Here is a 72,089-nt window from a genome sequence, read left to right on the forward strand (position 1 = left end):
AATGGGGTACAAATGTACCCCTACCATTTCACAAAAAAAAGTGACAAAAAGGTTAAAAAAGACAAAAGACAGTTTTTGACAATTCCTTTAATAAATTCTTCTTCTTTTGCACGTCTTCTTTCATATTCTTTCTTCTGGTCTTCCTTCAGTGTTGTTCTTCTTCTCATCTCCATCTTCTTCTTCATCTTCTTCTTCCTCCGCTCTTCTCATCCCGCATCTTGCTCCGGCTTCTTCTCCGAGCCGTCCGCACGATCCGCCTCTGTGGGAGTCTTCAGCAGTGTAAGGCCGCGTACACACGGGCGGACTGTTCGCCCAACTTAGTCCGCTGAACAGTGTTTCAGCGGACAATCCGCTCGTGTGTGGGCTTCAGCGGACTGTTTCAGCGGACAGTCTGACGAACAAAGTCTTACGGAATTTCCGTAAGACAGTCCGTCCAAACTTGGTTTCAGCGGACAGTCCGCTCGTGTGTAGGCTAGTTCGACAGACTAAGTTTGGCGCATGCTCAGAAAGGATTTACACGGCAAAGGTTGCATTGCAGTGTATTGGACGTCGAATTTCTCGTCCCATCGTACGTGCCGTTCACGTCATCGCGCACGCTTTCAGCGGACTGTCTGCTCATCGTGTGTGGTCAAGTCCGTTCATGCAAATTTTGAACGGACTGTTTGTCGGATTGTCTGACGAACTTAGTTGGGCGAACAGTCCGCCCGTGTGTACGCGGCCTTACGCTCCGTTTCTTCTGAGACTTCTTAAATAATGGAGGGCGGGGCCACGGGATGACGTGCAGGGACTTCCCTATGGCTTTTCCCGTGTTGTCAGAGGGGGTGGGGTCACCCGTTTACATAAACGGGTGACCCCCGTTTACCCCATTTCACCTTCTGCTTCCTGATCCACAGCAGACCTCCCATCAGGGCTCCTACAGGTATTTTTATTATCTGGAACACACTCATTTTTGGACTAACCGCCCTTGCAGTCTCAGCACTTGCTAAGGGCTTTCTCCAAATTAATCCCCTTACATGATTTTTCATACCTCTCCCACATTTCAGGTTGTGTGCCCCAGCTCATAGCAAATGCTCCATCATCGCGGTACTTATAACACCAGGCACTTATACCTTTATGGTACAAAATCATCCAGTACACCCCCTCCATTTAACCTGAGGCCACAGCAGGTACTACACCAGATTTTCACGATTTTCACTCCCCCTCCCCCCTTCAACCTTCAACCTTTCTTCCATGGGCCCCATCATCACTCACCACTCTTTCCAGATTCTCATCCCTTTTCCACCCTTCCCCCTTTTTTTCTACCCTCCCCTTCCTCCTTCCCCTCCTTCCTTCCCTTGGCACTTCCTTCTGTTGTTTCCCTCCCTCCCCTTACTTTCCCCCTTTTTCCTTCCCCTACCACTTTTTCACTTTCCCCCTCCCCCCTCTTTCTTCTTGTCGCTCCCCTCCTGGGTTCTTACTTTAACCTCTTTTGGCAATGAATCTTCTCTCTGAGCTTTCTGAGATGCTGGACAGTGCCAGATCTTTTAGACAACCCTGCCTTGTACCTTGATTTCAGCTGAACCTTGAACTCTTTGCTCCTCCCATGAACTTCCTGATATAAGCCATGTCTCTGCACTTCCTCCTTGCCAGAACATTGTGCTATCTCCAGCCTGTATCTCGCTCCTGTGTTCCCTGCTGCCGTTTATATTTGCTACTGTTCGTTATTAACCCTTGGCTTGTTCCACGACTATGCTTCTTCCTGATCCCAACCTGCAACAACTCATTACCGACCTTTTGGCTTGCTTACTGACCATGCTTCTGTTTGATCCTTACCTGCTCATCTGCTACTGAACCCCGGCTTGCTCACCTCCTGGTGGGGCGATCCTGAGGACCGCGACCTGGTACTAACATGCAGCTAAATCCATCTCCACCATCTGGAGCTCTGGTGAAAACCGGTTAGTACTTAGACTCCGCACCTCGGGTGAGCCTGTGTCATCTGCCAGGGTGACTGCCTGTGTTCCTATCCTGATGGTTAGTGGTAGTCCTGCAACTGCTATAGCAATTGGTCTTCGAGTCTGACCCCTGATCGTGACACTGGGATTGCAGCACCTACAGTGCCTCTTCGGTGACATCCTCACTTTTTGAGGCAGGATCTTATACTCCCCCATATCAGGACACCTCAGCAGGTACCACTCTCCTCCCTGTCTCTTACCCTTGACCCATGGGTATATTTGCACGTGTGTATGGGGCCCTTGGTGCCCTGTGGTTACATGTACCCCTGGTCTCTTTATAGCCCAAGTACAATTTTGTGTATCTTAATGTCCCCCACAGGGACAGGCGCCCCACCCTCCTTGGATCTTACTACACTGTAGGGGTCCTTACACCCTCTGCTGGGGAGTTCTCCTGTGCGTTCATGTGCTTGGCGCACTCTGGATCGGGCGTGAACACGGAACAGTGGCAATATACTCCCTATAGGTATTTTAACAAGCATTTTAAAGAAGATGCAGTGACATAGGATGTTTCTAAGCAATACTATATGGTCAGTACTTCATATAAACATGTTTTCATAACTTTGAATGCTATCAGATATATACTTTTGTTAATTATGTTATTTTTTGCTTTTGCCGTCATACATCTTGTTCATGACTGTTTTTTAAATTTTAGACACGTTGTTGTCATGCTGGTCTCAATCATACACCCCTGAAGAAGAGTAACACTCGAAACATGTTGGGTTTTCCCCGTATATGTGTTCCACATGTAACGGAGTCAATGATTGTAACCCTCTGTACTGTATTGCATATTCACTGTTTCACGCATCCTGTATTTTTTCTATGTACTTTCTATTTTGTACTGTAGATATGTATACATCTACACCCCTTGTGTAATAAAATTTCACATATCATCATTACAGAGTAGCTTTTTCATTTTAAAGCCCCACAAGACGAAACAATTTCCCTATGTATAGACTATTAGGGATTGGGTCAATCCTACTCGTTAGACCAACATAGCACCACTCTCCCATCATACTAGATATGAGAAGGGCAACACAAGGTCAGATTATGGATATATGGGCTATCTCAGCCAATGGGCAGGGGGTTTCTTGGATCCCTTGGAATGCTGGGAGAGCCTATATATTCGGGTGATCTATGTTCTGTGCCACCTGGACGGCTGTCTGGGTGGACGTGTGTTGTACTACCCAGGCTGCTAGGTTGGAGATGGGGCCTATCCCGGGCACATCGGTCTGCTAGGCTGTCTGATGGCCTATCCAGAAGCAAGAGAGCAGAGCAAGGTTGGGGCTGCGGCTTGCAATCCAACCAAAAGTGACGGTTCTGCCGGCTGCAGAACCTGTCGTAGTCAGAGGTAGAGGGTAGGCTGTCGCAAGTAAAGGACTATCTGCCTAATTACCAGGGATCACCGTGAGTAACTGAAGCAAGTACCGAAACAGGATTTTCACCAACCGGGGACGGTGAACACTTGCAAAGCAGACTTGTCTGTCAAACCAGGGACCGAGCAGGCCAGTGGGGTGAAGCTTGAGAGCCTGGCCCGGACTGGCCATAGGGCAGACCGGGCATTTGCTTCATAGCATGTTGCTGTTCAGACAGCGGTAGGTAAGCGATGACTGCGGCCTGAACATGGTTAACACAGGCCATGGCCGCCACTCGCCGCTATGTGGCCGTTCCTGTGTCTTCTCCGGCTGAGCTGTGTGTCTCTCTCACACACAGCTCAGCCTCAGTGCCCCACTGACAGTTCCACTCTTTACTCCCAGGGGCTGCTCCTCCTCCTCCAGCCAAGGTGTCTGCATGGTGGGGCAAGGGCTGCTGTCAAGACGTTTCCCCCGCTCGCGCCCCCCCTTCTCTTGTCGGCAGCACATGTGAGGAGAAAGCTTCCCTCACCTTTGGCCACAACAGAGGACCAATAGGAGAACTAGAGAGGCATCATGGGAAATGTAGTCCCAAAGATAGGTGGCCCAAATGTTTTTAGCAGGGAGCTGACTACACTCCCCAGCATGCACACTGCTGGGGGGGAGAAAACCTGGAAACAAGCTGAAAAGTGCCTGTAGCAGCTATTACAGGAAGCTCTGTACCACCAGAGAGAGAGCCATGCTGCACCGCACCACCAGAGAGAGAGCCACACTGCACCGCACTACCAGAGAGAGAGCCACACTGTACCGCACCACCAGAGAGAGAGCCACGCTGCACCGCACCACTAGAGAGAGAGCCACGCTGCACTGTACCACCAGAGAGAGAGCCACGCTGTACCGCACCACCAGAGAGAGAGCCATGCTGTACCACACCACCAGAGAGAGAGGCATGCTGCACCGCACCACCAGAGAGAGAGCCATGCTGTACTGCATCACCAGAGAGAGCCACGCTGTACCGCACCACCAAAGAGAGAGCCCCACTGTTCCTGCACCACCAGAGAGAGAGAGCCCCGCTGCACCGCACCACCAAAGAGAGAGCCATGCTGTTCCCACACCACCAGAGAGAGAGAGAGAGCCACGCTGTACCGCACCACCAAAAAGAGAGCAGGTCAGTGTCACTGGGCAGTGTGGGCACAATAGGAGACAGACAGTACTAGCGTTGTATGGCCACAATAGGACTGGGACACTGTAATATAAAGGGAACTGCACTGTAAAGGGGCACTGCAATGATTACAGTGTCCCTTTACAGTGCAGTTTCCTTTTATATCACCGTGTCCCTGCACATTATAGTGTGGATGACCGACACCAGCCCCCCCCCCCGAATGTCTACCAAACGCCCCCCCCCCCCACTCCCTGGAAAGGTTGGCTGCTCAGTCTAAAATGCCCAGGCCTATTTTTTGTCCCAGTCCAGGCCTGTTGAGAGGTATCTTGAGTACCAAGCTAGGGACCCAGCAGAGAGGGTCAAGGGATTTATTGGCAGTGAATTAGCTGGTCTAGTGAGAGACCAGGAGCTCAGTGGGCTGAAGAACTACAAGACGTGATTGTAGTGAAAGAGAACTGTTACGCTTTGTGTTAGGAACTGTTAAAGACTGTTGCCATAGGAGACAGCATTCCTGCACATGCAGATGTGGCATCTTGCTGGATGCCTTTCTCTGCATGGCTATCCTTTTATTGAGTCTGCCAATTAATCTTGCAACTACCTAAGGGTGTCCTGGCCCTAACCCTCTCTCCCCCAGAAAAGTTTAAGATAAATAAACTTTCTTTTGCATTCAAGAAGTATCTGGCGCCCAATAACTTTAACTACTCTGCACCCACCATGCCTCACAACCCACTACATACAGAAGGATGTCAGCTATCCCTGGCCCTGGCGGTTCTCATTAGATCAAAGGAGGCCTGGGACCTTGCTACATATATTTGTTAATTAGTACAGTGAGAAGACTATGAAATATATTTTTCAGATTGTAACTGAATAAAAGCAATTCTGATACATATACACTGACAGCAATAAGAGATCAACCATCCTTTGCAATGTTTTCTTCCAAATTCTTATCTTTTTTAATGTATATGAAGATATTTCTGGAATACTATAATGTATGGTTGTGATCATGTATCCTTCATGCTACAATTGCCCAGTATAAGGAAGCACAAGAGAAAGGATGTTGGATTCGGAAAGCACGAAATACTAGACTCACGGGAATGGCAAGGGAATAATGCAGCACTTGGGTGCTTGTTTAACAGGCAGAGAGGAGTACAGAGGTACCTTACAGTACTTGGATGCTGGATTTACAGGAAAACATGAGTAACAGTATAAATGAAGAACACAGAGGTTCACAGGGGTCCCAGAGACTGTAAGTACACAGGAAGATACAGCAAAGTTGAGGGCCCTTGGAAGGTCTGGCAAGTAGATTCTACCTACCACCTTCTTCAGAGCTACTCCTCCTTCTCCAGAGCTTGTAAAGGTGGAGATGAGTTGGGCTGAAGACGATTCCCAGGTTGCGGCCCTCTGATACATCCAAGCAGGCAGCTACTGGAACTAAGGGTTGGTAAGAAGGTAAAGGTTACTTGCAGTGCTGAGATTCTGGGACCACAGGTCAGTAGAAAATAAAGCCCAAGCTGCCAGGAGTGCACAGAGACACACAGGATCATTGAGAGAGAGTAGTAATGCAGACACACAGGAGCAGTAATAAGTGCATGGGGACACAGAGCAGGAAACAGACTAGTTATATATGTGGAGACATTGAAGCAGGCTTCAGACACAGGTGCTGATAACGAAAAGGTAGCCGGAAAGTCAATAGGGATCACAAAAGTGCAAATAGGCTGAAAGTTAGCAATGGTACTCAGAAGAAACAGATGCAGAAATACACTGGAATACCCAGAGGCTACATCATGGGCAAGGATACAGGATACAGACAGGAACACACAGAAAGTCAAAAATCTTTGAGGAAATCTTCCCATAAAGTCAAGGCCACTAGGAATCCTGGGGTCACTCTGAATCTTTTGGGAAGTCAGGGGCACTAGGTCTGTGGATATAAGCCCAGCTTAAACAGAAAGAAAGGTGGGTTGGGACTGGGCATGTAGATAACTGCATCAACAGTCAGCGAATAACCAGCCTTGAGTACAAGCCTTGTGGGACAGGTAACAGCAGAACCTTGCAAGTTAAAGATACTGAACTACATGTACCAGCATGCCTGCTGGTCTTTGGGAATACAGGTAACGGATCAGAAGCAAAGTTGCAAATCTGAGAAATGCAGAAAAAGGTCTTTAATCAGAGATCTGTCAGCATGCTAAAAGACATTTGCTACCAATACCAAGCACTTTTCTTGTTCAGTAATTCACCTTACCTTGTCTGATTATAGTAAGTGATGCTTGGATTAGTCACATTGGCTGAAAAAAAATGTGCAATTGAACGGCTGTTGTGTTTGCATGTATCAGGATTGGGAAAATCATGTAATAGTTGGATCTCTTCCTAACAAATCGATAATGGTGTTTATATATGAACAGAATTTAACATGTGATAGAATATCTTCTATCACATATAAGGACTTAGAAACATAGAAGGATAGCACTTCTCCAGAACCTCTCCCATCCTCTGGAACTCCCTGCCCCAGTCTGTCCGATCAGCCCCTACCCTGTCCACCTTTAGGAGATCCCTGAAAACTCATTTATTCAGGGAAGCCTATCCCACACCCACCTAACTGTCCCCGAGCCCCCCCTACATAAAATCATTCTCTGCGGCTATTACCATTTGTACCACCACCCCCTCCCTTTAGAATGTAAGCTCTACGAGTAGGGCCCTCCTGTACCTTTTGTATTGTACTGTAATTGTGTTGTCCCCCCCATACATTGTAAAGCGCTGCGTAAACTGTTGGCGCTATATACATTGTGTATAATAATAATAATAATATCTGTGTGTATTATAAAGGTACGGTAATCTCCAAAATGAGAAATAAATTGGCAACCTTGTAAGGAAAAATGAGCCTCAGATTTAATCATAATTCAATATGTTCAAATATTTTACTGAGCAATAAGTTACTGCTTCTTTTTCTCCTCAGAAAATGTAATAATTATCTCAGAACTTGCTTACCTAGTCGTATATTAAAGTTCAGTGATGGGGAAAGTTTTCACTAGCTGTTATCTTTGTGAGAGATCTGTTTTCTTGAAGATTATCTAAATATTTCTCCAGAAGCGTAGATATCCCATTGAAAATGACAGGTGGATAGAAGTGGAGAGAAACTGCCCTTTTCTTAAAAGGAAGTGTGAACGACTGGCATCCAGCGTACATTTACAATTACAAAACATCCTTAGCCCTTGTACACACGGTCGGACATTCTGACAACCAAATCCGTTGAATTTTTTCAGACGGATTTTGTCCGAAACTGTTGCATACACACGGTCAGACAAAGTTGTCAGAAAATCTGATCGTACTTAACGTGATGAAGTTAATTCGTTAGGACGGGACTACGTTCAGGCTAGTAGCCAATAGCTTTGGTCTAGGAATTTGATCTGAGCATGCATGGCACTTTGTCCGATCGTAATTCTCTACACATGATCGGACAAAGTCCGATCAGATCATGTTGTTGGAAAATTTTATAGCCCAGCTGGAAAACTTGGTCCGTCGGATACTCCAACGGAAACAGTCCGATGGAGCCCACACACTGTCGGATTATCCGACAACACGGTCCTATCGGACATTGTCCATCGGAATGTCCGACTGTGTGTACAAGGGCTTAGACTTTATGTACACTGGCCTACATTTTCTCACTGGTCAGTGCTCTCAGTCATTGGCTGCCGATGCTGATCCGATGATGATCAGCTGCTTTTTGTTCAGCATGTCTGTTAGACATAAGCCGGACGTTCAGCCGACTTCTGTCGGACAGGCTGCTGTTCACACGGACCGAACGTTGGCCAGTTTCTGTTGAACCTGCTGATACCGGCCAATATTCGGCTTGTGTGTACCAAGCTTAAAAGTTAATGCATTGGCTAATTAAAGAATGATAGGAAGTCTGAAAACAGAAGTAGCCAACAATAAGGGTCCTGGTCATCACTCTATGTGAATGTGTAATATATAAGGCTGCTTATGTGTAATCAATAAAATTCTGCCTTATTAGTTCTGAGACATTAAAACGTACAAACAGGGCTGTACATCAATGATAAGATTTAATTTGTATAGCTGGCTTAGGAAAGACTGGCAAATGATTTCAGCAATTATAATTTTTCTTGTAGTGCTATAAATAATATGTAAATAAACAAATGCATGAAATACTGTTTTAAGTTGTAAGTAAGATTATCTGGTATTAACAACAAAGTAACTATTCCTTTAAACGGTTTCTTCATTTTCAATCTATAGTTAAAACATCTAAAAAGATTTATTTGTGATTGATGGAAACTGATGTAAACATTTTTTATTGCTAGACTCAACATTTCTATGGAAAATGTTAATCATAATGCTTAGAAAAAAGGCCTGCAATACTAGCTTAACTTGTTTGCAAGTTTGTGTTGCTTTAGGAATTACATTTTCTTTTAACCGGCATGCAAATAACTTCCTTGGATGCCTGATTATGATTGGTTTGCTTTTCATGTACTGTGTTTGGTCAGAGCTCTCAGTTATAATTTCTCAGCAGTAGATATCTAAGAAACTGTATCATACGCTCCCTTATTGATGCCCTATTTTATATACTTATTCAGTCTAGATAAAATAATGCTTCAAAGTGAATAAAAATGTGTCAAACCAAATGACCTCGATCCAGCCTCTGAATATTCTGCCATACACTTTTGGACTGGGTGAAACCACATGTGAGAAGGGGAGTGAAAGGTCTGGAGACATTCCTGATTCCCTGGCATTGACCAATATCATGGATCATGATAGAAATTGGCCTAGAAATTCCAGCCTGAGCAATTGACTCAACCCTGAAAAGGCTAATGCTGAGTATACCTACTGGAGCCCAGACAGAGCTTACAGACATATGATTGTTTAGTAGGATCTGGCAAATGTTATCTTTATCCTTAGAAGCTTTATTTAAAAACCAATAACTATAAAGGTCATATAAGCTTTAAAACATTAAAGTGATTGTAAAATCTTGTTTTTTTTCTATTTAAATAATAAAAATGTCATACTTGCCTACAGCCTGGGTCCTCCTCTTCTCTGGGCCCTGGCTGGAACTCCTGACCCCTCCCTCCTGTTGAGTGCCCCCACAGTAAGAAGCTTGCTATGAGGGCACCGAGCCGAGCTGCAGCTCTGTGTATCCATTCAGACACGGAGTCAAAGTTGGGCCCCACCCCCTCTCTTTACTGATTGGCTAGCTGAGTTTGATTGAGAGCAGCAGGGGCAAATGGTGCCACTGCTGTGTCTCAAGCAATCAGGAAGGAGAGTCCTGGACGGCCGAGGCACTCATGAACATCGCTGTATAGAGATGGGGCTCAGTGAAGTGTTAGGGGGCTGCTGCACACAGAAGGCTTTTTATCTTACTGCATAAAATGCAGTAAGGTAAAAAAAACCTCCTGCCTTTACAACGACTTTAAAGTAAGTGTACACTACATTTTTTAAATTATAATCTGAAGCTTTTATTAAAGAGAAAGTCTCACTGTCACACTTCCTTTCACATCGATCCGGTGCAGGGTTTTGTCTCCTGTATGATTTGCTCAGATTCCTACCTATCTGTCTTGAAACTAGGCATTGTTTAGCCTTTGCACCTGTTTGTTAGTGTTTGAGCAACGTGTCTTCACGTGGAAGCTGGACCCTTCTGTTCCTGTGGTGCTCATCGCCATCTGATTATTCCCATATTCTGTGTGTTTTTGGATCCTATCTTTGTTCTCAGTGTTATAATCCCAGTTATATTCCCTTTGGTTTCTGTCTGCGGATACCTCCATTTCCTGTTGCTGTGTGTGTCTTTCTCAGCATTGTTCCTTGTTGTTGTTGCTAAGCATCCTCCTCTCTCCTGCGTTTTATACTTGCTCCCTGCATCCTCTCCCCCTTTCTAGCTAGCTGAAAAAGGTCTCCTTGGTTCCTTGTCTCCTGTGCATACCCCGTGTCCTTCCAGCGTGCTATTTGGTTGTAATGTGCCCGCACGGGTGTGCTAGAGAGCCGCAACCTGGGGGCTGCCTCACAGTGCAACATCCATGACTCTAGTAGCTCTGGTGAAGACCAGGTGGCTCCTTAGATCCTGTGACTTTGGCACACCTCTGTTTATGTGCGTTTTTTACTGCTCCCTCATCTATGAGGACTGGTACCTGGGTACACCTGTTTAGCTGTTCCATTGGCCCACTAGATGTTGAGTTTACAGTCTGAGGTGGTCTTACCCTATGATCGTAACACTCACCAGAAATATATTTTGTTCCTCCTGTCCCCAAGGTAACAAAACATTTTTTGCACTTTGTCCCGTTTAATAAGTGCAGTGGATGCTGAGGCTGAGCTAGCAGGGTTTAAAGCATATTCCCCCCCGCCCTACCGCTGTTCAACTGCGCCCCTCACAAATAGACAAACCTATAATGAGGTTTGAGTGACAGCAAACAGAGGTGAGTCATAATAGCTCTTGCCTCTGGTATCAAGAGATGTACCCTGTCATTCACAAAAACACAAGCCCCAGATTAGTAGGTGTTCAAGTCTGAGCTCAAATGAGATACCTGCCAGCAAATTGGTGATAGTCAATGCTGTATAATCAGGTGGCAGAAAATGATGTGTAATTGGTTTCAGAGGATGCAGTGTAAAAAGTGTCAGACTATACAGTGTAATGGATGTTAGAAGATGATACAGTATTTTAAGTCATTGGTACTCTATGAAGTAGAATAGGTGTAAAAAGATTGACTCATGTCTAGCTAATAGCTGGCAGGAGGCAAGGGGCACACCAGAAGAGGTATGGGTTGCTTCTCTGCAGGCTTAGGGATGAGAATGGATGAGAATAAAGAGGGAACATGAGTACAGTGCTGTGCTGTAGCTCCCTCAATAGAACACACATAAATAAGACCTCAGCTCTAGGTGGAGCTGGCAGCCAGAAGAAACAGAAATATAAATTAACTTTTATTTTCCAACCACAGCGGGGGATCTAAACGCTTATAATGTAATATATATCTACCCTTTGGCCAAAAAAGCATAGCATGACTCTATAACCAAAATGTGACCAATTCCTTGTTTTCAGAAAACCACATTACATACCTCACAACTTTCTGAAATGATAAAGCACAAAGTATTTAGGCAAAGGACATGTCCATGCCACGTCCCCCATTAAACAAATCACAAAAATATACTTGTAATATGCAGAAACGGATCGACTAAAGTGCTTTTTTTGCCCTCTATTTTTCCATTATATTGGCTTTTCAAAATGACAACAATAAAAAATAACAGTTATTGAGATTATATCTATAGAGTACATTTTAGACAGAGAAAAGAAAGCAGAAAGTAAAGTAGCTCAGCAATTATAAGAACAATACCCTTGTTCTATAGCTTTATTTCACTAGTATGTTTCCAAGTCTTCTGGGATTTAACCCACATCTTCCCAGAGCAAGTCAGTGAACAAGAGAACACAATGAAGGAGTTTTAGCTGCCCTAATGACCTGGGGCAATATGTGAAAGCTTATCAAACAACTTTAAGTTTCATGTAGGTCAACCGACCTTATCTGTTAATTGTTCAACTTGTATTGAGACAGCAAAACAACTCCTCCTGTGTCCGATAGGAATATATTTGAATTGAATGAAACTTAGTTGTATCTGCCATGACCCGGGTGGGACTTCCAGCTGTAGGCAATATGTGTAATTTCCCCCACTATACCTGGTTGTTAGTCATAGGTAAATATAAGTCATCTTGGTTGCATTTTATTCTGCAGAAACATGACTAATGTAGCCTATATAATGTAGACTATACTATATCTAAGGTAAACTATTGTTACTATTTCATGAATATAAGAAATGTGTGTGTGTCACTTATCCTTTGTCTTGGAATTTACTCCTGTTTGCTGGACCTGACTAATTCAACTTCCTAACAGGCATTCAGACATTTCCTAAGTACTAAAGAAAGCAAAGATATAGTGGATAGATGTTAAACAAATAACTTTTCTTTGCTATACTGTATATGCACAGATAATTGATGTAGCGAATTACACTTATTTTCATTGAATTCTCAGCTGAGAAAGAAAGAAAACTAACGGACAATAGCTGTGGGGGTGTATTTTAAGGGTTGTTGAACACCATGGATACTTCTCACTTTGTCATGATAGATGTTGACACCAGATCCTTTGGGCTGACATTTTATAAGTTCTATAAGCCCTTGTACACACGGTCGGACATTCCGACAACAAAATCCGTCAGATTTTTTCCGAGGGATTTTGTCCGAAACTGGTGTTGCATACACACGGTCGGACAAAGTTGTCAGGAAATCTGATCGCTCGGAAAGCGATGACGTTCGTTCGTTGCGACGGGACTACGTTGTGGCTAGTAGCCAATAGCTTTTGTCTCGTAATTTGATCTGAGCATGCATAGCACTTTGTCCGATCGGAATTCTCTACAAATGATCGGAAAAAGTCTGATCTGATCATGTTGTTGGAAAATTTTATATCCAGCTCTTAAAATTTGTTGGTCGGACATTCCGATGGAAAAAGTCCGATGTAGCCCACATTATCCAACGACATGGTCCGATCGGACCTTTTCCATCAGAATTTTCAACCGTGTGTACAGGGGCTTACACTTATATCAAAGCTTGTCTTTTCAGAATGAACCTTATAACAGATCTCCCTGTCATGAAGTCATACCAATTATCTATCTATCTATCTATCTATCTATCTATCTATCTATCTATCTATCTATCTATCTATCTATCTATCCTTATCTATATATCATTGCCCCTTGTGTGATATGCAAGAAATGTTCTACTTGCATGTCTAATGGAAAAATGACCCATACATACCTGTGACCACATTTTGAAAATACGTTTAAAGCGGAATTCCAAAAATAAATACTGCAGCTGCTGACTTTTAAAATATGGACACTTTCCTGTCCAGGGTGACCGCGATGTCGGCACCCGAAGCCAATCTGACCCTCGGGTGCTGCCATCTTTGGTAAGGGAATGAGGAAGTGAAGTCTTGCGGCTCTACTTCCTGGTTCCCTACTGCGCATGCGTGACTCGCGCTGCGCGTTCCCACTGGTCCCTGCTGTCCCCTGGGACCTGTAGGTCTCCAAGAAGACAGCTGGTGGTGACAGGAAGTGGCATAGATACCCATGGGTGGCGCAGGTATCTATGCCTGGAAGTGGGAGCAAAATACTTGTATTAGACAGGTATTTGCTCCCCCGTCCCCCCTGAGAGGTGGCAAATGTGACAACGGAGGGGGGGGGGAGCATTCACAAAAAAGCAGAAGTTCCATTTTTGTGTGGAACTCCGCTTTAAGCCAGATGACCTGCTTCTACGGACATCTATGTACTGAGATTAAAAGAAAATATTACATTTCTGTATATATTGTTTTTCTTTGTTTTTTAAGTTCAAGGCTAAAAAATAATATATTTCAAAAATATTTTTAGTCAAATAAATGTAAAATACTGTATATACCGGTATATATTTAATATTTAACTTTTACATGTGTACTTCTCTTTTTAAGTTGTTTATGGAGCTCAAACATTTCACATTTATACATAAAGGAAGAGAAAATGTTCACTTTGCAAAATAAATACTCACGTTGCTTGGCGAGTAAGGTAAAACTCTGTGCACATCAATGATTTAGATATGTGCAAGAAAAATCCTTTTTTCTAAATTAGAGGGAACATAGTTTGACCTTATTCACTAAGCTACGTGAATCATTGGTTTGCAAAGTAAGCACTGTCTACTTCAGGGGTAGGCAACCTTAAAGAGGTGGAGATCTACCTGAACAACATGGAATCAACGGGCACACCCTCCTCACACCTGATTTAAATCTCACATTTTTGTACTACGAGTTGCAATCGTGTGCATTGCACGGCAATCATGGGTTTAAATCAGGTGGTGAGGAGGCAACATATCGACTTCTCACCACCTGTCAAACACACTTGGATCACTTTTCAGAGGAACAGCAGTGCCTGCCACTTGAGAATGAGCCCTTAGTTGTATTTGGAAGTGACACCCTTAGGGCTCATTTACACGTACAGTTGGGGGGCTGGTGGTAAACCCATGTGGATGAGTCACGGTTTTACCATCCCCAATCCCTACCTCTTTTAACTACTGAGGCAGCAGCTAAAGGTGTACACATGCCGCAGCAGGATTTACAGTAAACTCCCTGTTGCTTTTGGGGGGTGCTTCTACCTGCCAATCGAGGCTCATTCAAATAAATTGGGCCACTCTGCAAGTGCCCCCCAATTGAATGCTTCTGCGGGCTCCAAGGGGTTAAAGCAGTGATATAAAAGCAACACAATGCTGCCTGCTTTAACCTCTTGTTTGTTGTAATGCACAAGGTTGCGTTGTTCACTTGAATGGGCCATGCTTGGCAGATGCTACACCCACCAACCATGACAGGGCATATAACTCTTGCTGCGGCTGCGACATGTGTACACCCCTGGCCACTAGAGCTAAAGGGGGTGCAGCTGGAGCAGGAGTGGTAAACACCTATTGTAACTATGGGGTTTTACCACCCCCAAAATTTTAATGTAAATGAATCTTTACTGTTCTGAGCCCCCTATAAGGCTGCTTTCACAGTGATGTGCTGTGGTTTACCTGCACCACAGGGTGCAGTGCATCTGGGTTAGCTGCACTTTATATACTGTATTATATACTGTAGGTATGATGCACTTCCTGAAAGCTCACCAAAACCCCTGTATTTAGAAAGTGCACCAAACCCACAGGATATATTAGAAATCTATGCTAAGCACAGCAAATTCACAGGAAAGCAGCAGGTACACTGCACTGCACCCATGGTGTGGGTAAGCCATAGCTCATTAGTATGAATGCAGCCCTATACTATTATGCACAGTGTATTGCTTCACACTGACTTGAAGATCTCTTCTTTCCTGCTGCTGGCACCATTCTGGAGGCCGCTAGCCGGGATAAGATGTGGAGTGCAGTTGGTATCACTTTACATGGGACAGGAACCAGCACTACAGATGAAGTATCAACTCATGTGGCTCCCTACTACAACTCCAACTTTACAAGTAGTCCCTCAGCATTGCACTCTGTTTAATGCTCTGGAATGGCGGGTTAGCTATCCCAGACAGTGACCTACCAGTCGCATGCCCGTGATCTACTGGTAGATCACGATTTATGGGTTGCTGACCCCTGGTCTACTTCTTTAGTAAATTAAAGTGTATCTATGGCTCACGCCCAAAAACTCAACGTTTTGGATAGTGTAGGGAAGGATTACAAATTCTGTCAGGTTTTATTGATGTCAGAGGCTTTCTTCACTTCCTGTCTGGTAAAAAGGTAGTCCTTAGGGCAACAAGTAAATCTTGTGTAGCAAGGTCCCAGGTTTCCTTCGGTCTAATGAGAACCCCCAGGGCCAGAAATAGCTGACATCCTTCTGTATGTAGTAGGTTGTGAGGCATAGTGGATGTAAAGATGGTGAAAGTCACTGAGCGCCAGACACTTCTTGGATGTAAAAGAGGTTTTAGTTTTCTTAACAGTCCTTTTTGTATTTTTGGGGGAAAAGAGGGTTAGGGCCAGAATTCCCTTAGATACAAACTCAATTAGCAGACTCCGAGACTTCAATAGGAGGACAGCCGTGCAGGGAAAGGCCTCCAGCAAGAAGCCACATCTGCACGTGCAGGAATTCTGTCTCCTATGGCAACAGTCTTTAACAGTTCCTTACACAAAGTGTAACAGTTCTTCCAACTTCGCTATAACTTTCTCCTTGTAGTTCTTCCATACACTGAGTGCCCAGTCTCTCACCAGACCCTCTGATTCACTGCCAATGAATCCCTTGAGCTCCTCCAATCTTCACGGTAGTTTCTTCCTCAAACGTCAGCCCGCTTCTCTGCTGGGTCCCTAGGTTGGCACTCTATATACCTCTCAAGCTTCACCCAGGCTGGCCCGCTTGATCTCTAGCTCGACACACAAGGCTACTCTGCAAGTGTCACCTCCACTGGCTGGGTCCCTGGCTTGATTCCCACTGAAGTTTCCAGATTCTTCACTGTCCCCGTCTGGTGAGAATGCTGCTCCGGTATTTGCTTCAGTTACTCACTGTGGTCCCTGGTAATGAGGCAGATAGTACTGGTGACAGCTTCCTCTTTACCTCCGACCACTGACAGGTTCTCCATCCAGCAGAACCACTACTTTTGGTTGGACTGTAAGCCACAATCCCAACCCTGCACTGCTTTCTTGCTTCTGGATAGGCCCTCAGACAGCCTAGCAGCCAGATGTGCCCAGGATAGGCCCAATCTTCTGGCCTAGCAGCCCGGGCAATACGACACACACCGACCCAGACACCTGTCTAGGTGGCACAGAACATAGATCACCTGACTCCACCCGAATATATAGGTTCTCCCAGCAGGCCAAGGGATTCAAAAAAACCTCTGCCCATTGGCTGAGATACCCCACATACCCATAACCTTATCTTGGGTTGCCCTTCTCATATCTAGAACCACCAAGTACCCGGGCACCTAGTGGTAGAAGAGAAAAGTGCAATAAGGCCAAACTTAGGGAAAAATCAATAAATCTCTATCAATCAACCAGGAAAACCACTCCTGGCAAGCAAATTTGTGAGGAGCTTCCTGCCTAAACTACAGGGTGCTACACTTGCTAACAGACAGAAGTAAAAGTGTGACAAGCAAACTTTTTACCTTTATTAGACTTAGCTTCTACCTGATTTTGTACAGTGACTGTTATGTGTACAGAATACAGTGCTGTGTTCCAGCAGTGGTATAGGGACTTCCCATTTGCTGCTGGACCGAGTTGAACTGAGTGCTGCAAGGAAGCCTTGTATTTTTTTGAATGAATATAAGGCTTCCTCTGATTGGCTGAGGTGGAGAGGCAGGCGGATGATGTCACAATAAACCTTAACCAATCAGGCAAAACCTTGTATTCATTCATAAAAATAAAAGTCTTCCTGTTAATGGCTGAGCAGCGCTCAGTCCGACTAGATTTAGTTAAAGGAGGGAAGGAGCAGTCCGCATATCACTGTCAGAATGTCAGAACACAGTACTTACAGTACTGTAAGTAGATGATGCTACAGTTTATACCATGGCTCAAAATTTGAGGTCCCAAACTACATGCCAGGCCTTAAGAGTTACTCGCCTCCAGATGCCCCATCCAACCCCATACCCTGCCCACTCCTAATCCCGCCCCTAAACATGCCCTCATAAACTATCTCATGAAATAACACTATTAAATGTTTTATGCAGAATTAAGTTACAAAAATAAATATTAACAACGACTTTAACAATATTAACATAAAGCATATTTTATTGATCTGACTGTGATAAATAAAATAAGGATAAAATATGATTGGCTACTATAGGCATTGTACACATCATTATTGTCTTGTTAAGTAAATATTTAAAAGTTATAGTAAATATAGTATAAAAAATATTAAAACCAATGAATGTAAATAAAGGGAGATCAATGCGCAAACCAATAGGAGAAAAAATCAACAGTCGGTTGCCAACATCAGGGTGTTCCCACACCAAAACAACAAGCTACTATTTATGGTATAAATGTGGTGCTTACCAATCACAATTGAAATTGCACGATTTGAATTGCACTGTGTATGGGACTTTTTTTGCACAAACTTTCATTTTAGCTGTTTGCACGATTTATATTAATATTTATCGTTTTTTTTGCATAGTTGTACTTTATGCATGTGCACATCTTTTTGCTGATTTGCTAATTTTTGCTGATCTGCACGTTATTTAATTGTCCTTTGCACTAATTCATATTTGTTTACATTATATCAATTATTAATCTAAGAATGTTATCATTGAGACAGCTATTTGCTGATTGTGCACTTTGTTTGTTTTTTGCACATGTGGGCTTTTTTTGCACATTTATATTGGATGATTATTGATTTTAGGTATATATATATATTTTAATGAATGATATTTTTTTCGCATTTATTTGTTATTTATCCTTTATGGTTTATTAATTTTTAGTTGCATGAATACTACTGAGGATTAATATATTTTTATGAGAACACTTTCTTTATTATGAGAGTCTATTTATACTGATCACTGAGGTTCTATTGATTATTGAGGTTTATTTTTTATTGAGCACTATTGAATCAATTTAGCTATTTAGAGAGTCTATTGACAGTGAGTTTGAGGTCTATAAGAGTGTGTATTGTCAGATTTTTTCCTTGCTTCCTCACAACTGTGTGATTGAAGGGGAAGAAGAGTATTGTTCATTGATTAGTGGAGGCTGTTACTATTTGATTGCTGTCTCTATTATCTATGAGATATCAAGCCCCAGATGCTTTTTTGTTCCTGTGGAGCTACTTTTCTCATAGTACCTTCAGAAAACCAACGAATGACACTTTCACTTATTTAGGATGCAGAGTGACTTACAGTGGAGCACAACCCTGGACATAGGAGCGTGGGGCTGTCAAACTGAACTTTTCCTATTAACAAGCTGGTGATTGGTTGATAGATGATTCGAGCAACCAATCACCAGCATGTTAATAGGAAAAGTAAACATTGTCAGCTCCTGCCCAATCCCCCGCCCTATCCCTGCCTCCACCTCATCTAGTTCTTTATGCCAAGCCCTGCTAAGAGAATGACAGGGGTCGGAGGCTGGGAGGAGAATTGGCTCCCATTCAACTCTGCTGCGGGTCCACACTCGCCTTCAGCATATTTACACTCACCTTATGGGAGCAGGTGATAGGAAATTTTGAGGGCTGTTTTATACACTTTCCAACTTGGCTGTCTAATCAGTAGTAATTCATTTGATAGATATGACAACTGGTGGCCACCTCTGCAGCTCCACATCTTGACTCTCAAAAGTTCAGTTGATTGCACCTTCACCACAGTGCCTCCCTGGTTATGTATCTATTCCCCTTGGGGCACGCATACCTCTGAACTTTATTTTGGCAATCTTTGGAGCTCAGATTACCTCATATTGTGCCTATGTGTTACTCTTGGTCTGTGTGTGCATTGACTTCAGGGGGCCCTGTTGTTACATAGTTACATAGTTAGGTTGAAAAAAGACATAGGTCCATCTAGTTCTGGCACCATTTGTGACAAGGTTGTCATCTGTTGGTCTGTGGGTGCTTGTGCATGGGGGGGCTATCCACTCTATGGATATCCATTTTTATATATTGTGAGTTAATGATTTTTCTAATAAAGTTTTTTTCAACTGTTGGCACATTGTAGTTGTCCTTATACAGCTTCTTTTTTTGAGCTACCATTTTGGTTCCTTGTTTGATTTGCTTTTAGCAGACTGCCTTAGTTGTTGAGCTACCCCGTCTTATTGATGAATCGATGGCCTAATTGCTAGTTGACACTCCCAGGTACTGGGTAGTAGGCACACTGTTTATACCTACGGTAATTTTTATTCCTTTCATACTGGTTTATACAGCGCTGATAGTAGCTGCATGAATGGAAATAGTTTGCTTGGGCCAGCAAGGTCCCAATTAACTATTTAAAGTAGCATAAAGCCTGGAGCTAGGCTTCACATTTTTATTTGTAAAATGTTTTAGAAACCTAGCAGAAAAGAGAAATAAACTGTCAGTTTAAAAGCTTTAAAGCTTAAAAATCATACAACAAATTCCAAACCATTATACCTTCCGTTTAAAGGCTGCCGTGTCTGCTCTGAATCTGACACATACTGACATATTTATAAGCTTCTAAATGCAGACATTTGTGCTGCTTTTAGCTATTCCTAATAATGGCATTACTGGATAAATTAAGGATCACAACCTTATCTAATATTTAAATTTCTTGTAGGATCACTAAAGTCCTTAAAATTACATTTCTGTTTTTGTGCAATATTAGAAATATAGTATAGTTGATTGATTGTTTAAAACATTCTGGTCTACTGGTCTATATATAGCAGCTGTTACATTCTCCAGTATACATAGTAGTATTTTCTCCCTTGAAAAAATATTTGTTGCAGCATTTAATTATAAATCTATCTGCATTTACAGTTTTATCTTAGACCCCCTGCAAAGTCCTACCAACACAGTAGTGGAGAAACCTGTTGGTGCCCTTTAATGAAAAAAACTAAGAACCCACATTTTTTGGGCAAAAGTCATTGGAATTCATCATTGTTTATTCCATCTCTAATGAAATCAGATTTTGCTTTTGATTTTTGATTCAAAAGAACAATATAACGCATGAAAAAGACATTGTCAAAAATGATGGGACACTTAAAGAGGGATTCCACCAAAAAAAAAAAATATTAAAAGCCAGCAGCTATAAATACTACAGCTGCTGACTTTTAATAAATGGACACTCACCTGTCCCGGGTTCCAGCGATGCCGGCAGCCGAGGCCGATCGATCGCTCGACTCTCGGCTGCTGTCACCACCATTCTAGGTGAGGGAATCAGGAAGTGAAGCGAATTGGCTTCACTTCCCGGTTCCCTACTGCGCATGCGCGAGCCGCGCCGCGCAATAGGAAATCTCTGCGCTGTCCCTGGGACCCGTGTGTGTCCCAGCAGACAGCGCGGCAGGGCAGGGAGTCTATGCCCGGAAGTGGGTGAAAATACCTGTCTTTGACAGGTATCTCCACCCCCCTCCCCCCTGAAAGGTGTCAATTGTGACACCGGAGGGGGGGAGGGATCCAATCAGCGGAGGTTCCACTTTAGGGTGGAATCCCGCTTTAACCCAATATTTTGCTGCACAAGCTTTGGAGGCAATCATTGCAAATAAATTAATTTCTGTAGTCCTCAATGATATTTTTGCAACTGCCAAATGGTAGTTTCGCTCCAGCTGTGTAAGGATTGAAGGATACCTTCTCCAGTCTGCATGTCTCAGCTCTTTCCATGGATGTTTGATAGGATTCAGATCAGGGCTCATAGAAGACCACTTCAGAATAGTCCCATTATTGTACTTAGCAATTTATGGATCCTTTTAGCTGCGTATTTTGGGACAATGTGCTGTTGGGGGACCAATGACCTGCAACTGAGACAGAGCTTTCTGACACTGGGTAGTACATTTTGTTCCAGAATTTCCTAATATACTGATATTTAGTTCTGCCTCTGAACATATTCAAGGCACACCATGCCAGATGCAACAATGTAGTCCCAAAACATAACTGATCTTTCTTCAAGTTTTACAGTAGCTACATATTATTCATATTTTTTTTTGTTGATGAACATAGAGCTGGTGGGACTTCCTAAAAGTACCAGTCTTGTTTCATCTGTCCAAAATACATTCTCCCAGAAGCACTGTGACTTGCCATTATGCATGCTTTCCTTGTTTTTCTTTTGGAATCCCCTTTGATCATCTTTGAATCCACTGCCACTCAAAAATTGCTGAATAGTGTGGTAAGACACTGATGCACCTTGACCTTGAGGTTCAGCTTGTATTTCTTTGTAAGTTTTCCTTGGTGCTTTGTCTACCATTGGTACTTTCCTTGTTCTATTAAGAGTCAATTCTCCACTTGTGGCCATGTTCAGGGAGGTTCGCTACACTTCAATGGACCTCAAACTTTTTAATGATATTTGCAACTGTAGTTACAGGAATGCCAAGCTGCTTGGAGATGGTCTTTTAGCCTTTACCTTTTGATATGCAGGTCTGTAATTTTCTGAACTCCACTTATATGTCTATTCTTTTCTTTTTCTGGTCCATGTTCACTGTGATGCACACAATGATGCCAAACGGTGACCAATTTTCTCCAATTAAACAATCTGACTAACCGATTGCAAAATTGGAGACATGTATGAAACTAATTACAGAAGATAGTTAGTTTGAAATGTCACTATCATCCAAATATGTATTTTCTTTTTAGATGTACAACTCTCTTAAAGCCATTTTAGAATATATTTGTAAAATAAGCAATCCCTTTTCACACTTTCGTTGCCTTACTTTTGACACGACACCAACATGCAGATTAAAATAAAACAGCATTTCATTTTATCACTTTTCAGAAGGAATGAAGCAATGTTTCAATAAATCAAAAGGGTACCAACAAATGTGTCCATGACTGTACCTGTTGATCCTGCCAGTGAAGTCCACCAAGTGCAGCTTTTTGTGATGGAGTGGCAATGATACGGCACTACTCCTGAATCCGGAGCAGAGTTGTCTCTATCTTGTAAATTGTGCCTGTTTGGGATACAGTAGGATACTAAAAATATCAAACAATAAAACAGTTTTAGGGGGCATTGCTATCAGCATTGTCACTGCTGATTCATAAGCTTGTAGTTTGTCAATTAGCATCTTGCCACACCTTGTCCTGCCTTCTCCTGGTTGGAAAGGCAGCTCTGTCTCTTTTACTGAAACCCTTGCACTGTGAGCTGCAGTGTCTGGTAGGGGGAGCATGTAAAACACAAATGACAGACTTTATAAGGCCTGTGGTTTACATAGAAAGTGGATTTGGTAGACTACCATACAGGAGCCTTCAGTTGTACTTTAGGATGTCATTACCTTCAACACTGATATTTGCCATGAACACGCACCCTTCAGCAGGGGCGGCCTGTCTATTAAGGGTTCATGGGTGATGCCTCCTCTATCCACACCACCCCCTATATGATTAATGGATAGATTCATGCATAGCATTAATCTATCCACGGCTGCCATGGCCACCCCCTATTCATGTACTTGGCCCCTTTCAGGATGCAGGGCGCATGAATTACAGCAGCTGGGGTGTATTTTTGAATTTTTACTTCCATTTATTGTGTGTGTATCCCACAGTTGAGCAGCAGCCTTGTGATTTTTAATATTCACTGTAACTTTTTATAGCAATATTTATTTTGTTCTTTGACTTTGTATTTTTATTTTTACTATTAGTATTATGTACCATTATTTTTAGGTCTCAGCGCGGTATTACCCCCATTGTTTTCTGTATTTTTGAAGTACCTCATTAGAGCAATAGGCTCCAATAGACTTCAAAATAGGGAGAACTCATGGTGTAGAGCATTGCACTCGGAGCCCACCCAGGTGTGTTAGAAAAGCAATTAATATTCACCTTTCTAACACCGAATCGCCTCTCTGCCAATCAGGAAGCGTGGGTCTGATACACATTTGCCGATTGGCTGAAAGGTCAGGCGATCCTATTGGATGCCTAGGAGGAGGGGATGCACGTGATCCTAACCACAGGAGGAGGAAGAAAGCTGCCGGACATGCTGCCCGCCAGCCTGCTTCCTAGATGGGGTAAGTGTGGGGCTTTAATGTCCCGACTGTCCTCCGAGGAGGGGGTCTGTTTGCTGCCCCCCCAAAAGAAAAAAACACCAGCCGCCACTGCCCTCCAGTATAGAAATGCTCTATCAGAAAGGCTAAGCTGATGCTTCTGTTATCTAAATCATTTATAAGCATTTAAAAGGTGGCAACAGTTGTAAACCCTGGCAGAATTGATGATTTCTTGGCCATTTTTTAGAGCATATGAATGATAACACAAAAACTTTTCTTTCACTCATGGTTAGTGTTTGGCTGAAGCCATTTATTATCAATCAACTGTGTTTACTCTTTTTAAATCATGTGGCAATGGAAACTACCCAAATTACCCTGATCAAAAGTTTACGTACCTCAGTTCTTAATACCATGCATTGCCACCTTTAATGTCAATGACAGCTTGAAGTCTTTTGTGGTATTTGTGGATGAGGCTCTTTATCTTCTCAGATGGTAAAGCTGCCCATTCCTGTAAATTCTTGGGCTGTCTTGCATGAACTGCACGTTTGAGATCTCCCCAGAGTGGCTCAATGATATTGAGGTCAGGAGACTGAGATAGCCACTCCAGAACCTTCACTTTATTCTGCTGTAGACAAGGACAGGTTGACTTGGCCTCGTGTTTTGGATCATTGTCATGTTGGAATATCCATGTATGTCCCATGCGCAGCTTCCTGGCTGATGAATGCAAATGTTACTCCGATATTTTTTGATAACATATTACATTCATCTTGCAAACAATTTTGACCAAATGTCTGGTGTATTTGTAGCTCACACATTCCCAAAACATCAGCGATCCACCTCTGTAACTTTCATCATAGGCTTTGTTGACTCCTCACCAAATGTAGCATTTATGGTTGTAGCCAAAAAGCTAAATTTTGGTTTCATCACTCCAAATGACTTTGTGGCAGAAGGTTTGAGGCTTGTCTCTGTGCTGTTTGGTGTATTGTCAGCATGATACTTTGTGGTATTTACGTAGTAATGGCTTTTTCTGGCAACTCGACCATCTTTCTTCAAGTGCCTCCTTATTGTGCATCTTGAAACAGTCACACCACATGTTTTCAGAGAGTACTGTATTTCACCTAAAGTTATTTGTGGGTTTTTCTTTGTATCCTGAACAATTTTCCTGGCAGTTGTGGCTGAAATTTTGCTTGGTCTACCTGACCGTGGTTTGGTTTCAACCGAACCCCTCACTTCTGATTTTCATTCTCTTGGCATCTTTTTATATCCCTTTCCTGTTTTATACAGTTCAACTACCTTTTCCCGCAGATACTTTGACAATTCTTAAATTTTCCCCATGACTCAGAATCCAGAAACGTCAGTGTAGCACTAGATGAAAAAAGCAAAGAGTCTGTTAGGAGTCCAGAAACACATTGGCCTTTTATACACACACACTAATTACAAGCAAACAGATCACAGGTGAGGATGGATACCTTTAATAACAATTCAAACACCTTTGTGTCAACTTGTGTGCATGTTATCAGGCCAAAATTACCAGGGTATGTAAACTTTTGATCAGGGTCATTTGAGTAGTTTCTGTTACCATTGTGATTTTAAAAGAGTAAACAAGGTTGATTGATAATAAATGACTTCAGTCGAACACTAACCATGAGTGAAAGAAATGTTTTTATGTTATTCATATTCTCTGAAAAATGGGCAAGAAATCATAAATTCTGCCATGGAAAGCATACAAGACTCTTTTTTAAATTCGCACTGCAAATGCACTGCATATATGTAAACAACTTAAAGGGATGTTCCAGCATAAATTTTTTTTTTTTTAAGTCAGCAGCTACAAACACTGTAACTGCTGACTTTTAATAAGGACACTTACCTGTCCAGGGCGCCCATGATGTTGGCCCCGCCGTGGCCGATACATCCCTCGTAACATATCCCGGCACCACCATCCTCACTAAGGGAGACAGGCAGTGGAGACTTGCAGCTTCAATGGCCGTTTCCTGCTGCGCATGCACGATTTGTGTGACGCTTTGTGAATGGGGTGCGCTGTGTTCTGGGACACACACATTTCCCAGAAGACGAGAAGATGAGGAGGAGAGAAGACTGAAAATCACCGTGGAGTAGGAAGAGGCAGTTTAGGAAGACTGCCTAGCAACAGGGGTTTCTGGTAAGTTAAAAATAATTTTTCACATTTTTTTTTCAATTTTTTAAAAGAATACTAAGGCAATTTTTAATTTTTTTTAGGGTGGCCCTCCACTTTAACCACTTAAGCCCCGGACCAATTTGCAGCCAAAGGACCAAGCGCCTTTTTGCGATTCGGCACTGCGTCGCTTTAACTGAAAATTGCGCGGTCGTGCGACGTGTCTCCCAAACAAAATTGGCGCCCTTTTTTCCCACAAATAGAGCTTTCTTTTGGTGGTATTTGTTCACCTCTGCGTTTTTTATTTTTTGCGCTATATAAAAAATAGAGCGACAATTTTGAAAAAATGCAAAGTTTTTCCTTTTTGCTGTAATAAATATCCCCAAACAATTTATAAAAAAACATTTTTTCCCTCAGTTTAGGCTGATACATATTCTTCTACATATTTTTGGTAAAAAAAAATTGCAATTATTGATTGGTTTGTGCAAAAGTTATAGCGTTTACAAAATAGGAGATAGTTTTATAGCATTTTTATTAATATTTTTTTTTTACTAGAAATGGAGGCAATCAGCGATTTTTATTGTGACTGCAACATTATGGCAGACACATCAGACATTTCTGACACATTTTTGGGACCATTGTCATTTATACTGCAATCAGTGCTATTTAAATGCACTGATCCCTGTATAAATGACACTGGCAGTGAAGGAGTTAACCACTAGGGGGCAGTGTAGGGGTTATGTGTGACATTATGTGTTTTTTTATTGTAGGGGGCGTGGCCTGGCATGTGACGTCACTGATCGTCTTTCCCTATAACAGGGAACAGACGATCATGACAGCCACACTAGGAAGCACGGGGAGAGGTTTGTTTACACAGACCTCTCCTCGTTCTTCAGCTCTGTGACCCGATCACGGGACACCAGCGGCGCTTGGGTCCGTTGGTCCTGCGGCCAAGGTCACGGAGCTCAGGACCGGGTCGGGAACCTCCCGACCCACGGCTGGGCACTTAAATAACCACGTACAGGTACGTGATTGTGCCCAGCCATGCCATTCTGCCGACGTATCGGCGTGAAGTGGTCCTTAAGCAGTTAAGGAACTTAATAGAAATCAATGTTATTTCACATGTCATAGATGCGGTTCAGAACACATCCAATTTGCATATATGAGAACCAAGCCTTGTTATGTGGTGAAAATTCTCTGTTACTGTCTTTCAATTGTTCTAAATCTATGTCCACCTGCCACATGGACTTTGGTGGAGAAAAAAGGTGGTACTGATGTTTAATATGCAGGTATGTCATTTTGCAACAAGAAGCGATTCCTGAAAAATGCCATGCAACTGACGCTGGGCCATGTGCACATAGACAGAAAGTGTCTGAAAAAGTTGACAGTAAAAGCTGTTTCATTCATTCTTCTTTTCTTGGCCAGGCCAGTCAAGCCAAAAGGGGTGTTTTAGCTGTAGGTTGATCTTAGCAGACTGAGTCACTCTGATATGTCTTGGATGCTCCAACAGTGAGAACTTAATCTCTGGTTCTGTCCTTATCCATCTGTGTGTTTTTTATGTTCCCATCTACCTTTGCATGTTCTATAAAATCTAGTTCTAAAAAATCAAAAAGAAAAATTCTGAACTCTCATAATGTCTACAGAAAGTAGTCCAGAAGCAAGGAGCTCTCACCAAGAGGGCAAACAAAATACGAATGAACCATTAGGTTAATTCTCTAGCGTCTGCCAAAAAAGTATTGTCAATTTAGGGTGGGCTAAATTTCTGCTTTTTGGGGGGGAAATTATAGAAAAACAAACCATATGGTATAATTTTAAAATGTCTTGTAACTTTTTGTTCAGTTTATTCATTTTTTTAGACACTTTTTCAAAGCCTACTCAAGGCTCTCTTTGTGTATGTTTACATCATTATTATAATATAACACAGATTAAACCACAGGTTTATGAATGTTTGTTTTAGATACATATTTTCACATTGGCATAAAGCTGACCACATGAGCAGTAATTCATCAAGCTATCATCAAGCTAACTTTTATGACTAAATTCTACATATACAGTATATGTACATACAGCATATAAGTTTACTACAGAACCATGTCCATGGCTGGGACTCAGTCAGACTCAGTTCTTTCCATTCACTCTCTATGTAAGGAAGGGTTGAAAACATTTACAGTATATCAGATAGAAATATAAATTCTTTCCAACTCTACTATTACTGATACTATAAAATAATATAATAATAATAATAATAATAGGATTGTGTTAAATGCTGCTGCCAGACTCATCCACCTTACCAATCGCTCTGTGTCTGCTACTCACCTCTGTCAATCCCTCCACTGGCTTCCGCTCAGCCAAAGAATTAAATTAAAAATATTAAGTGTCGGTTCAAACAGGGGCGACATGACTTGCAGCGCGACTCACAGACGCTACCTGCACACGACTTCAGCAGCGTCTTGCAAAATGAGTTCTGTATAGAAGTCAATGCAAGTTGCCTGAAGTCGCCCCAAAAATAGTACAGGAACCTTTTTCTAAGTCGGAACGACTTGAGTCGCTCCTATTAGAACGGTTCCATAGTACAGAACGGAGCGCGACTTGTCAGGCGGCTAAGTAGCCTGACAAGTCGCTCCTGTGTGAACCGGCACTAACAACTACATACAAAGCCATCCACAACTCTGCCCCCAGCTACATCACTAGCTAGTCTCTAAATACCAACCTACTCGTTCTCTTCGTTCCTCTGAAGACCTCCTGCTCTCTAGCTCCCTCATCACCTGTTACCGTACTCGCCTCCAGGACGTTTCCAAAGCCTCTCCAATCCTATGGAATGCCCTACCCCAATCTGTCCGCCTATCTCCTACTTTATTAGCTTTTAGACGATCCCTGAAAACCCTTCTCCTCAGAGAAGCCTACCCAACCCACACCTAACAACTGTATTTTCATTTTCTCCATCAGCTCATCCCCCATAGTTATTACCTTTTGTTTCAACTTGACCCTCCCTTCTAGATTGTAAGCTCTAACGAGCAGGGCCCTCTGATCCCTCCTGTATTGGTTTGTATTGTAAGTGTACTGTCTGCCCTCATATTGTAAAGCGCTGCGCAAACTGTTGGCGCTATATAAATCCTGAATAATAATAATAGGATTAATAATAATAATAATAATAATACATTTTGTAAGTATGTGTTAAACTTATGGAAAGGAGTATGTTATCAGATTGCTCACAAAACATATAAATGAATGCATATATCTTTACTCCCTTTTTAGTATGCTAACAAAAAAAAAAACGCATTAGCATTTTAAGTGTATTTCTAAACTATTACTAGCTTCCAAAGTTGGAAGAAAGAAATTCATCTTGACATTGCTCCTTTGTGTTTTCAATTTGGTATATTACAAGGATATGGTTTGTTTTGTTATTTATGGACACATTAAACCATGGCTTTGAAAAGTACAAATTCAGCAGATAAATGATACCATATTTCATTAAGAGTAAATAGTCATATCTTTTCTTGGCTATCTTCAAATGGTAGCATTTGAAAGCATGTGGTGTTGCCTTGGGCAGAAAAGTTAATCCAGGTTTTTAATAGCCTTGTGGTCATTTAGATCCTTATATGGGGTAGGCATCTCTACTGGAAAGGGAGGAGACAGTCAGTGTCACTTTGTAAATGCTAACATGGAATAAGTGCTGTTAATGGAAACAATGTGTTTTGATAGTATTGGAGTTGCACAGACTGATTGTTTGAGTTTGATTTGAGAGCCCTGCATTCCATTGTAAAGAAGTTGTTTCACAGTAATGTTATTCTGGGAAAAACTACTAAGAACATTTATTTCTGACATTTAGTTGACATACTTATAGTTCCATTTACCTTTGAATAAGGAAAACGTCAGTTAGTTCCAAGGAAGGCATTCTTTTGTTAATATGCAAAATAATAAGTACACAAGTTTCATTTCCTTCTGGCTACACTGAGGTGAGGTAAAGGGGCAAGAGATTCATTTACATACATATCACTTATCCAATTTTTTTGGTGAAATAAACTAAATATAGGCTATGCGTTAGGTGATATCATGGTAGCAGCATTTTCACTTTTATTTGTAGCTTTATATAAACATACAGAATGTTAAAGAACCAAAGGAAATAGCTAAAGGGGTTCCAATTAGAAGATACATTTTTTTTTCTATAATAAGTATTAATAACATTAAGGAGGGGGAGCTTCTAAGGAGTTAGCTTCTAACTTCCGCTTGTTCAGTCAAAATGGTATTAAACTTACATTTTTTTCCCCTTAAAATAACAAACATGTCATACTTACCTTCTCTGTGCAATGCTTCTGCACAGAGCAGCCCCGATCCTCTTCTTCTGGTGTCCCCCAACCAGTGCTCCAGGCCCCTCCTTTTTGCAGGTGCCCCCACGCAAAGCCACTTTCCATAGGGGCAACCATGCATGCTCACTCCCGAGCCCCGCAAACAGACAGTGAGACTCGGCCCGCCTCTTGCTTCCATGTCACAGCATTTGATTGACAGCAGTGGGAGCCAATGGCTCCTGCTTCTATCAATCTGCCCAATGAGGAGCGGGACAGTGGCAGGAGCATATTGTTGGATCAGGTGGGCTCAGGTAAGAAAAAGGGGGGAGGCAGGGGGGAAGCTGCAGCACAGAAGATTTTTCACCATAATGCATAAAGTGTATTAAGGTGAAGAACCTTAAGGCTTTAGAACCACTTTAAAGGGGTTGTAAACCCTCTCCGTTTTTCACCTTAATGCATTGTATTGCATTCTATGCATTCTATTACCGTATTTTTCGGACGATAAGGCGCACCGGATTATAAGGCGCACTAGCAACGACCGGCTAATATAATGGATATTTCCATATATAAGGCGCATCGGACTATAAGGCGCACTGGATTATAAGGCGCATTTAATGAAACACAACTCGGATGCGGTACTGTAAGTCAAATTTTATTCAACTCTTTAGCAATAACCATAAAATGGTCTATAACAATAACTCTTAACACTGTTCAATTAAATACAAAACCAGACAATTATTTTTTCACTTTATTCTTCAATAACTATTAACACTGTTCAGTTACCGGTGAATACCGTACAAAACCAGACACTCACTTTTTCACTTTATTCTTCTCCCGCAAATCCATCAAATTCTTCATCTTCAGTGTCTGAGTTTAACAATTGGGCGATTTCGGCATCAAGCACGCCCGTATCCCTCTCATCATTCTCATCAGTATCCGAGTCAGGCTCGTTGCTGTCATCGGTACCGGTACTTAGCTGTTCAGTGATAATTCCGGACTTCTTGAAAGCTCGGATTACACTGGTGACTGATACCTTCGCCCAGGCATCCACGATCCACTGGCAGATAGTGGCGTAACTCGCCCGGCGTTGCCTCCCTGTGTTGGTGAATGTGTGTTCGCCTTCTGTCATCCAATGCTCCCACGCAGCTCGCAGTTTAACTTTAAACGACCTGTTGACACCTATATCTAGTGGCTGCAGTTCTTTGGTTAATCCACCTGGAATGATGGCAAGCACCGAATTAGTTTTCTTCACTTGGGCTTTGACAGTATCTGTCAGATGGGCGCGCATGGAGTCACAGACCAATAGGGATGGAGATTCGTGGAAAAAGCCGCCCGGTCTCTTGACGTAAACCTCTCTCAGCCACTCACTCATCTTCTCCTCGTCCATCCAGCCCTTCGGGTTAGCCTTGATGATGATGCCAACCGGAAACTTTTCTTTTGGCAGAGTCTTCCTCTTGAAAATTACCATGGGTGGTAGTTTCTGGCCATTAGCCTGGCAACCGAGAACTACAGTGAAGGATGACTTTTCGTTTCCTGTAGTGCGTATAGATACCGTACTGGTCCCTGTTCTCTCGACAGTACGGTTTACAGGGATATCAAAGGTAAGGGGGACCTCGTCCATGTTGGTGATGTGCTCTGGTCGGATTTTCTGTTCATTGATCTTGTTCTTGCAGTAGGTATGGAAAATGGCCAGCTTTTCTTCGTAATCCTTTGGCAGTTGCTGTGACATAGTGGTTCTTGTGCGGATAGAGAGATTCCGCCTTTTCATGAAACGGAAGCACCAAGAGGGACCTCCTCGAAAGTCGTTGATCTCCATGTCGCGTGCGATCGCTGTTGCTTTGAGTCGAATAGAGACAGTAGAGACGCTTCTACCTGCGGTTCTCTGTTCAATAACCCACTGTTCAATTTTGTCCTCCAACCGTGGCCATCTTGCTTTGTTTCCTCGGAAACTCAGTTTGGTCTTCTTTACCTGGCGCAGGGCATCTTCTTGCTTCCTCCACTTTCGTACCATTGATTCATTAATGTTGAATTCTCTCGCAGCTACTCTATTTCCATGCTCTACTGCATGACTGATAGCCTTCAGTTTGAAATCCGCTTCGTAAGCATGTCTCTTAACAGGAGCCATTTTTGGGGCAGCGGGTATACCGTAGAAAATGAACGAATGAATGCGCACACCTCCTGACTAAGATGGCCGTAATGCTCACGAAGCTGCACTGCTTGGATTGGGCATTACGGCCATCTTAGTCAGGAGGTGTGCGCATTCATTCGTTCATTTTCTACGGTATACCCGCTGCCCCAAAAATGGCTCCTGTTAAGAGACATGCTTACGAAGCGGATTTCAAACTCATCGCTATCAGTCACGCAGTAGAACAACCTAAGAGAGGTTTACGGTACGTCAGTTTACGGTAAGAGACCGGGTGGCTTTTTCCACGAAGGTCATATATAAGGCGCACCGGATTATAAGGCGCACGGTCGATTTTATGAGAAAATTTAGGCTTTTACGTGCGCCTTATAGTCCGAAAAATACGGTAATGCAGCAGTGCCCCCTAGCCCCCCTTATACTTACCAGAGCCCCAAAATTTGCGCAACCGGAACGAGCACTCCAGGTCTGGCCAGTGTCTCGTGTCCTGATTAGACAGATTGATAGCAGCACAGCCATTGGCTCCCGCTGCTGTCAATAAAATCCAATGACATGTGTGCTGGGGGCGGGGTTGAGTCATACATTCGGCAATATGGATGCCGAATGATGGACTCGGGAGTGTGCCCGCAAGGTAACCCCCCCAGGAGAGTGCTTCTCCTAGGGGGTTATCTGATGTGGGGAGGAGCAACGAGAGCCACCGGGGGACCCCAGAAGATGAGGATCGGGGCCACTCTGTGCAAAACGAGCTGCACAGTGGAGGGAAGTATATGTTTGTTATTTAAAAAAAAATAAAAAACAAACCCTTACAATCACTTTAAGCTTTGAAAATAAAACTTAGAAACTGACCAGTTATCATGTACCGCTACACCAGATTCTGTGTGCACCAGTTTTAGTCAATCTCCACCTAAAGGTCCACAACTAATGTTTATTTTCTGCCCTCATACAGACCAATAAACGTAATAGTAAACATTAGTACAATGTGGACAAAAAAGTTTTGTAATGTAAATTAGCCATATAGGTAAAAACAAAAAATGTTCAACTATAATTTTGAGGTTTTCTAAATGATATAAGATATAAGTTGATGTGTTTGATGTTGGGTTTACATCATGGGACTTTTTTTTTTTTACTAAACACTTTATATAAAGTGTGGGTGTTGTTATTTATTATATAACTTTTTTGTGACTGAGTAACAAGTACTCTTCCTCATTCCCATAGGTGGAGAACCAGATGTCTGGGGGGCCCCCTTATTTTAATGAAGGCTTTCAGATTCAAAGCAATTCCCCCCGGGGACCCCTACATCCACCTGGACAGGGATGTGGGCATGACTGACTGGGGAATGGGCTTGTGTGACATGGACACTGACCGCTGCTCCCAATGACAGGGAGAAGACGATCAGTATACTGCCATTAGGCAGATCGGGGAGATGCCGTTTACATCGGCATCTCCCTGTTCTTGAGCTCCGTGACACGATCGTGGATATCCCCACAACAATCGAGTGGCATGGTCATGGAGCTCACGGCAGGCGTGCGCGATCACGGCGGGAATTTCAAAGTAAGGTACGGGTGCATTACTTTGCCCAGCCGTGCCCTTCTGCTGATGTATATATGCAGACAGTGGTCAGCAAGTGGTTAAACTGAAAAAATAAAAGTGAAATATTCCTTTAAATATCGTACCTGGGGGGTGACTATAGTATTTGGATAACATAGGGAAGGGTTATCACTCATGTAACATTTGTTTTGCTGTCTGTGCCCCTGTTCATAAGATTTCACCTCACTTTCTGTCCCAATGACAATTGGATTTTAAAAATTTTGGGTTATCAGGGAAGCAAGGATTGATGATAAAGCATTAGCGGAGATATCTTTCTCCCATATTCTTATATATATATATATATATATATATATATATATATATATATTAAATACACTGCAGCTAACTGAATTACCTGCTTGGTAAACACCAGGAATGGACTGCAGTGAGATATAGCTAAACTGGATACAGTGGAGATATATATATATATATATATATATATATATATATACAGTGGTGTGAAAAAGTGTTTGCCCCCTTCCTCATTTCCTGTTCCTTTGCATGTTTGTCACACTTAAGTGTTTTGGAACATCAAACCAATTTAAACAATAGTCAAGGACAACACAAGTAAACACAAAATGCAATTTGTAAATGAAGGTGTTTATTATTAAAGGTGAAAAAAAATCCAAACCATCATGGCCCTGTGTGAAAAAGTGATTGCCCCCTAAACCTAATAACTGGTTGGGCCACCCTTAGCAGCAACAACTGCAACCAAGCGTTTGCGATAACGTGCAATGAGGCTTTTACAGCGTCCTGGAGGAATTTTGGCCCACTCATCTTTGCAGAATTGTCCTAATTCAGTTACATTAGAGGGTTTTCGAGCATGAACGGCCTTTTTAAGGTCATACCACAACATCTCAATAGGATTCAGGTCAGGACTTTGGCTAGGCCACTCCAAAGTCTTCATTTTGTTTTTCTTCAGCCATTCGGTGGTGGACTTGCTGGTGTGTTTAGGATCATTGTCCTGCTGCAGAACCCAAGTTCGTTTCAGCTTGAGTACATGAACAGATGGTCGGACATTCTACTTCAGGATCTCTTGGTAGACAGCAGAATTCATAGTTCCTTTTATCACGGCAAGTCTTCCAGGTCCTGAAGCAGTAAAACAGCCCCAGACCATCACACTACCACCACCATATTTTACTGTTGGTATAATGTTCTTTTTATGAAATGCAGTGTTCCTTCTACGCCAGATATACTTGGACACACACCTTCCAAAGAGTTCCACTTTTGTCTCATCGGTCCAGAGAATGTTGTCCCAAAAGTCTTGGGGATCATCAAGATGTGTTGTGGAGAAATTGAGACGAGCTTTGATGTTCTTTTTGCTCAGCAGTGGTTTTCTCCTTGGAACTCTGCCATGCAGGCCATTTTTGCCCAGTCTTTTCCTGATGGTGGAGGCATGAACGCTGACCTTAACTGAGGCAAGTGAGGCCTGCAGTTCCTTGGATGTTGTTGTGGGGTCTTTTGTGACCTCTTGGATGAGTCGTCGCTGCGCTCTTGGGGTAATTTTGGGCGGCCGGCCACTCCTGGGAAGGTTCACCACTGTTCCCTGTCTTCACCATTTGTGGATAATGGCTCTCACTGTGGTTCGCTGGATTCCCAAAGCTTTGGAAATGGCTTTATAACCCTTTCCAGACTGATAGATCTCAATTACTTTCTTTCTCAATTGTTCCTGAATTTCTTTGGGTCTCGGCATGATGTGTAGCTTTTAAGGATCTTCTGGTGGACCTTACTGTGTCAAGCAGCTCCTATTTAAGTGATGCCTTGATTGTGAACAGGTGTGGCAATAATCAGGCCTGGATGTGGCTAGAGAAATTGAACTCAGGTGTGGACAACCACAGTTATAGTATGTTTTAACAAGGGGGGCAATCACTTTTTCACACGGGGCCATGATGGTTTGGATTTTTTTTCACCTTTAATAATAAACACCTTCATTTACAAATTGCATTTTGTGTTTACTTGTGTTGTCCTTGACTATTGTTTAAATTGGTTTGATGTTCCAAAACACTTAAGTGTGACAAACATGCAAAGGAACAGGAAATGAGGAAGGGGGCAAACACTTTTTCACACCACTGTATACAAGACTGGCTGTATATATATATATATATATATATATATATATATATTAATTACACTATCTATATATATATATATATATATATATATATATATATATATATTAATTACACTACAGCTAACTGAATCTCCTGCCTGCTCAATCTAAATGAAATTACACTCTCTTGGTCAACGCCAGCAACACACTACACAGGGCCAACGTGCAGACGGCCTTATATAGTGTGGGGCGTGGACTTAACCCCCTGAGCCATAATTGGCAAACGGCACCCTGCCTTTGGCCAATTATGGCTCTCTTTGCTTACAGCGCTGTGATTGGCCAAAGCATGGGGGTAATAGTGCATGCTTGGCCAATCATCAGACAGCAATGCACTGCGCTCCCACAGTGCATTATGGGCCACTACGCGCCACTCGAATTTGGCGCGAATGGCCCATAATGTTAGTTTTTTGATGCTTTTGTTGATATTTTGCTCTCAGATGTGTCATAAGAGGGAAACTATTTGCGTTGCCATTGCCAACCTCCTGCAGAATTTGCTAGTTTCCTAAATGTCTTACTTAATAGGTAGGGGGCATTTGTCTAGGGCCACATTTCCCCTGGAGACCTTCAAAACAAAAAGCTGCAGAGAGATGAAATCATTGAGACTAAAGGGATATCAAAGCTAAATTGCCTACCCAGACTGGAATTTAGCTGTTCCCTCTGTGCTGAGTTGTAGCCAAGATATTTACAGTGTATCCACTGTTATTAAATATTTTTTTAGAAGTAAAAAGGTAGCAGGAGGATTGATAAGATGGTACAGGATGTCAAGCAAACAATTCTTACACAGACCAAAATACTGGAAATATACAATTAACAGATTAAAATTGGACATTTCTTTATACAGCATACTCTAATCTCAGTTCTTGAATAAACTTACAACCGCTTTCAGATGGGCCTCCCTGTTCTTGCCTTCTTGGGCGATTCCAAACAAAGATATTACCGTAGCTTCTGACAAACTTGGAATGCTGATCACTTCAGGATGGCCTCTTTTGCAGGTATAGCTAAGTAAATCATTAAAAATAAGTGCCTATACTGTTTAGAATCCAGCAATACTCTGTTTCACCCTTCGCTGCATATTCTCAGTTGCTCTCTATTGTCAGGCATTTTTAGGCACTGCTGAATCTGTAGAGGCTGGTCTGCTGACAGCCTTAAAGGGGAATTAAACCTTCCTATCCTTTACAGCAAAGGAAGCTGCTTCTGTTTGATCTGCAACTGACATGGTGCTGGCTTGTGTCAGTTATGACACAAGCCATTTGATGGTTTGACAGTTTTGGTTGAGGACACAAGCAAATATGACAGTTAGCAATCCTGTTTTTTGAAATTGTTATATCGATGGGTTTAATTCCACTTTGTGATTTACTGCTGTTCAGTGGCTCTGGGCTTCCGCAAAATGGCAGCCTCTGGCAAGAAGGAAAAGGAGCAATGCTGGAGGCAATTTAAAGTACACACTAAGGCCTCATGCCCATGGACATGCAAGTGTGGCTAAACTGTGTTTATAAACACCGGTTTCAAGCTGTAAAAAAAAAACGTTCAGAAGAGGTTGCCTCAGCGTCCCGTGTACATTAGGCCTTAAAGGATAAGAGAAAGTGAAAGTTAAGGGGCTAAAAAGTTAATATTATAAAAAGGGGTTTGAGTGATCATATGTTGTGTAGGAATAAGTTGTGGTACAAGGGTGTATATAACTGGGAGGTGAGGGGGTGGGTCTGGGGTAAAGTTATCAATAGAAATGTACAGTCATGCTTAAAAGTTTGCATACCCTGGTAGAAATTGTGAATTTTTTACATTAATATTGAAAATATGACTGATCATGCCAAAAAAACTCATTTTTTTAAGAATAGCAATCACATGAAGCCATTTATTATCACATAGTTTTTTGGATCCTTTTTAAATCATAATGATAACAGAAATCACCCAAATTGCCCTGATAAAAAGTTTAAATACCCTGGAATGTTTGGCCTTGGTACAGACACAGAAGGTGGCACAAACAAATTAAAATGGAAATTAAAGGTAATTTCCCACATGTGTGGCTTTTTAAATCACAATTAGTGTCTGTGTATAAATAGTCAATGAGTTTGTTAACTTTCACACTGATGCACTAAGCAGGCTAAACACTGAGCCATAGGACAATTATAATACAGTTCAAGGTAGGAATAGAAGGACCCTGCTCATGGAGCTTACAATCTAAAGCAGCCTTTCTCAACCTTTTCAACACAGAGGAACCTTTGAAATAGTTCTCCGGTCTTGAGGAACCCCTGCTAAAAATGAGAAATCTACAACTCATGATACATTAATGTGATGGTCAGTGGGAAGAATGGGCCTTACACTTGTGGTCATTGGGAAGAATTACCTCCTTACAGATAGCTAAAAAGATCAACGGTGTCAGTGGGAATTTATCTGAGAGGCAGAAATTTCCCAATGCTTAAGGAACCCCTAGCAACCTCTGGAGGAACCTTAGGGTTCCATAGAACCCGGGTTGAGAATCACTGATCTAAAGGGAGGGGAAAGTGGTACAAAAGGTAATAGCCGTAGGGATGATCTGATGGAGGCGACTCGGGTGCAGTTCTTAGGTGGAGGTGGGGTAGGCTGCCCTGAATAAGCAAGTTTTCAAGGTTCGCCTATAGGCAGACAGGGTAGGGGCTGACCAGACATACTGGGGCAGGGAGTTTCAGAGGATGGGAGAGGCTCTGGAGAAGTCCTGGAGGTGAGCATGGGGTTGTTGATGTTGCTAGGAGTGATGTTGTGGATGACCTTGTATGTTGTAGTTAGTATTTTTAAATTTTTACAGTGGGGTAGGGGAAGTCAGTGAAGGGATTGGCAAAAAGGAGCACAAGTCATGGATTGGTTAGTAAAGTGTATTAGTCTGGCAGCAGCATTCATAACACACTGAAGGGGGATGGCCTGTGTAAATGTAGGCCAGTGAAAGGTAAAGCTTTATGAGTTATAAACGTAGGCTTTATGTGACTTGATAGCAAATGGGGTTAGCACCATGATCTGCATTTGTGAGAGCCATGTCATATAATATATATTAAGAGAGGACCTTTTTTTTGCAACTCAAAGCAACCACTTAGATTCAGCTTGAATTAAAACAAAAATGTCAATCTGAATGGAAGTCTGTATCTCGTTTCTGTGATTTGGCTGCAACAGATCTTCCATTTAGTTCTCTAGTTCGGTCCATGCACTGAAGAAACAGTAAAATCATTCTTACTGTATTTTTGTTCTCTTGTTCACATGATTCAACATGTTCAAGCCTGATGCAATACATAATATATTATCTCACAAAAGTGAGTACATCCCTCACATTTTTGTAAATATTTTATTATATCTTTTCATGTGACAACACTGAAGAAATGACACTTTGCTACAATGTAAAGTACTAAGTGTACAGCTTATATAACAGTGTAAATTTGCTGTCCCCTCAAAAGAACTCAACACACAGCCACTAATGTCTAAACCGTTGGCAACAAAAGTGAGTACACCCCTAAGTGAAAATGTCCAAATTGGGAAAATTGGAGAGCTGGTGGATGTTAGAGACCTTGCACTTCCATTTGAGGGTGACCCACAGGTGCTCAATAGGGTTTAGGTCTGGAGACATGCTTGGCCAGTACATCCCCTTAATACTCAGCTTCTTTAGCAAGGCAGTGATCGTCTTGGAGGTGTGTTTGGGGTCATTATCATATTGGAATACTACCCTGCGGCCCAGTCTCTGAAGAGAGGGGAACATGCTTTGCTTCAGTATGTCACAGTACATGTTGGCATTCATGATTCACTCAATGAATTGTAACTCCCCAGTGCCATCAGCACTCATGCAGCCCCAGACCATGACACTCCCACCACCATGCTTGACTGTTGACTGTAAGTTTATCTTGGTCTCATCAGACCACAGGACATGGTTCCAGTAATCCATATCCTTAACCTGCTTGTCTTCAGCAAACTGTTTGCGGGCTTTGTTTTTGCATCATCTTTAGTCTTTGGAAGAGGCTTCCTTCTGGGGCAACAGCCAAGCAGACCAATTTGATGCAGTGTGCAGCGTATAGTCTGAGCACTGACAGGCTGACCCCTCCACCCCTTCAACCTCTGCAGCAATGTTGGCAGCACTCCTACGTTTATTTCTTTATTATGGTCTTGGCCACCATGCTGCAGCTCAGTTTCAGGGTCTTGGCAATCTTCTTATAGCCTAGGCCATCTTTATGTAGAGCAACAATTCTTTTTCTCAGATCCTCAGAGAGTTCTTTTCCATGAGGTACTATGTTGACCTTTCAGTGACCAGTATGAGAAAGAGAGCGATAACACCAAATTGAACACACCTGCTCCCCATTCACACCTGAGACCTTGTAACACTAATGAGTCACATGACATCGGGGAAGGAAAATGGGTAATTGGGCCCAGTTTGGACATTTTCACTTAGAGGTGTACTCACTTTTATTGCCAGTGGTTTTGGATATTAATGGCTGTGTGTTGGGTTATTTTGAGGGGACAGCAAATTTGCACCGTTATACAAGCCATGGGTGTTCAAACTATGGCCCTCCAATTGTTCAGGAACTACAATTCCTATCATGCCTAGTCATGTCTGTAAATGTCTGAGTTTTACAATGCCTCATGGAATGTGTAGTTTCGCAACAGCTGGGGGGGGCCATAGCTTGAGGATCCCTGATACAAGCTGTACACTCACTACTTTATATTGTAGAAAAGTGTCATTTCTTCAGTGTTGTCACATGAAAAGATGTAATAAAATATTTACAAAAAAGTGAGGGGTGTACACACACTTGTGAGATACTGTAAGTGTCAAAAATAATAAGACATTTAAAGGTGTCTTTCTGTTTCAATGCCTTTTTTTACACTTATCTTCCTCTTCATTGCTTAACTTCATTCTCATTTTATCATTAAATCTAAGTATTAAAATCCAACTTCTACACATGGATTAACATACATTGATGGGATACTGTTAGTATAAAAATATATTTGAAATTTAGTAACCTACACGAAAAATTCAGTCTGCAATATTATGAACCCTTTGGTCATGAAATACCCTTCTAACTTTGTCCATGATCAAGTGGTAGATAGGGGGAAGTATGAGTAATATCTATTCAGTTCTGTAAGTATATAACTGTAACAGGAAAGAGGACATGAGGATATAATAAAAAATGTAGCTTCAACATTATTCAGAAAAATGGACACAATACTTAATGGAAATATTAGGCCAATAAGGGGGGAACCTGAGAATTACAAAAATGTCTACCTGGAATGCCAAGGAAGGATTTATTTTGTTTCCTCTTTGGTGTATAACAAAGTTACCAATATTGGATGTTTGCCTAGAAAAGAAATTCAAATTGCCCCTGCTTTTGTCAATATTTCATATTGAAAATATGTTATTTCCCTAGGCTCTCTTTTTTGGGAGATAAGAGCCAGTTTTTGGCCATCATGAGCTTAAGAAGTAAAAAAAAAAGGAAATTGGACCAAATAAAACCATTTAGAGTCTGCAATATAAGTAGAAGCTTTATAGATCACAGTTAGAAGAGGAATCAAAATAGTTAAATCACCAGTAGAATCATAAATGAACATGTATTACTCTTGTTGTTTCAGCCTTTTGATATACATTAAAATCACATTTTACTACTACATGCAAATGTCCTTTTTATACAAATGTCTGTGAAATGCTCATGTACCATGAAAATTGCGTTGGCTTACTAAAGGTGTAGAGACTGTTCATTTAAGTGAACATTTACTTTGGTGAGTAAATGTTCACTGACCCTAGTAAAAAGATATCTGACCTAGGGAAATAAAAAAAATTTTTTTTCATGCTCATGACTTGATTATTGAAGTGAATACAGTTTTACTTTATGGCAAGGCGACAATTCAGAACTCCTTGAGCAAATCAACTGCCATGTGTCTATAGTTTCCAACATCAACAACAATAAATATTTTCTTTTTCCATAGGATAAAAATAAAATGAGCCAATATTAGAAATAAAGACAAATTTCAAAATGAATCATTTTGCCTTTATGGGTTTTAATTTTTATATTTTGATACACTTTGTATATATATCAATGATGCATCAATGATTAACATTTAAAATTAACAATTTAGTAGATAGTACCTTTGTCTTTTTGCACGAATAGGGATTTTTATTAAAGCCAGACATGAGTATATTTTCATAAACCAAGATTTTCAATTCAACATTGACTTATAAACAGAAAATGGGAGGTTACATAGTTATGATGGTTACTCTATTTCTTAATTTACAATAGTCATTGTCTTGCTCTGTAAGGAGCACAATTGAGAAATAAGAATTCATTTATCCAGAGCTGGTTCACGTCAGATACAGTCCAGTGCAGTTTTAGTTTGCATCAAAAACACATGCACAATGTTTTCCATGTATTCCAATAGTCCTATTTCACACTAGTGCAATACGTTCCAGTGCAGTCATTAAGAGTAGAACATGATGCATTTGTTCTGTATGGAACCCATCTGGAATGCAGCAAAGCACATGGAAAACACACCAGAATGCATATAAATGCACCAAAAAAACACAGCGAAATGCACCTGTCCTTTGAGGTGAAGTAAAAAAGAGGGGAACAATGTACCAGAGCGTGTCAATAACATATAAAAAATGCACCAGAATGCATCAAAAACATATCAAAAATGCGTGTGAACATGCATGCAGAAACACATATAGAATGGTGAAATGGTGTTGTGAACACACCTATGTAGCTAATAAAAAACGAGTGGGTATAACTGATTAAATGTAATGCAGTGAGTGGTTACAAATCTTATAAAACAGAAGTAAAAAAAACACTTTACAAATGTAATTTATTATTTTATTATGTTTATTGAACCTAGTAAATTAATTGCAGATGTGTGACTCATGTGCAGGTACACATCATATGCAGGGGAACAACACCATGAGCATCATATGTTCTAGGAAATGGCCTTGCATAGTCGGGCCATGCAAGGTAAGCTAGTAAACTCCCATTTTTATTCCCTGATTCAAATATACTTTGGGTCTGATATAGTTTCTTCTGCCTATAGTCGGCCAATTATAAATTATAAGCTCTGGTATAGTGTCTCCAAGTTTGATAGTTTTCAGTAGTAGGATTATCTATGTATGTACATTCTGCTTAGGTACACTTTGGTTCATGTTCTACTTTTCACTCATAAAGTTTTGTTCTATAGCGACAGCAGTAATAAAATATCCCCTTAACATGTATTTTTTAAAGAAATTTCCACTTAATTTTTTCTGACATACCCTCAGCATTTTCATCCTAATACTTATCAATGTCATCCATGCATTTGTAAAGGACTGTAGAGTTGCTCAGCCATAATGATCCCACTCTCCAGGCCCTCAAACCTACAGTAGATGTTACCTTCAAATAGAGCTCAAGTGGGGCGTGATTTGTGAGAATTCAGGCTAAGTAGCGAAATATAAGAGTGAGGATATCCTTAGAGGAGAACATCATGTCAAGTCTAGACAAAGTATGATGGATCTCCAAGTCACAAAATAATTCTTTTGTTTGCAGATATTTCCACCACCAGAGTTCTATAAGGTCATAGGCATAGCCCCATTTTCAGGGAAAATGGGTATATGTGACGGCTACCCATCCTGTCTAGGGTCCAATACTGTTTTAAAATCGCCAGATAATATAAGGTGATCCCTAGCTAATGTACATTTGAGCTTTCAACATACATGTTTCAAGTCTCAGAAGATGAAACGGTGGTGTATGAACACATTGCACAATGTTTGTTGAGATATTCAAAAACCAAGATCACATAGCAAACCTGAAAGTTCTGATAGACTGCTAAAACATTAATGTTCAAGGATTTTAAAGGATTTTAAAGCTAAAATAGATATCCGTTTTGAATGAGCAAAATACATGGAGTAGGCAACCAAAGGCCTTATCAGAGCCATAATTTAAGCTCCCAGCAAGTGTGTGGAATTTCAATTTTTTAAGACAATCAATCACCATGGATCACCTTATTTTTGAGTTCTTCCCAAGGAGCATTCATGTTTTTGTCTGAATATGGCCGAACGATTACTCACAATGCTTACATCGTGCTTGAGTTTCTGATCATCACCTACTATTCATGGCTAGCTTTAAAATCTTTTTTTGAAATCTTCAGGAATTGTTTATTTCAATGTGAAATATCACAAATAACAATAATGAAGCGTGGCAGAAAAGAAAAATAATAATAAACACAAGTCTTTCAGCCAGCGACTCATTAGCCTACAGGCACTGCATTGCCTATTCAATCCTGTTCATTGTTTTCATAGACATGTAGACATGTAGAGTGGCAGCTGAAAGGTTGAAGCAAGAGTCAGCTACACACTCACCTTAGCCATTCTCTTCCCTGCAGGCCTCAGTGGAGCTGGTTGTAATTGCAGCATTTTTCTATATAGGGCTCTTGGATTACCAGTGAATGGGACTGTGCATTGTTTCGTAAGTGTAACATTGATCCCCTACACAGAGCAATCACTTGACAATTACACCTGTAATTTGCATTTTAGTTTTCTATTTCCCATTGTTCTTCAGACAAAAAGCATCTGTACCTGTACTTTTTTATCTTTTCAGCTATGTTTTCTAAACAGGTATATGATGCAGATGTAAAGTCCTACAAATTCTAAGTCCCAAAATGTTTTAAAATATCAGTTTTTTTGGTCCAGGCTTTTTAATTTTTTTTTTGTAGCAGACATGACAGCAGTGATGGTGTAAATTTAAATAGTCAGTATTTCTTTGTCCATGATCTTTATAGCAAAACAGGAATTAAAGGAGAAATACAGCCAAAGCTTGTTCTACACTCTTGTGCCCCTCTCGACTGACGACACAGAGCCGACCCGGCTGGGGAATGATCGTGACCATATGGTTGGGATCCACCAAGGAGCCTGGACCAAAACCTGGCTCAGCTTTTCAGCAAGCCACTGAGAGCCTGAGCTAGCCACTCCTGCCCCCCACTCCCCCACCTCCCAGTGTTCCAGCGAGCGTGGAGGAAGGGAGGGTTAGAGAAGACAGTGGTGACTGATAGTCACTAGCTCTCTGCTCACGGAGCATTGAGTACTGTGCAATCAATGGTCTTTGTCTTACAGCCGGCAGGGGACAGATGCAGCATCGGACCAATGCTGCATCCACTTAGGTAAGTATGATTTAAGAAAAAATAAATAAAACATACTAGTATTTTAATAAAGAGGCAACTTTATTTTTGTTGAGAGCAGATGTGAAACAAGGTTCCATCCTTGCAAAGTTTACCCACTTAACGACCGCCCACCGCAGATATACTGCAGCAGGGTGGCCACTCTGCGCCAGATCACGTACCTACCTAAGTGATTATACACAGTGGGAGCCCAGCGGCGGGTACAGTGCACACGATGTCCACCGGCACCCGCTGATTACACAGGCAGAGCAACAATCTGCCTATGTAAACAAGACAGATTGTTGTTCTGTCAAAATGGAAGGTATTGATCCTCTGTTTCTGAAAATCTGCAGAACTTTTTGGGGGGCATCATTTTAGGGTCACTCATGCACCGCCACTTTTCGACAATGTCCTTATAACATTATCATGGTCAGAGTCTGCAGACATAGTACAATCCCCAGGATAAGTAATGGATAATGGGCAACAGGATCTCTTACCAGACCCAGTGAAACTACAGCAGTGATCCCTCCGGCTGGTCGGTCGCTCTCTCTCTCTCTTGTGGTTCCCCTGGGGGCGACTCTGGTCAGTAGTTTAGTATGTCTGTACCCTGGTAGTTGCTCAGCCTTTCTCTCTCTTGTGGCGCTGATCAGTGTGGCACTCTCTCTGGTGGCGCTGGGCAGTGTGGCTCTCTCTCTGGCTTCTGCCCAGCACACTCCTCATTCTTTCTCCTGTAACACTCTTTCCCTCAGCTTTTTTCCAGGCTGCAGTCTCTCAATCTCTTTTTTAATTGAGCTGTAGCCTCCTCCCTGTGGAAAATGGGGCTGCCAATCTTTGGGACTACATGTCTCATGATGCTATCCTCTCCTAGTCTCCTTTGATTGGCCCTCAGTTATGGCCAGTGGGGAAGGACAAGGCAGGAAGCTGGGCAGGAAACCTGGTGAGAGACGCTATCTCTTCTCCCTGAGAGAAGAAAGGAGGGGCAAGCGGTGGAAACGTTGTGACAGCCCGCAGCTCGCCTTTCACCTGTCACAACGCCGCAGAGTTCTCTGCTGGACTGAGCAGGGAAAAGAGCCAAAGTCACACTACACTGATGGGGGGGCTTGACAGCACCTTGATGGTGTCACCCCACTGGCGGGTGGCACCTGGTTGAGGGCTGCCTGCACCCTGATAGCGACGCAACTGTGCTGAATTTAAGATCCGATCCCTGATTCCAGGGGGGCACTTGACCCCACTTGCCCCTACCTGCGGACGCCCATGAGTGGAGCCATATCTTTCCTTGCTCTGAAGAATTTGCTGTTTGTTTTAACTTTTTTTTTTTTCAGACTGACTCCTAAATGGGAGGGTAAGCCATATTATAACTAACTAAGCAAATCTTAGTGTTTCAATTAGAAAAGCTGCAGTGCCTGCATCCCTTTAGAAAAAAGGCATGCCTTAGGGAGTATCTCACCAAAAATAATGCAGCTATAGCAGGGTGTAGCGGTGTGTTGCCAATAGTTACTAACATCCAACATATAAACCTGCTGCCAGGCCTCCATATATCACCTCAGAGACAATGAACAGTCATTTGCTTTGTTTTGTTTTTGTTTATTGGGGGGGGGGGGTATAACTTGGTTGGGGAAAGGGTATATGAGATGCCCATAGATCAAATTACTTTACCATCATATTTATCAATTAGAACTTTGTTTGAGCCTTGAAGAAAGGATGCACATGTATAACATCTACAGTCTCTTCCCTACTCCCGGGAATTCTTCTCTCCTACACAAACTCTCTGTAGCACATTATGTTTCCTGTCACATCCTCTTCTGTATGCAAATGATCCCGCTTTATATAGTCTCTAATACTGACTCTGATTGATTGCTGCTACTAGGCCAGAGGCCGGCATTACCTTTCCATGGAGGCCTAGTAGTTTAGCAGCATGTGCTGTACGGTGGACTACTGTTCCCAGCTAGCCCAGCTTGCAAATCCTGTGCCTCAGGTTGCTTTGATTTGACACGATTCCCCACAGTCTCTCTTCTGCTCCAGGACTCCTCAATGACCATGTAAAGATGAGGACTTCATCCATGACCGTGTAAGGATGAAGTTCCCTCACAGACTCCCTGGCATGTCTTCACATCCAGCACTCCACTGTGGTACACTCCCAGACCTTTCTCTGCCCCGAGTCCATGTTGAAGAACTTAACCGAACCGTACGTTCCGACAGCTTCTCCTGCCCCTTTGCTCCAGGAACTCCTCGTCAATGACCATGTAATGATGAGGACTTTACCCATGACTGTGTAAGGGTGAAGCTCCCTCACAGCTGTCCTGGGACTCCTGCCATGATCGGCACACCCCCCCCCCCCCCCCCCAGATGGTGGTGCCCTCCTGCTGCTGTCTCTTACTCCATTCTTCACTTCTCCCAGCCGACAACTCCTCCCAGTGGCCTGTTACCTCAGCTTATATAGGAGGCCTGCCCCCTGCCAATTCCAATTGGGGAATGGTCAGGGCTCCTCATATGAGCTACTGCCACTACAGTTCTAGGCCCTGCCCCTCTACCAGAACATTCTCACTGGAAACAGGGGAGGTGCCTCAGAACTAAAGTACAGGTGGTCAAACCCACTGCTACATTAACCACTCCCTGACCCAGATAAAAAAAAAAAAAACAGGCCTAGCTTGCAGCATAGGCCTGCTTAAATTTACCTGTACTGACAGAATCTACCAAAAATCCTCACACTGGCACCTACCTATGGTAGAGGATGCTACAAGGGGGTGCCTAAAATTTGACTTGTATCTGGTTGTCGATTTCTAAGAAAATCAGCATCTCAACCAAACACACAGGAACTTAGATTTCTGCACACCAGTGCTGTATAGAACACCTCCAGTTATGTGCTGCCTACTTAATAAAATAGCTGGAAATAAACCACTAGACTGAATCAGTGTGAAGTAAAACTGATAACCAGGATTAGAAACTGCAGCGTTTTAATAAAATATTGTATATGATAATAAAATAAAACATGAACTAAAATAATGTTTAACCTACTAATTAAAATAGTGCAAAACAGTAAGTGAAAAAACCCAAAAAATAACAAGACTATTCAATCCATGCCTTATTGTCTCATTAGTTTTCAAGCGGTGAAAAAGTCCTCAAAATCCTTGTGATCCTCGTTTATTAAAAAAATGGATCTAAAGTGTCCAAACCAGCTGGAGGAAACTATCACCTTAGTATATCCTTACTTACGAAAAGGATATAGCACCTAATTAGGCAATGTAGCTCTTAATTCCCCTCAACTCCCTCTGAGTGTAATTCGGACAATAAACCTTTCAGCATGGGTCAGCGAAAGAACTAAAAGAAAGGGAGATAAATCACCTCCACGCAGCATAACTCTTATTTAACAAACACATGAATCAATCCACTTCACTATTAAATATTCAACTTCCTTGCTTCACTAAAGCAAGTCCTCAAACTCCACGGTCATCATCAACATCATACAATGTTATTTTACTTTTAAATAAAATGGGGCTTTGAGTATATATGCTTATAGACACAATAGAAGTGAAGACCTTTCTCACTAGGGAACAGAAAGGAACATATTTATAAATCAGAGAATCTGACATTTGACAAACATTCAACAATGCAATTCAGGTCTCTGTGGTCTGAGGCAGGTGACATTATTAGAGTAGTATGCGTACTTGAGACACGGCCTCCTCTTTTGGGAGTCATACCTGTAACTGTCAGCCTTGCAATGCCTTGTGGGACTTGTAGTTCCGCAACAGCTGGAGGGCCACAGGTTGAGCACCCATGGCCTACAGGCCTACAGGCTCATTCACACTAGCCCACATGGTAAAATCCTGCATTTTACGGTTCACGCGGCTGTCAGTGTGAGGTCTGGTAGAAGGTGACGCATTGCACATTTCAGCACATCACACTGTTTACTTTTGTCTTCTTTAAACTTTAATTGAAGTGCTATATAGTGACACTTTGGGGGGGGTGGCAAACAGTACCCCCCCAGTTGGTCGGCCAGCGGGAGGGTCTAATGTACTTACCCCGTCAGTGCTTCTCCTTGGCTCTTGGTGGTGGCGCGGCTCTCCCTATCCCAGTCTCAACAAGCAATGGCAGCCAATCGGGAGTCTTCTCTTTTGGGCCAATCAGAAAATGGGTCTCAGACCTGCTTCTGATTGGCTGGATTGAGCATCAGTGTCACAAAAGCGAATATTAATTCGCTGATGTAACACCTGGGTGGGCTCGTAGCACAATGCTCTGCGCCACAAGCCCACATATTTTGAAGCCTATTAGAGCCTATGGCCCTAATCAGGTGCTTCAAAAATACACCCCGGCCGCTGTAATTCAGGCACCCGGTGTCCTGAAAGTGCCAGACACCTGAACAGGGGGTGGCAGCAGCGGCCGAGTATATATTCATGCTATGCATGAATCTATCTATTAGTCATATAGGGGGTGGCGATGAGAGAGGGGGCGGTGCCCGGGCACCCCTGATGAATGGGCCGTCACTGTGCATTGGGCTGCAGTGTGGTGACATGCAGTGACTCCCTCTATGCTGCAGAAAAGTGTAGCATGTCTGCATTGTTCCTTACTGCACATAACACTAACATTGGAGTTTTAAGAAAGCACATAGGAAACATTTGCTTTCTATGTGTTCTTGTGGTGACTGTCATTTATCCAGTGAAGAAAGCATCAGTGGTCGCACAAAGTGCAAATGAGTCCCACAAGTTTTAGTGATGTAGAAAATAAAAAAAACGTGCTAATACTAATAATAATACTCAATGCTACAGAGACTGTTTCCCATAAACATGTAGAAGATTTACAGAAATAGATGGCAGGGGCAGAAGGAATATAATATTGAGCCCCACTCCTGCCAGACCTATTATATTGCCATTGTGTGGGTCACTATCACAATTGCTCTTTCCTAGGATAAAAATGTCTCTCCTTTTTCTGTATAACAATTACAAATTAAGTTTGGGTTTGCTTTTGGGTTGGATTTGCGATTTATATTACTAGTTCACAGTTTGCCCAAACTGCAAACTTATGGGGTTTATTTGCCTTAGCAACATAAACAAATTGTATTTTGTGTATGTACAGATTAAGGAGGTGGCTTTAATTTTCAACTGGTTATAGCACAATTTTATGCTATAATAACTATAATAATTTGTTGGATTTTTTTTTTTTCCATTGTTACACGTCCTGCCTGTCAGTTCCCAGCTCGCCATGACCTTTGCTTGTAAATCCCTTGACTATTATCCTTGAAAATGGAGAGAACCAGGGCTTTTTTTCCAGCACGAACGCAGAGGAGCGCAGTTCCGGCACCTCCACCACTGAAAATATGTAATGGCAAGGAGTGCTGGGTTGTGCTACTGTGTCTATTGATGCTGGCTGCTGATGGACCTATTGTTGCTGGAGGAGATCTATTTCTGCAGAAGGGTTGATTGCTGCTGGGGAGGTCTATTGTTGCTTGTGGGGGATTTATTGTTGCCGGGGTGGGTCTTAAGTTGCTGGGGGTCAGTTGTTGCTGGGAGGGATCTACTGTTGAGGGATCAGTCTATTATAGCTGGCTGCTAGAGGGTCTATTGTTGCTGGGTGGTACTTTGTTGTAAGTGGTCCATTCTTGCAGGGGGATCTATTGTTGCTGGTGTGTCTATTGTTGTTTTCTGTGGGGGGGTCTATTTTACTGCTTTTCTTGTTATCAATAACAAATTCCATACAAATTACTTACCACAAATGTTTCTTGGTTCTGTATTCTCGAAAAGGGGCAGTGCTGGGAGGTAGGTAGGGTGTGGAACCAAGGACTGGTACTTAGACATAGGTAGGGGCAAAGACAATGAGTAAATCCCAAAAGGCGGAGTTCCTGCACCTATTCTCTGAGAAAAAAAGCCCTGGAGAGAAAAGATTTAAGATTCAAGACAGACAAGCAGCTCCAATCTAAGTGCAGCAATATTAGTAACACATTTAATTGAGTATTATTGCACTCACTGAAAATAGGATAAAAGCAGGCACATCTTTATGAGTATCAGATGGACATAAGGGATCCAGAGTAGTATCCAGGCAGTGCTGTGGGGTTTTGCTTGGTGGTGTCAGCAGTTTCCGGAGTCCTGGGCTAGACGTGAGGAGTGCTGTTATGTAGTAGGTCCCTGGTCTCTGGGAGAGAAGGCTGTAATGTGCACGCATTCGGAGCATGCGTGCGCCTTCATCAGTCATTTAAGATTCATCTCCCATTGATTTCAATGGGGCTTACATTAAAGTTTGCTTGTGGATTTCATAAGGTGTCCTGTAGTCCTCATGAATCAAATGCAAGCATATTCTCTCATAACTTAAGCCGCGTACACACAGGCGGACTGTCTGGCCAACTTAGTCCGCCGAAACACATTTCAGCGGACAGTCCGCTCGTGTGTGGGCTTCAGCGGACTTTTACAGCGTGCAGTCTGGCGGACTAAGTATTTCGGAATTTCCATAATACTGTCCGTTGGACTCGCATTTCGGCGGACAATCCACCCGTGTGTATGCCAGTCCGCCATAATTTTGAAATGAGCGGACTTTTCCCGCCCGGAGAAAAGTCCGCTCATTTCGAGCGGGTATCCAGGTAGGCTTTATGTCACATGGGTTGGTGTCACATGGTGACCCCGCCCCCGTACGATGTCATAGTCCCCATGTGACATCAACCCATGTGACCAACCCATGTGACATAAAGCCATGTGACACCGCCCCATTGTCCCTATATAAGTGGCCGCGCAGTGCGTCCCTGGCATTCCGGCCGGAGAGATCGTCGAGGCAACATCTCCTGGAGAAGAAGAAGAAGAAGAACGGAAGGCGGCGGCGGCGGCGACGGCGACAGAAGACCGGGCCACCGCCTGTAAAAGAGCTATAAGAAGGCGCGGTGGCCCGGCAGAAGAACCGAAGAGGGGGACAAGACCCCCGAAGTCGGGAGAAGAGGCCGGCGGCGAGGAAGAAAGCCGGACTCCTCCGCTAGCAAAAGCTACAAAAGCTACGACTCCTCCGCTACAAGAAGATAGCGGAGGAGTCCGGCGAGAAGACCCCCGAAGACGGAAGACCCCCGAAGACGGAAGACCCCCGGAGCTGTGCAATAAAGTATTTTATCTCGTGTGTTGTGTTTTTTTTTGTACTTTTATTTTACAGGTGAATGGGTAGGGGTACATTGTACCCCATACTCATTCACATAGGGTGGGGGGCCGGTATCCGGGGGCCCCCTTATTAAAGGGGGCTCCCGGATTCCGATAAGCCCCCCGCCTGCAGACCCCGACAACCAACGGCCAGGGTTGTCGGGAAGAGGCCCTTGTCCTCATCAACATGGGGACAAGGTGCTTTGGGGTGGGGGGCTGTGCGGCCCCCCCTTCCCCAAGCCACCCCCCATGTTGAGGGCACGCGGCCTGGTACGGTTTAGGAGGGGGGGCGCTCGCTCGCCCCCCTTTCCTGGCCGGCCGGGTAGCGTGCTCAGACAAGGGTCTGTTGTGGACTTGGGGGGGACCCCCACGCCGATTTTTTTCGGCGTTGGGGTTCCCCTTTAAGTCCATACCAGGCGGCGGGGTCAGCAAAGTCTCCTTCGCGGGCCCCGCCTACCTGGAGACGCGCTCGAAATGAGCGGACTTTCCTCCGCGTGTGTGGGCGAGTCCGTTCATTTCAAAAGTAGGGCGGATAGTATGGCGGACTTAGTACGCCGTATTAGTCCGCTCAAAAAGTGGTGTGTGTGGGCAAGTCCGTTCATTCGAAAGTATGACGGACTGTCCGTCGGATTGTCTGACGGACTAAGTTGGCCAGACAGTCCGCCCGTGTGTACGCGGCTTTATAACAATGAATTACAAAAAAAGAGCTTTGATATGACCTGTACAATATATGTAGGTGTGTAGAAAAAAACCTTAGATCTGCAAGTGTTCGGCTGGAAATTCAATAATGTGCTGGCTGGGTATTGCGTATCCAGAGTATGTAACAAATGAGACAAACACAAGTTACCCTCCTTAAGCCTGGTATCACCCTATGGGGGTTATTTACTAAAGGAAAATCCACTTTGCACTGCAAGTGCACTTGGAAGTGCAGTCGCTGTAGATCCGAGGGGGACATGCAAGGAAAAAAATAAATTTTTTTAGCTTGCACATGAATGGATGATAAAATCAGCAGAACTCCCACTCATTTCAGCTCTACCCCTTAGGTTTAGAGTGACTTTACTTCCAAGTGCACTTGCAGTGCAAAGTGGATTTTCCTTTAGTAAATAACCCCCTATGTGTTTTTTTGCGTTCAACCCAAAAGCTGTCAGCTCCGGTATTAACGATCCAACATTAGTAAAGCAATCTCCCCCTCTGAGCTGTCCTGTTTTGACAGGGGGACAGCCCCCCCCCACCAGAACACTCTGGTCAGCTCTCATAGCCATTGGCTGAGAGTGCTGATCAGGAGGCGGTCGGCTGCTGGTTCTCCAGCATGCACGTCCGACAGAGGCGGGTTTCTGTCAGACCGGCTGGTATACACAAGGGCCAAATGTTGGCTCGTTTTTATTGAACCGGCCGATGTCACCCATGCATTCGGCCCGTGTATAAGGGACTTTAATCTCCCAGCCATAATAAATCAACCCTATAATGTATATGACCATGTTTGAATATGAAATATTTTGCAATATTTGTTTTTCCTAATTGAAAAAATAAATAAATATTATTTTTGCATATATCTGCATTACTTATGTTGGGAAAAAAAAAATATATAACATTTTATTTTTAAGTCAGTTCTCCAAACCAGAAAAAAAAACATTATTTAAAATTACATCCAATTTTCTAACCCTGGCTACTAAAAGTATATATATTGCAACTGCACTGTCCATTTTGTTCAATAAATGGGCATCATTCCTCCTTGTTCCGTGTACATAAAGTTTATAAGGAAAAAGTAAACTCATGAAACTCATGAAAAAGTAAACTCATGAAAAAGTAAACTCATGAAACTTTCTGCCAGTAAATACCTTATAGACAGCCCACTTCCTCTTTCTTGTCTGGTCATTAGCCTAGGCTTATGACATCATGCACAGCTCTCTTTCTCACTCTCATGAGGATTTGCCAGGAAGGGAGGGGGGGAGAGGGCCAATGAAAGCTGCAGGGCTGGAGAGCTGGAGGTGTGCCTCTATGTGTAAAAATCCAGGAAGTGAACAGGCAGCAGCTTCAGCTGCCCACAGTTAAAAGAGAAGTATGTTTTTTTCCCCCCTTTTATACCTACATAGGTGGATTTAGCATGGGACCGATGCTGCATCTGACTCCTGGCGTCTCTACACTGAGAACCAAGCCATCGAACATCGCCGATGGCTTGGTTTTCACAGATCCCCGAGAGGAGAGCTGCTGACTGTCAATCAGCAGCTCTCCTCTCTGCTCCTCCATGCTCACTGGATTGCTGAGCTGTGAAGGGGGCAGAGCGACCGTCTCAGTCTCTCATCGACTCACTGAGAGGCTGAGACAGCTATCAGTCCAGGTACCTGGCAGATCCAGACTTCATTGTCATGATGGCGCGGTGTCTGGACTGATTCCAGTGATGTCAGCAGAGAGCAGACTTCAGACTGCTCTCTGCTGAAAACAGGTCACAGGAGTGCAAAATGAATTGCACTCCTGTGACCCAGAGGAGAAGCCCAGCCAAACAAGCTCAGGCTGGACTTCTCCTTTAAAATTGGAGGCAGCCAGACTCAGCGAGGGAGATTTCTGCAGCATATTTGGAGTACAAGTACAGAATCACAGCATATATAAAATAATATGCAAAGTGTTTGGAGGGAAGCTTCAGAATGGCAAAGATTTTTATTACAAATTATGTGAGCAGACTGCAGTTTCTCATTAAGATAAAAAAGCCTTCTGTGTGCAGCAGCCCCCTAATACTTACCTGAGCCCATCTCGATCCAACGATATTGCACAAGAGACTGGGTTGTTCGGGACTTTCCCTCCTCATTAGTTGAGACAGCAGTGAAGTGCCATTGGCTCCCACTGTTCAATCAAGGTTGGTGAGCCAATGAGGATGGGACGGGGCGAGGCTGTGGCTCCATGTCTGAATGGACACACAGAGCTGCGGCTCGGCTCAGGTGACCCCATAGCAAGCTGCCAGCTGTGGTGGCACTTAGCAGGAGGGAGGGGCCAGGAGATCCAAAGAGGCACGCAAGAAGATGAGGATCCAAACTGCTCTGTGCAAAATCACTGCACAGAGCAGGTACGTATAACATGTTTGTTATTTTGAAACAAAAAACAAATAAACTAGACTTTGATATTGCTTTAAATATCCCTGCAATCGCCTTCCCCTACACTGATAAAGGATCTAATGCTTTTTTAGGCAATGAGATAAAAAAAAAACTGTTTTACCCAACTTAATCTGGAGTCTCTTGGTTTTCTTTCCTGCCAGTTTAGTTATTACTTCTCTCCCTGATGTAATCACATACATACAGTGCCGGGACAAAGTCATCCAGCGCCCAGGGCAAAGATGCCAAACTGCACCCCCCTGTCCCTTTAGGGTTAGACTCAGGGTGCCCCCTACCCCTGCAATATACCATTGCGCCGGGGCAGCTGCCCCTCCTGCCCACACCTTGTCCCAGCCCTGCATACATACAATGCAGGGCTAGTACCCAGGTTCCACCCTGATGTAGGAGTGCCTGCCCGTATTGTAGTACTAGAGGGATGAGGACCGCTGGCTGTTGTGATAAGTAATACTATCTCGATCATTTATTTATAAGTAATACTATCTCGAACATTTTAGCATAGGAAGGCATATTCAATGATTTTGATACTGCAGTTCAACTGTAAATAGCATTGGTCCATTAACGACTAAGTGATTCACTCCTCTAAGAAAGAACAGTTTTAATTCCCAAGTTCTTCTACATAAATGTTTAAATGTTAAAATATCTCTTTTGAAATAGATCAGATTTCATATCTGACTTAAGAGCCTTTGAAACTGTATTAACAAATGTACATTTTGGTTTGATATGCCAAACTAATATTAGATAACATATTTATACACCTATAATAACAAAGTCCAGTCAGAGATTTCAATAATGTATCCTAAGGTTGTTTTGGGGCCATGCAGCTGTGATAACATAGTACCTCAGAAAGAAAATTAAATTAATATCATAAACATTACGGTCAAATATGTTTTACAAAGAGAATTGTATTTTAATTTCTTTACAGCAAATAATATAACATGAAAAAATAATGTTGATTACATGCAACTTACGAAGGAGCTTGGCAGACATTTCACATAGGAATGTTGAATACTATGGCTAATGCTCAGATTTTTTTTGGGGTGTGTAGGTTTTGGTTTAAGAAGTTGACGTTATTCTTTGTGTTTCATATTTTGATCATCAAGCTTGGATTGTTAGGAATTTTTTAAGTATTCCTGTTTTTTTTTTTTCTACAAATGATCGGAAAAAGTCAGACCAGATTTTTTTGTCTGAAAACTTTAGATCTTGCTCTCAAGATTTTTTTTTTTAATCCTGTAATTTATTTCAAAAGGTAACATTTTTGTAGTATGTAGTCTCATGCCCTGTACACACGGTCGGAAATTTCCGACGGAAAAGGCCCGATCGGGTTACATTGTCGGAAATCCAATTGTGTGTGGGCTCAGACTTTTTCCGTCGGAAAATCCGATCGTGTGTACAGGGCATGAGACTACATACTACAAAAATGTTACCTTTTGAAATAAATTACAGGATTAAAAAAAAATTATCTTGAGAGCAGGATCTAAAGTTTTCAGACAAAAAAATCCAGTCTGACTCTTTCGGATCGTTTGTAGAGAATTCTGACGGATAAAGTGCCACGCATGCTTAGATCAAATTACGAGACCAAAGCTATTGGCTACTAGCCTCTATGTAGTCCCGTCATACGCAACAAACATCATCACGTTCCAAACGATCGGATTTTCTGACTACTTTGTCTGACCGTGTGAATGCAACACAAATTTCGGACAAAATCCGTCAGAAAAAATCCAACAGATTTTGTGGTCGGAATGTTCGATTGTGTGTGCAGGGCATCAGATTTAAACTCAACAGTTGCTCACAAATACCACAGTCTTCTTTGCTGTTGTTAGAGACATTTGGAAGCTGCTTTACCTGCTAAAGGATTTGTATTTTTTGCTATCTCTGCTGTAGTTATGTGATGCTTAATTCCTGTCTGTCCCCAGAGCTGTGATTGGACAGTGAAAGAAGAAGCAGCATAGTTGTGAGCTTATTTTCTGTGAGTCTGCTTTCTCCTTCTTTCAGCATGTTCCTTGTTAGCACATGCCTACACTGCTTGAATTAAAATGATGTTTTATAGCATGTTAATGAATAAAGATTAATGTTGAAGCTAAATTAATGCTGAATTAATGTTCCCTTATCACTATGTCAACTATTTGTTCCACCAGTTTAGGAAGGAGTTTTATAATAAGAGCGCATACATTGTTGAATGTTCTGCAGCATTGGGTAGCAATGGCAAGCATAATGGGATTGGGTGATTTTTTACAATGAATAATATCCAATTAATAATTATAGAGCAGTATTGTGATGTAGTAAACTAGTCTGATTCCCTTTGGTGGGCCAGGAAGGTTTTTGTTTCTTCTTGCTTGGTAAGAGTAGAAACAATTGCTCAAGGTGTTTTTTCCTCTGTCTTTTTCTGGACCAAAACTGCAGTAGTTGTGATAAGTTCACCCCGATAGACACCAGAAGTTTTTTTTCAAACTTATTAACTAAAAATGTCCAAATTAAAGCCCCATACACACTATCGGATTTTCTGCAGATTTTTGTCTTCAGATTTACAAAAACCATGTAGTGCAAGGACCTGCTTCATTGCATACAAATTGAAACTCCTAAGGTTTGACCTCATATTATATGGTTTTGGTAAATATGAAGGAAAACATCAGCAGAAAATCTGATAGTGTGTATGGGGCTTTAAAAATGAGCCATATCAAATCAAGTTGAAATGTAAAGATTTATCCATTTAATAATTTGTGTCACCCAATACCCATTTTTCATTTTTCAAGGCTAATCAGGCAAGCATATGTGTGGTTTTTATTTGATTATTTTGTGTGTGCATGGTTTTCCAAGATGTGTGTGTGTATATACCGTATATACTCGAGTATAGGCCGACCCGAATATAAGCCGAGGCCCCCAATTTACCCCCAAAAAACTGGAAAACTTATTGACTCGTGTATAAGCCGAGGGTGAGACATGGCTGTCCATCCCTGTGTGTCCGTCCATCCCTGTGTGTGTGTCCGTCCATCCATCCCTGTGTGTGTGTCCATCCATCCATCCATCCATCCCTGTGTGTGTGTCCGTCCATCCATCCCTGTGTGTGTATCCATCCATCCATCCATCCCTGTGTGTGTGTGTGTGTGTGTGTGTGTGTGTGTGTATTCATCCATCCATCCATCCCTGTGTGTGTGTGTGTGTGTGTGTGTGTATCCATCCATCCATCCATCCCTGTGTGTGTGTGTGTGTGTGTGTGTGTGTATCCATCCATCCATCCATCCCTGTGTGTGTGTGTGTGTGTGTGTGTGTGTATCCATCCATCCATCCGTGTGTGTGTGTGTGTGTGTGTGTGTGTGTGTGTGTGTGTGTGTGTGTGTCCGTGCAGCCTTGTGTGTGTGTCCAGCCTACCTGTGTCCCAAGCCTCCGTCCCGAGCCGCCGTCGTCCCGAGCCTCCTCCGTCCCGTGCCGTGCCTCCTCCGTCCCGTGCCTCCTCCGTCCCGTGCCGTGCCGATGGATCGCCGCTCCAGGATCGCCGCTCTTCTCGGCGGCCATTCTACAATTCAAAAGCCGCGCCTCCGCCTCCGCCTGTGATAGGCGGAACACTCAATTTCCCAGCAGCCTGTGTTCCGCCTATCACGGACATCCTCTCATACTCGTCCGTAGTATGAGAATGAGCGGATGTCCGTGATAGGCGGAACACTGACTGCTGGGAAATTCAGTGTTCCGCCTATCACAGGCGGAGGCGGAGAAGGAGGCGCGGCTTTTGAATTTTAATGTCCGCCGTCTGTCTGCTCGATACGCTGATCGAGCAGTCAGACAGCGGTGACTCGAGTATAAGCCGAGGGGGCACTTTCAGCCTCAAAAAAGAGGCTGAAAATCTCGGCTTATACTCGAGTATATACGGTATACACAATTGCTTAGTACTTATGTGTACATAGCGTCAATATTGTTTATACTTATTCATATATTTTTTTCTTTTTTCTTTGTATAATTTTTTATTCTATATCAGCACCTACCCATTAGTCCTGAGAAAGCAATTAAATGTGAAACATGTTGACAAGCAAGCATGGAGAAGTTCATTGGCCTAACGCTTTGATACATACATATATAATTTTATGCACAATTTTTTGCACAATTATGGACTCATTGAAAGGATCCATGGCTGTTCTATTGGGTATTTGTTGACCTTGTCTAGCAAAGGGTGTTGTTCATTTGTAATATTTGTGTAATAAAGATAAATTTTTTATATTTACTGCCTCATGTTATACCCACAAAGTATACCTTTTCTTTTTTCCTAAAGACACCAGTCCAACCTGAGTGAGTGTCTAAAATTGTCCCTATCCCTGTACATTGCATACTCACATTGGTCCCTGCCCTCAAGGAGCCCACAATCCAAGGTCCCAAGTCATATACTAGGGCCAATTTTGGACAGAAACCAATTAACCGACTAGCATGTCTTTGGAGGAAACTGGAGGAAACCCATGTAGGCACAGGGAGAACATGCAAACTCCAGGCAGGTAGTGTCATGGTTGGGATTTGAACCAGTGACCATTTTAACTGCTAGGTGAGAGTGCTACCCACTAAACCACTGTGCCACCCTAAGTATACTTTTTTTTTTTGAGTGAGCTTCAATAACTCTTTCAATGCTTCTCTTGACTAATTTGCCATTGGCTAAGAACGCTGACCAGGAGGCGGTCAGCTGCTGGTTTTCCAGCATGCACGTCCGACAGAAGTTTTTTTCAAACTTATTAACCATAAAAATGTCCAAATTTAGAAATGAGCCAAATCAAGTGGAAATGTACAGATTTATCCAGCCTTTGCTTGGATTCCAGAATTACACGATTCTCGACAGATCGGTCAGATCTACTTGTAAATGCACATAATGCCGCGTACACACGAGCGGACTGTATGGCGTACTTAGTTCGTCATACAATCCGACGGACAGTCCGTCGTACTTTCGACTGAATGGACTTGACCACACACGGATGCACAAACAGTCCGTTGAAAGCTTGCGCGATGACGTGTACAGCACGTACGACGGGACTAGAAATAGGAAGTCCAAGACACAGCAAAGCACCCTTCTGCTGTGTAAATTCTTTCTGGGCATGCGCCATTCTTAGTCCGTCGAACTAGCATACTGACGAGCGGATTGTCTGCTGAAACCAAAGTACGACGGACAGAATTTTGAAAAATCCGAAATTCTTAGTACGCCGGACTGCACGCTGAAAAAGTCCGCTGAAGCCCACACACGAGTGGATTGTCCGCTGAAATGTGTTTCGACGGACTAAGTACGCCATACAGTCCGCCCGTGTGTACGCGGCATAAGAATCTTTTTTTTTTTTTAATCAAGTAATTTTTATTTATTTTTTATTATTAAACATACATACAGATATGTCACATTAATCCTTGAAGTATCAAAAAATAGGAAAACGCATAAAATAATAAATCTGGCACCTCTCAAACTAAAGTAACTTAGCGTATACTAAACAAAACATAGAGACATAGATACATTTTACTCAACAAGTTTTTCACCATTAATTTCAAACTTTAAACCATGGCAGCTTCTTCTATACAGCATCAAGTTATATTTCTATCACACACTAATTTAGTCTCTTCTACACCTCACTCCTCTGCTTCTACTATTTGTCCCCATCTAACTTTTCTACCTCACTCCTCTGCACTAGGTAAACCATCATATAGTTGATTACTAGGATCTATCAAGCATGACCATATTTTACCAAACCTTTGGAGTGTACCTCTATGTTTATATGTTAATTTTTCTCTTTTGAGTGTGTAATTAAGTTTCTCAACCCATTGTTTATGGGTTGGAGGATCAGCAGATGACCATTTTTGTAAAATAACTTTATGTGCTAAATATAGGGATCTTATCCACGTAGTGTACTTGTCTACTGGCAACGTTCCATCAGGAATTATTCCCAGTAGTGCAAGTTTAAGCATCGCCAAAGCATGTGGATAAGAGAACCATTAAACAGTGAGCATCACGGGCATAATGGTGTTGTGTTTCTTTTTTCTGATGTGATCAGCACTATTATGCCGCGTACACAAGATCGAATTGTATGACGTACTTAGTCCGTTGAAACGCATTTCAACGGACAAATCCGCTCGTGTGTGGGCTTCAGCGGACTTTTTCAGCATGAAGTCCGGAGTACTAAGAAGGTCGGTTTGCACACCAATCTTCCCGTCGTACTTTGGTTTCAGCGGACAATACGTTCGTCAGTATGCTAGTCCGACGGACTAAGAATGGCGCATGCCCAGAAAGGATTTACAGGGCGGAAGCGTTCTGTCTTGTAAAACTAGTGTTCGTATTGAAGCTAGCATATTCGTCATGCTGCTAATTTTGTGATCTTTTAATATAGCACATTCTTTTCTTCTTCATAATGCGAGAAAAGTGAAGTTGCTTTGCTGCTTATATTCACACAGAGTTATCACAAATGTCTTTATTCATCCTCATCTTATGATTAATATTCCAATTCGAGAATAAATAAAAAAAAAAAATTACGGACGAATTAAGCTGAAGTCTGAAAAGCGCGAATCGTCTCTAACCAAACTTCCACTAACGCAAAGTCAGCAGAAGGAGCCCAAAGGGTGCTTTGCTGTGTCTTGGACTTCCTATTTCTAGTCCCGTCGTACGTGCTGTACGTTATCGCGCAAGCTTTAGTCGGACTGTTTGTGTATCCGTGTGTGGCCAAGTCCGTTCGGTAGAAAGTCCGCCGGATTGTCCGCCGGATTGTATGACGGACTAAGTACGTCATACAATTCGATCGTGTGTACGCGGCATTAGGCTTGATGTTCAACTCGAACGCATGTTCGATTCGAACATCGGCCGTTCGTCTGTTCAGCGAATTCAGAACTTTGTGGACCGTTCGCACCAAATTCGTGTGGCACGAACGGCCCACAATGCACTACGCCATCGCAGTGCATTGCTGGCTCATAAATGATTGGCCATGCATGCACTGTGACCCCGCATGCTTGGCCAATCACAGCGCCGGCAGCGAGGAGAGCCATAATTGGCCACAGGCAGGATGCCTGTGGCCAATTATAGATCATGGGGTTTAGCATACGCTCCACACTATATAAGGCTACCAGCACAGCGGCCTTGTGTAGTGTGTTCCGGTGTGCAGGGAAAGAGCAAGATAGGCAGGGACAGTGTGTTCTTTTCTCAGGCATCTTAAAGTTAAAGTGGTGTTGTGTGCCTCCAGGACAGTATATACCTGTATCTACCCTTTATTGCTGGTGTTCTATAATAAAGGTATCGACAGGAGTTAGTGGGTGTTGTGCGCCTTCAGCACAATATACACCTGTATCTACCCTTTATTGCTGGTGTTCTCTAATACAGGCTTCTGCAGGAGTTAAAGTGGGTGTTGTGTGCCTCCAGCACAGTATACACCTGAAGATACCCCTTATTGCTGGTGTTGTCTGTTGCATAGCTTGCATATTAGCCTTTAAAATTAGCACTTTTGATTTTGAACGTTCGAGTCCCATAGACTTTAATAGGGTTCTAAAGTTCGTACGAATTTTAGGTCCGTTCGAAGGTTCTGGTGCAAACCGAACCGGGGGGTGTTCGGCTCATCCCTAATCACTATACATCAAGGAAGAGCTTGTAAACTGACTGTTCATGCTTGATATTTATAGCCCTTATTTATCAAAGCGTTTCAAGTTTCAACTGAGAACTTTCTGCGTTACCTAATAGTTGCCAGTCAGATATTTATTTTTATTTTATTTTTTATTTTCAACTGCAATTTCCAGTACAGGTTTGAATCTGACCATTGCAGTCACATTTTGTAACATGGATGCACTGGTCCCAGTGTATATTAACAGCATCTGAAGCCTTTATAAGCCCAGAAAAGAAGACAGCACTGCCTTGGATCAAAAAAAAAGAAAAGAAAAAAAAAGTTAAAAAAAAATTGTATGTTTGGCTATGTTTGACTTACTTTACAGGCATACAATGGGCATCACTTGATAATATAATAAATCTCCATCTGGGCTATTCAGATTTAATTTTTCAGGCATCACATCTAACAGTGACAGTAGTAAATGGCATGGATTTCAAAAATTAATTCAAATCAACATAAGTCTATTTGGAGTTAGCAGAAATGTAACTAGCAGAGGACGAATGATTCTTAAATCTCTGATAGTATTTTGAAGAAAAGTAGATAAAATTCCAACTATCATAAAGCATATATGTACTGTAAAAATAATGATTATAGAGGTCATGTACAAATACATTTCAGGCCTTGATCTCCTTCGCCGTGCATTATATTCTTGTCAGCTGTAATTGCCGATTAATCTTTCTTATTCATGGAATATGTTATTAATCAAGTTCCTGGTACTATGGCTAGACAAATAAAGGTGCAAATGTTTAACTTGTTTTTGTATTATGTATAAGAAACATGATAATCAACTGTATTATATTTCACAACATCAGCAGTGCACAATTCTCATCAGGTTAATCCAGTTTTAAACTGGAGAAAACTTGGCAGCAATTCCTGCGTGAAATACAGGTGATAACAGTTAATAAGCACACAGTCAAGTTGTGTTTTGCAATGCTCATCATTATATGCAAGAGCCTGGAAGGCATCCATATCAGGGTGCCGCAGCAGAGTATGGAAAGTTTATTTTTTTGTGTTATTTATATATGTAAGTGTGACAAATGACCACACCCAACATGATATAACCAATTAACACCAGAAAGTTGACCATTAATTTATCTTCATTCTGATAAAGTATAATAATACCAATAGCAGCATTATTCTTCCCTTTTCTTTCATTCTTCTCATCGACTCATCTCCATTTTTTTCATCATTCATTGTATATACAGTTTGTTTAGTTGTTTTGGAATAGCTGATGATCTGTATATATTACTGGTCTGATATGCAAATGTTTAGAAGTATTAACAGTCTTAATCAAAACTACTATATTACTAAATGCTTACCCTACCATTAAAGTGTATCTAAAGCTAACTCTATCACTCCATTAACTGTCACTAATAATATCATTTTCTGTCATTAATCATACAACATTACACATCTACAGCATTCACACTGCCCTCTAAAATTTATAATGATAAGGTTTGCAATATTGTATATAAACAGGTATAGCGCAAAGCCATATTTTATACAATATGTAACAATTTTGAACCTGCATTGGTTTATTATTCAACTATGATGCATATGTGGTATAGTCCTATATTTACAATATAAATACAATATGGCTGCCTCCACATCGCAGATTTCTTTACAATCTTACCTACATTTATATATTTATAAAGCAATAAATGTGACATTTCCCAGACATTCTCAGATGTTTATTCATTCCTTGAAATTTCAAAACATTTGCACCAGATAGATTAATATGTTGTGAATGTTTGGTGAATGTCGCATTCAGTGCTTTTTAACCACTTCCATAACGGGCCTATTCTGGCACTTCTTTCCTACATGTAAAATCATAATTTTTTTAGTTAGAAATTTACTCAGAACCCCCAAACAGTATATATTTTTTTTTAGCAGACACCCTAGGGAATAAAATGGCTGCTGTTGCAACTTTTGTTGCACAATATACATAAAATTGCGCAACAATTTTTCAAATGCATTTTTTTTGGAAAGAAAAAACAGTTTCATGAATTAAAAAATAACAAAACATAAAGTTAGCCCAATATTTTTGTATAATGTGCAAGATGATGTTACACTGAGTAAATAGATACCCAACATGTCACGCTTTAAAATTGCACACACTCATGGAACGACATCAAACTTCGGTATGCCATTGGCAACGCTTTAATTAATTTTTTTTACAGGTTACCAGTTTAGAGTTACAGAGGGGGTCTAGTGCTAGAATTGTTACTCTCGCTCTAACACACGCAGTGATATCTCACATGTGTGGTTTGAATGGTGTTTACATATGTGGGTGGGACTTAAGTGTGCATTCGCTTCCGTGTGTGAGCACACGGGGACAGGGTGATTTAAAAAAAAAAATATGTTATTGTTAATTTTACTTTTTATTTTTACACTTTTTCTTTACCGTATATACTCGAGTATAGGCCGACCCGAATATAAGCCGAGGCCCCCAATTTACCCCCAAAAAAACTGGCAAACTTATTGACTCGTGTATAAGCCGAGGGTGAGACATGCCTGTCCATCCCTGTGTGTGTGTCCGTCCATCCCTGTGTGTCCGTCCATCCCTGTGTGTCCGTCCATCCCTGTGTGTCCGTCCATCCATCCCTGTGTGTGTGTGTGTCCATCCATCCATCCATCCCTGTGTGTGTGTGTCTCCATCCATCCATCCATCCATCCCTGTGTGTGTGTGTCTCCATCCATCCATCCATCCATCCCTGTGTGTGTGTGTCTCCATCCATCCATCCATCCATCCCTGTGTGTGTGTGTGTCTCCATCCATCCATCCATCCGTGTGTGTGTGTCTCCATCCGTGTGTGTGTGTGTGTGTGTGTGTGTGTCCAGCCTACCTGTGTCCCGAGCCTTTGTCCCGAGCCTCCGTCCCGTGTCGTGCCTTGCCTTCGTCCCGTCCCGTCCCGTCCCGTCCCGTCCTGTCCCGTGCCGTGCGTTGCCTTGCCTCCGTCCCGTGCCCTCTTCGTCGGCGGCCATTGTAAAATTCAAAAGCCGCGCCTCCTCCTTCGCCTGTGATAGGCGGAACACTGAATTTCCCAGCAGCCTGTGTTCCGCCTATCACGGACGTCGTATCATCCTCGTCCGTAGTACGAGGATGAGCGGATGCCCGTGATAGGCGGAACACAGGCTGCTGGGAAATTCAGTGTTCCGCCTATCACAGGCGAAGGCGGAGCCGGAGGCGCGGCTTTTGAATCAGAATGGCCGCTGTCTGTCTGCTCGACACGCTGATCGAGCGGGCAGACAGCGATGACTCGAGTATAAGCCGAGGGGGGCACTTTCAGCCTCAAAAAAGAGGCTGAAAATCTCGGCTTATACTCGAGTATATACGGTACATTTTTTTAATGACTTTTATTCCTATTACAAGAAATGTAAACATCACTTGTAAAAGTAATGGTGTGTTATGGAGAGATATGGGGCCTATAAGACACCAATAAGACCCCACATCTCTCCTCCAGGCTAGAAAGCATGAGATAAAAAAAATAAATGAATGATCCCATGCTTTCCAGCCTCGATTGCAACTTTGTTTACAATCGCGGCCCGGATGTAGCGTCATAACCTCAGATCCGTGCCTCCGACAGTTATAGAGCCGACTGGTGACCATCTGGTCACCTGAAATCTCTGTGCTTGCCATCCGACAGAGGCGGATTCTTTCTTGAGGTTCCAATGGCACGGGAGAGCCTGGGGAAGCAACAGAGGGCGGCGGGAGGGGGTTGTCTTTTTTTTTTGGTTGTAAATAGATTTTGACTAAAGTATGAAGCAATTCAGCCTTGAAGAAGCGGATGTACCAATATTACTGCGAAACATATCAGTTTTGACTACTTGTATATAATGTACCTGCTGTACATACTTTACTGTTTTTATAGGGAAGATATTTGGTCCCTTGTTTATATATGTGTCTTTGTAAACTTTTTTCAAGAAAAAATTATATATTTCCAATTTTGTGTTTTATTATACTTGCCTGGAGATGACTGTATATCCATTACCTACTCTCCTTATATATCTGAATAATGCCTGCAGCTGCAGGTATCATTCAGATATACCCACTGAAAGTCAAGGACGTCATATGACGTACTGCAGGCAGAAAGTGGTTAAATACACCCCTTAGTAAATCATAAACTATGATTAGAATGTGTATGAATCAGATCTTTTGCAGAAATAAGAGTCTCAGAGTTATACAGTGGTTGTAAAGGCAGAAGTTTTTTTATCTTAATGCATTCTATGCATATCTATATCTAAGATAAAAATCCTTCTGTGTGCAGGAGCCCCCCTCAGCCCCCCTTATACTCACCTGAGCCCCATCTTAATCCAGCAATGTTGCAGGAGTGTCTTGGCTGCTCAGGACTCCCCTCCTCATTGGCTGAGACACTCAAAGTCAGTCAGACAATGAGCAGAGAAAGGGGACAGGGCCAGGATGCGGCTTTATGTTTGAATGGACATACGGAGCTGTGGCTTGGCTCGGGGGGCACGCAACAAGAGGGAGGGGCCAGGAGCGCCAAAGAGGGACCTGAGAAGAGGAGACTCTGGACTGCTCTATGCAAAACCACTACACAGAGCAGGTAAGTATGACATGTTTGTTATTTTTACCTAAGCGAAAACGAGACTTTAGCATCACTTTAAGTACCTAATAGAAGGCTGTCAAAAACAAGGATTGTGTATATTATGTTATGAAACCCTATCAAAAACAATGCAAGTCTTTAGATTTGGTTTGGACAACAGCTAATGTGACTAGCTTTTCCAAAGTCGTACTGCCTTATATAAATTCTAATGAAGGTGTAGGCAACCCCCTGCACTGGTGCCATAAGCGGAACTCGAAGTCTCTTTTGCCGACACTCGACTCCCTCCCCATCAGCAGAACAGAGTAGGGAAGTGTCAGTGAGACACTAATACAATCTCAGAATTCCCCATGCCGCACCTGCACTGTGCCCCCACACATTGTAAAAGATGGGAAACATTGTTTGATTCTCTAACTTCGCTGTAGCTGTGATCATCAGCTTTTGTGATGGGGAAGAGATTGGGTGCAGTTCTGCTAAGGGGGGTCCCTGTTTCCAGGAGGAAGAGGACTGTCTTGGCCACTGCTAAAGCCAATCACAATTCTGCAAACCCGCCCACCATCTGGAGGAAGATGACTCTCGCTTGGTTGCCACTACCAATTTCAGAAAGAAGAGATTTCACTGTGATTGAGAAAAACCACAATCAGGTGGCAGTTTTTGGAGTTACTCTTGAGCTTCTGGGAACTTTGTTGAAATTATTCCTGAACCTTTCTGTTACTTACTACTGAACCCCTGCACTCTGTGTCCTTTTAAGCCACAGCCAGTATTCAGTGCAATGAAAATCACACCCAACCACTTTTTCTCAGCTGCAGGGACCCAACATATGATCCTGCACACAGGCCCACTGCTTTCAGAAAATGCCCCTGACCTGAGCTCATCATTGTGCATCCATTCCAGATGCTTGTATGTGACATCACATACATCCCATACATCATATACCAGCATGTGGGCTTGATACGAGAGGGGGATCAGCAGTACAGGACAGGTAGATGTGTGTCATCTCTGCTTCCTTTCACCACTGTGCATATCACGCAAATCATAGATGTGAAGAGGGTACAGCAGTGGAGCAGATGAGCAGGAGGGGTTCAGAGGTAGAACAGAAGAGCAGGAGGGTACAGAGGGCACAGCGGTGGGGCAGATGTGCAGGGAGGTACAGTGGTGGGATAGATGAGAAGGGGGTTCAAAAGTGGGACAGAAGAGCAGGGGGTACAGTGATGGGCCAGATGAGCAGGGGAGTTCCGTGTTGGGGCAGAAAAGCAGGGAGGTAGAGCAGTGGGGTAGATATAAAAAGAGGTGTATTGGTGGGGCAGATGATCAGGGGGTTACAGTGGTGGGGCAGGAGAGCAGGGAGAACAGTGGTGGGGCATGAGAGCAGGGGGAACAGAGGTGGGGCAGAAGTGCAGGGGATACAGAGGTGAGACAGATGTGCAGGAGATACATTAGTGGGGCAGATGAGAAAGTGGGTTACAGTGGTGCGGCATATGAGCAGATGGGTTCAGTTTTAGGACAGATGAGAAAGTGATTCAGTAGTGAGACAGAAGAGCATGGGGATACGGTGGTGGAGCAGATGTGCAGGGAGGTACAGTGTTGGGGCAGATGAGAAAAGGGGTACATTGATGGTTCAGATCAGCAGGGAGGTTACAGTGGTAAGACAGAAGTGCAAGAGAGTACAGTGGTGGGGCAGATGTGCAGGAGGTACAGTGCTGGGAGGGATGAGAAGGGGGTTTAGCGGTAGGACATAAAAGCAGGTGGGGTTCAGATGAGAAGGGGGTTACAGTGGTGGAAAAGATGAGCAGAGGGGCTTCAGGGTTCAGATGTGCAGGAGGTACAGTCGTGGGGTAGAGGAGAAAGGGAGTTTCAGTGGTGGGGCAGATGAGAGGATAAGTTCAGTGTTAGGACAGATGAGAAGGTGGAGCAGATGTGCATGGAGGTATAGTGGTGGGGCAGTGAGAGAAAAGGGGAACATTGGTGGGGCAGAAGAGCAGGGAGTTACAGTGGTGGGACAGAAGAGCAGGGTGGTACAGTGGTGGGGCAGATGTATAGGGGGTTACAGTGGTGGGGCATATGTATAGGGGGTTACAGTGGTGGGACAGAGGTATAGGGGGGGTTACTGTGGTGGAGCAGATGAGCAAGGGGTTACAGTGGTGGAGCAGATGAACAGGGGGGTACAGTGGTGGGGCAGATAAGCAGGGGGGGAAAGTGATCTGAGGTGTGAAGGTGCATGAATCTGGGCTGATCTGAGGTGTGGAGTTACAGGAATTAGGGCTGATCTGAGTCGTGAGAGTGCAGGATGGTAATTTCTCACTACTAAAGTAGTTTACATCATTTACTTTATAAAAAATCCTTTTCGTGAATGAGAGTTTGAAGTTGACATTTTTTTGTTATAAAACCAGCATGCTCATTTTCTTTGAAAACATTTTTCGGCACACTTTGCTCAAAAGGTTGCCTACCTCTGCTCTATTGACAACAATGATGAGGCTCATTGTGTATATAATATTATAAGTACTGTATATTGTTGCATAGAATTACTACTGCTTCCCCGGGGAAAAGGAAAGTGCTAAGAAGTATAAACAGAAACTTGTTATACCGGAGTTCCAACAAGGCAAGGTGTCATGTCCTAATGTCGTGTCTCAATGTAAACATTTCACGTTTGAACATATTCCTTGACTGTTGGCTCCTGAAGTCATTTTTCACAAGACTGAGTGTTTATAACACAAACATGACTAATAATCATTGAAACTGAAGACAAAGCCACATTTTGTGTGATAGCTGGTGTGTTTAAACATTTACGTGAAAAAAAGAAAAATTAAAAATATACATTCTCTTTCATAAACCAAAAAGGTTTTTTTGAGTAGTAGTTTTTATTCTATAAAAATATTCATACATAGGTTTGCAAGCAAGGAGCATTTAACCCATCAATGATAGTTATTCATGCCTAGAGTTTGGTTCACCCCTATGGATTACTGCAGTTTGCATAACCCTAGTGCTATTTGTGAAACTAAAATGATTAATGCAAGACGAAGACCCTGATGACATGACAAACTTTGATGTCATTACTCAAGTTTATCTGTCAGTCTATGGCAAAGAAGAATACAATCCAGAAGGCAAAACACTCCTTTCACCGTATAATGATGGAGATAACTTTATGCTTATTCTGTTAAGAGTTTTCAATAACCTTCACTGTTATCGGAAATTATCAGAATCCTCCACACACATACTGTAGATAGAGCTTGTGGAGCCCTGCATTAAAGGCTAAGTTCACCTTTTTTTTCTAAAATCCAGCTCCCCTGTGTACCAATATAACATTAATGTGCCCCAGTTGCAGATTGTATAGTTCGGTCACATTTATACACTTAACATTTTGCTTTCAGTGTCATTAATTGTTAACAGCACACCAAACACAGAAATAAACACACATTTATTAAAAAAAACATGTGACAAATGCAGTTAAAAAAAAAAAACATGCACAAATGTCCCATGAGCTACTTTGCCAGGTGAAGCACAGCCCATTGAAATCAACGGGCTGCCCTATATGTGTCATTGGAAAAACAAGCCAAAAAACATACGTTCTCACTACTCTAGGTGTGAAAGGGAAATTAAAGTGAAATTGATGTGTTTACACAAGAAAAATGAGGCTCCATTCACATCTGTGTGTTTTCAAATGCATGGCAAACTGCACATAAAATGCGCAATTTGCCATGCGTTTCAGAAATGCTGTAAATGTGCACTGTGTTTGTGTTGTCATTACATGTTAAAGGCTCCCCAATTGCAGCAAATTCACCAAAAACTGTGGCAATGAACCATGCTTGACTCCAAAAAAAGTTCTGGGGCGATTGTCATGCATAGGGCAGCCCATTCACTTGGGCTGCCCTATGTGTGACAAGTGAAAACATTCCAAACACTCAAAACAAACCCATGGGTAAATGTGAGTTTTAAATATGTAGAGATGTGAATGAGGCCTGACAACTGAGTGTCTCCACCAACTCACTCCTATGTACTTGTATAAAGATGGCCATACACTATGCAATCTGATTGTGCAATATGTGTACAATTTGCTTTATATTTACCAGAACTATGGAATAGGAGGACCCACCCGATTTGTATCCAATCAGACAGGCCCTTGTTTTACATAGCTGATGGGAGATTATCTAAAGGAGATTTTAAAATCAGATTCTGTAGGTGGAAAGTAGTATTGTAATGAGGGAGGTGTGGTCCAGAGTGGTGAACATGCCCTATCACACCCTCTTCTGTAATGCAACAAGGAAGTGAAGGCTTCTGGGAGATGGCCTAACTGGAAGTGAATGCTGATACAAGCTACAGGAAGTGATGGAATCTAAAAATCCATTCAAAAATACAAATAAACTGACAAGATTCTAAATATTGTGGTAAGTGAGAGAAAAGCACATTGGGAGGGCTGGGTCAGAAATGGCATTGGTAAACGCTTAGATTTATTCTGAAAAGTGAACTTATCCTTTAAAGACAGAAGGATTAGTGAAGAGTGGTAAGAAATTACATTTTAATATAACAAACTCATTGAGGTCAAGGTCATTATAAATCCCCCAAGTAAATATAAAATGGTACCCCAACGGAATTTAAATCTGAATTATTTTTGGAATAGTTAGGTCCAACAGTTATATCTACAATGTATAGTGCATTAATGACTTACATAAAAAACTAAAAACAAAACAACCAAAAAAAAACACTTTGCATAATAGTTAAGAAAACTATTTTAGATTTTATGCATTGAATGTTTTTGAATTTACACACGTCAAATAAATGTGTTTTCAGATATCCTGCTTCTC

The sequence above is a fragment of the Lithobates pipiens genome, unplaced genomic scaffold (assembly GCF_037356315.1).
Source record: "Lithobates pipiens isolate NorthernLeopardFrog02 unplaced genomic scaffold, aLitPip1_a1.2 Scaffold_8, whole genome shotgun sequence".
Classification (NCBI taxonomy): Eukaryota; Metazoa; Chordata; class Amphibia; order Anura; family Ranidae; genus Lithobates; species Lithobates pipiens.